Below are 57,563 nucleotides of genomic sequence, written 5' to 3' on the forward strand. Positions count from 1 at the left end.
AAGAAGAGACAGAAGAGAGAAGTGAAGAGGAGAGAAAGACCAAGAATGCAAAAAGCTCAAAGAAAGATGAGGACATCCTTGAAACACAGGTACAGGAGAAGAAGGAATGGGTGAAGCCAGATGTCCCCAAACTTCCGTACCCTCAGAGGTTCAAAAAAGAAAATGGGATAAGCAATATTCAAAGTTCCTGGACATATTCAAGACACTTAGCATCAATATTCCTTTCTTAGAAGCACTTGAACAGATGCCATTATATGCCAAATTTATGAAAGAAGTGCTAACAAAGAAAAGACCCTTGAAGGAAGGACAAATTGTTGAAATGACAATGGAGTGTAGTGTTATTCTCCAAAGAAGTCTACTAGATAAGAAGGATGATCCTGGAAGGTTTTATATACCTTGTACCATAGGAGACATAACTATTGAGAAATCATTCTGTGACCTTGGTGCAAGCATAAACTTGATTCCTCTATCTCTTATGAGGAAGCTTCAAATTTTTGAACTGAAACCCACTCGAATAGCTCTTCAAATGGCTGACAAGTCCATTCAGCAAGCACTCGGAGTTGTAGAGAATGTGCTGGTAAAAGTGGGAAATTCCTTCTCCCAACTGATTTTGTCATCCTGGATATGGAGGAGGACCCTAACACTCCCATCATTCTGGGGAGGCCTTTCTTGGCTACGGGTAGAGCATTGATAGATGTTGAAAAAGGGGAATTGTTGCTGAGAGTGCATGATGAGTACCTAGCATTCCATGTTTTTAAAACCCTGCATGAGCCCACTCAAGAAGAAGATTGTATGGAGGATAAAGCTAGAGATCAAAGCTTGAAAGAGGCATTCAATGAGTTAACTCCAAGACTTCCAAATCCATGCTTGAAAGAAGTAGAGATGGTGCAACAGACCAAAGAAATCAAGGAGGAACTAGATCTAAAACCCCCAGATGAGAACCTCAACACTCCAGATAAAGAACCACCAAGACATGAATTATCTCCTGAGAAAGAAGAAAAGAAGAAGAGGCTAAAAGGGTGGAAAAATAAGAAAATTCCCACTGAAGGCTTCTCACCAGGGGATAAAGTGATGTTAAACACCCAACCAATGAAGGTATCTCCACAATCATCTGAGTGCTATACTGTGAACCGGATCCTTTCACTTGAACACCTAGAGATCATCAAATAGGAGACCGAAAGGAAGTTCACAGTAAAAGAAGAAAAGCTGAGGCACTATGATTTTCAACCCCCATGATCAAAGGATAAGATGTCAAGCTAGTGACAATAAAGAAGCGCTTGTTGGGAGGCAACCCAACCTGAGGTAGTTTTATTTTCATGGCTATTTCAATAAAAAAAAGTCAATTAGTTTTGTCTACATTGCAAGAAGCTAAGTTTGTTGTTGCACACCAAAACAATGTAAGGGAGAATGAAGGATTCTAAGTTTGGTGTTCCACCAAAATCTCATCAGGAAACACATTCTCACTCTCTGCCTAATGCTAGCTTCAAACATTTAGATAAACTAGTTAACTATTTGCTGTTTCCTAGTTTTCAGTTTTATTACTTTTAGCAAAGAAAAAAAATTTCACATATGGTTAATTTGATGCATGAGAACCACTGGCAAGGGACTAAGTTTAGTGTTCACACACCAAAGTAAGTTTAAAAGCCTACAATAAAGTCTTGCACACTAACCAATTACCTAAGGGCTTGAGAAACAAGCAACTTCCATTAACTCTGCAGGAATTCAAGCACTCTCTTGGGAGAGCTACACACCATTGGCTGAGAGTAAGAAGAAAGAGCTACCGAGAGGTTGTATTGTCACTTAACTCCATTAGCATTGAATTACTCTAAATTGGAAGTTTGAATAGGCCCATCTTAACAGTAACTATTAGTTTAGTAATTATGCATCCTGCCTGTTTAACTTTGCAATAAGTAAGCTAGTCTAAGTATGTGCTTGTGTGTTTACTTTCACTTAACTAAATGCATTCTTTGTCCCCTGTATCTTTAATTCAATAAAAGAAATGTTTAGAACATGAAGTAAGATAGTTCCTTGTTAGCTGGAAGTACAATAATAGTAAGTGGTGGTATGTAGGTGTGATTGTGTGGTAGCTCACTTTTAGTGAATAAAAGGACTAGACTGTTCTCCTCTTAAGTAGAAAGTAGCTCACTGTCTATGAATCTCAAAAAAATAAAAGTCCCTGGTTGAAAAAAAAAGAAGGAATAAAGCTAAACACCAATAGCTTGAACCTTAGAATATATGCCTGTGGTGTCCTTATACTAGGATCTGCTTGGATTATTAAGTTCTTTGGAGTGCATCAACACTTGGTAACTTGGGTTAACTAACCCGGGATTATCAAATGAAAATCCACTATCAAGAGCAACCTAGCTACAAGACATTTAGTAACCCAAAGAGGTGCTGGGCATCAATGTTCTAAGAGAAATGTAAGCCAAGTGTTTATAGTGAATAATGTGTTGAGCACAAATAAAGTAAAAGAAAAAGAATTGCTGCACACATGACACTGAGCTGAATGTTACAGAAAAGGAAAATAAAGAGAAACAAACATCAAGGACAAATAAATAATAAGAGGTCATAGCAGTGTGTTAAGTGATGCTTGGAGGAGACTTTCTATGCCTAGATGTCAATAAGAAGTGAGTAGTTACATATCAGCATAAAACCCCATGAGCTACCAATAATACTCTGCTAGCATGAACATCCTTATCCATTTCATTATTTCTTCTTAATAAATTCAATACTTGCTTGGGGACAAGCAAGCTTTAAGTTTGGTGTTGTGATGACAGGTCATCTTAGCCTAGTTTCACTAGCCTTTTTCCTTTGTTTTCAATAGGTTTTATGCACTTTCTTGAGGCATAAGTAAGCCATTTGGGTAGAATTTCATGTTTTCCTTAGATTCAATCAACCATGAATAATTGATGCATTTTCATGAGTTTTTGTACCATAATTACTTGAATTTCAAGAAGAAGAAGAACTCTCATGATTATAGCATAGCTTTGATGCAATTGTTGATTGATGATAGGTGGAAAGAGGTTTGGAAGAAGGTTGAAGAAAAGGGGATAGCAAGGGGCAAGAAGAGGCACTCACGTTTGAGCTCAAGTTTGCCTTAAACTTGGACTCAAACGTGAGAAAGAGTGCAACCACACCCTGGAAGCAAGCCAACATTTGCGCCAACGTTTACCTCAAACTTGAGGTCAAACGTTGGCGCCACAAGAACAAGGATGAATACCCCTGGAGCTATGCAACGTTTGCGCCAACGTTTGCCTCCAACTTGAGGTCAAACGTTGGCCACATCTCAGCAAGGAAAATCACCCCTGGAGCTTGGCAACGTTTGTGCCAATGTTTGCCTCAAACTTGAGGTCAAACGTTGGCGCCATAAGAGAATGAATGAACACCCCTGTTTGATGATTCAATGAGCCACGTTTGCGCCAACGTTTGCCTCAAACGTTGGGCCAAACGTTGGCTAGAAGAGCTGAGTGGGAGGAGCCACGTTAGAGCTCACGTTTGACCTCAAACGTTGGCTCAAACGTGGATGGAAGCAAAAGTGGCCGAGCTACATAATTGGTTTCACGAAGACGTTTGAGTCAACGTTTGCCTCAAACGTTGACTCAAACGTGAATGGTTCATGGTCCGGTTCACAAGTGGATTTCTTCCCAACACCAAGAGCAATCTGCAATCCCACATCCCTGACCCATTTACAATTCAAGCCATTTACATTTCTTGCACTCTAAGATTCTGCAATTTATATTTCTTGCGTTCTAAGTTTCTGCCATTTAATTTCTTGTTCTTTAAGATTCAGCACTTTTATTTTCTTTTCTCTCTAATTTACTGCAATTCACCCTTCCCCTTTTACATTCCTTGCAAATTTGGCTACTGCCAATTACAAATCAAACAACCAACACTTGATTCGCTTGACTAAATCAATCACTAAACTAAAATTGCTCAATCCTTCAATCTCTGTGGGATCGACCTCACTCACGTGAGTTATTATTACTTGATGCAACCCAGTACACTTGCCGGTTAGTTTGTGTATTTGGAATTCGTTATCCAAAAATACACATCAAGTTTTTGGCGCCGTTGCCGGGGATTGAAATAGATTGACAATGATTAAGTGAAGAGGAGATCTAGATCAAGTACTTTTTCTTTTCTGTTTCTTTATTTTTTTTACTAACCCACTAACTGTTTGAATTTTTGCTTAAGTTAACTAACTTCACTCTAGCAATAGAGTGTTTAATTCTGGTTCCTGGTTCTGTGTTTATGTCAGGAGGAAGAAGCGATGAATCCACACCTTTTGATCCTTTTGATCCTAGGAGGTTGAGAAGAGAACCAAGAAATGGAGGAAAATCCAACAAATCCACAAGTGGGAGTGGCCAACGACAATGGTCAGCCCCAAAGGAGAGTATTGGCTTCATATACATTTGCTAATCCAAGGCATTGTGGGAGCAGCATCCTTACCCCAAATGTCGATGCAAATAATTTTGAATTGAAGCCCCAACTCATCACCTTAGTGTAGAACAACTGTTCTTATGGAGGAGGACCACTTGAAGATCCAAACCAACACTTGTAATTTAGTTTCTGCAAAGCACAAACTACTCAACCAATACTTGATTCGCTTGACTAAATCAACCACTAAACTATAATTGCTCAATCCTTCAATCCCTGTGGGATCGACCTCACTCATGTGAGTTATTATTACTTGATGCGACCCGGTACACTTGCCGGTGAGTTTTGAGTTGGATCGTTTTCCACACATCAAGTTTTTGGCGCCGTTGCCGGGGATTGATTAGATTTATGTCAGGAGGAAGAAGCGATGAATCCACACCTTTTGATCCTAAAACACTTTGGAGGTTGAGAAGAGAACCAAGAAATGGAGGAAAATCCAACAAATCCACAAGTGGGAGTGGCCAACGACAATGGTCAGCCCCAAAGGAGAGTATTGGCTTCATATACATTTGCTAATCCAAGGCATTGTGGGAGCAGCATCCTTACCCCAAATGTCGATGCAAATAATTTTGAATTGAAGCCCCAACTCATCACCTTGGTATAGAACAACTGTTCTTATGGAGGAGGACCACTTGAAGATCCAAACCAACACTTGTCTACTTTCTTGAGGATTTGTGACACTGTCAAAACCAATGGTGTGCACCCTGATAGTTACAAGCTACTGCTATTTCCATTTTCTCTCAGAGACAAAGCCACTCAATGGTTGGAATCCTTCCCAAGAGACAGCATCAACAATTGGGATAATTGATGACATGTCATCATGTCATGTTTTTCTATGCTTTTTCATACAAGAAATTGATAATTAGTGCTTAAATATTGCATTATTTTATGCTTAAATGGTATATTTCCTTGATCTTTTAATTTTATAAATTTGGTAGGAAATAAGAAGAAAAAGAAGCAAAGAAGCACAAAATAAGCTAAAAAGGAGAAAAAAAGAGCTTTGGGGCACAATTTGAAGTTGGAGCACACTTTGGAGCCTTAAGCCACGCTTTTAAAAGCGTGGCCCATGACCAAATCAAGGAAGCATCACAATCAGCGCTCACAAAGCTCAGTTCACTAATTGAACTTAGCTTTATCGTGAAAAACTTAGCTTGGAAGCAAGAATTTTCGCTAAGTTAAAACTTGGGTGTTTACAGCATGACCATGCCTCATTCAAAGGGCCATAACTTGAGCTACAGATGTCCGATTGATGTGTTTTCAGTTGCGTTGGAAAGCTAACATTCAGAAATTTCCAACGATATATCATAGTCTATATTTGGCACGAAATTGAGGCACTAGTGAAATGCATCTTTAAGGGCAAAAAATAAGCAAAAAAATCAGCCAATGCTTCTACCAAGGCTCGAAGGGGGAGACACAAGGAAAATACAAGGCGCAATACAGCAAAAGGGGAACAGCCAGATTCGAACTTGGAGCTTCTCATATCAAAAGCAAGGAGCACTCCACTCTTCCAAAGAAATCAACACCAAGATGCCTCCACCATGGTTCGAACTTGAAAGCATGGCACCCAAGGCAAGGCGCTACAATGGGAAGCTCAGTTTGCTTTCTCAACTGAGCGCTATCCCCCTCCCCCCCAATCTTCGCACAATTTGGGCGCACCAAGGACAAGAAAGAAAGCTCAGTTCATTTTTTCAACTGAGCTCTATTGAGGTGTGACATGAGCAAGGCTGGGACACGCACAAATTGGGCAAGCCAAAGACAAGTTTGGGCGCTCAATTTGGTTTTTCAACTGAGTCATCCCCTGGGAGGTGGGCCATGGGCCAAAATTCAACCAAAATTCTAATTAAATTCAATTCTTCACCAAATTGAATCAAGGCCAACCAAACCCATCTCTCTTCAAATCCAAAGCAAGCAAAGCCCACATCATCACTCAAAGGCACAAGAACAAGCTAGAATTAGGATTTTCATTTAATTTGTTTTTCATTTCAATTTCATTTTATTTTGTAAAAAGCCTATATAAAGGCATCACTCTCATTTTCAAAAGGAGAGCTCCATTAGAGAACATAGAAGGCTAGCTCCACTAGGGAGTAGTAGGATTAGAAAACTCTCTCTTTAATTTTTATTTCTGTTTTAAATCTTGGATTGAGAGTGGAAGGAATTCTGTTTTTATTCTCTATCTACAACTTCTCTTTACTTCTTCTGCAATCTTTCTTTTAAATTCTCTGCAACCTTTCTCTTGTTGGATCAAGGAAGGACTTGAGATCTAGACTTGTTTTCTAGTCTCCTCCACCCCTGAGATCTTCAACATCCTTTTAATTGCTGCAATTTAGCATCAATCATTTTCTATTTTTAATCTTTCAAGCATTTTTACTTTTTGTTGCATTGCTTCCAATTTACATTTCCTGCAATTGCTCTAAGTTCTTATTCACTACAATTTTGCTTCTCTGCTTACATTGTTCCCAATTTATTCTTCCTGCACTTTAAATTTCCTGTTACTTGTTCTCAAGATATCTTCAATTGCTTGCTTTACTGCTCTCTTTAATTTCCAGCACCCCAACCCCCTTTACATTTCAGTTATTTACATTTCTTGTCACTTAAGTTTCTGCAATTTATATTTCTTGCACTTTAAGATTTTGCTCATTTACTTTCTGCAACTTTAAATTCTTGTCAATTTACTTTCTGTTGGCTACATTTCAACCAATTTCACTTCAATGTTAGCTTGACTAAACTAATCACCCACTAAAGTTGCTTGATCCATCAATCCCTGTGGGATCGACCTCACTCTAAGTGAGTTTTACTACTTGATGCAACCTGGTATACTTGCCAGTGAGTTTTGGGTGTTTGGAAATCCGTTTTTCCAATTTTTTCCCATCAAGTTTTTGGCGCCGTTGCCGGGGATTAATTTAGATCAACAATGATTAAGTGGGTGAGAAGTCTAGATCAAGCATTTTCTTTATTTTTTTTTCTATTTTAGATTGAAACCAAGGTGTTTGAGTTTTTGCCTCACTAAGAAATTCTCATCTCTGATATGAGTAATTTCAATTTTCCTTGGTGTTGTGTGTTCCAAAATTTAAATGGAGTTCAACTCATCTTATGATTAAACAAATTTTATGGGATATTATCCACCATCACCAATCTCTAATGGTGGCTGGGAATATCACCAAGAAAATATAAATTATGAGCACTCCAATTCATGGAGATTTGCTTCAGAGACACAAGATGAGCAAGAGAATCATATGGAATATTTTCCTCCACCACAAAATGATGCAAGTCATTATTCTAATGGTAGCTGGAAGTATCACCAAGGAATGAAAGAGCATCCACCCTCACGTCCCAGTTTCTCATTTGAAAGATCTTCATCACTTGATTATGCCTCAATACAAAGTTTCCTCCAAAATCTATACAAGTCATCCCATCAATAATCGCACAACTCATTCCACACCCCTCAACACAACTTCACCACAATACATCCATGTCACCAAAATTATTCTCAACCTTCATCTCTTGAACCAACAGATGAGGATTACCTTCAAGCCATTGAAAAACACAGAAAACTAGTGGAAAGATACACAAAATCCCCATCCTGGAAAGAAATCGTCTTCAAGAAGATGAATGAACCCTTAGAACAAACAAGGGGGAACTTAGAACCATCAAACAGTAAAGATGAAGACCAATTGATGGATGTGAAGGATAAAGTGGAAGAGCAAGATGAGGAGGCTACTGCATCAAGTGAACTTTCAATAAAGAATGAGGTGGTTGAAAATGAAACTGCACTTGAGATGACAAGGGAACATGAAGACTCACAACTCTCACAAACGTCCCTGACCCAAAAACTCTCAACAATTGAATCTGTGATTGAAAAATATGAAGAGGAGATGAAGAAATGTTGGGAAGATCAACAAACCTCCGCCATGAAAGAGCTATTAAAACAAATGTTGAGTGTAAAAGAGGAAGTGGAAGAACAAGAAAGTGAGGAGGACAATCACGGACGTCCAAACTCAAGGGAAACAGAAAGGCACATGAAGGAAAAGCTCATTGAACCACCATTTCAAAAGGCTTTTGATGAAGAAATCACTCCAACAATCACACAGCAACCAAGTCTTGAATTCAAGGAAGTGAAGGCAACTAGCAAGAACACCAATTCTGTCCCTAATCCAGCAAGCAAGATCAATCAAGCCATTTGCAAAAGGAAGCTTGCTGAGGAAAGGCCAAGACAAAGGACACTAGCTGAATCTTTCCCTCCTTTGAGGTCATTCCTCTTAACAAACTGGAAAAAGAGGAAGAAAGTGAAGAACAACATGTTAAGCTAATGACACTAAAAGAGCACTTGTTGGGAGGTAACCCAACCATAGGTAACATTTCTTCTCTGCTTTGTTTTCTTTTTCTTTGCTTTGTTTAAATTCAATAAATTGGCATATGGTTACATTCTAAGTTTGGTGTTGCCTTGCATCAAATTGTTTTCAATCTTTTTGGATGATTGTATCAAATCAAAAAAATGAAAGTGACACACCAAGATTCTAAGTTTGGTGTGCCACTTATTTTTCTATGCACATCATTCAGCAACACCACTTGTTTTCATAATCATAATGTTCTTTGCATTGTTATCTTTCTTTTAGTTAGACAATTTTAGTTTTCTCTTTGTTTTTAGTCATTTCCTTGTTTTAAATGCTTTCTTTTATTTACTGTGTTTGTTAATACACTATCAAGAGAGCTTTATTCATGATAGATTCTTAACTTGGTGATTGTATTTAACATATAACAGTTTCTTTCGTTTAGTTTTATTTCAAATAAATTGACATGTGGTGGCATTCTAAGTTTGGTGTTGCTATGCAACAAAATTTGGTTCTAATCCTTACAAGATACTTGCATCAATTCCAAGTGAAAGTGTCACACTAAGTTTGGTGTGCCACTTATCTTTTATGCAATGTATTGTGCACACCTTCTTATCTATGCAATCAAAATGTCTCTGTCTCTTGTGCCTTGATTGTTATCTTTAATTTTGCTTGCTTAAAACACATGTGCTACTAATATTTCATTATGTAAGACATTCATGATCCATCTTAGCCCCATAGCCATTGTTCTAATTGTTGCTTGAGGATGAGCAAGCATTCTATGCTTAAATGGTATATTTCCTTGATCTTTTAATTTTATAAATTTGGTAGGAAATAAGAAGAAAAAGAAGCAAAGAAGCACAAAATAAGCTAAAAAGGAGAAAAAAAGAGCTTTGGGGCACACTTTGAAGTTGGAGCACACTTTGGAGCCTTAAGCCACGCTTTTAAAAGCGTGGCCCATGACCAAATCAAGCAAGCATCACAATCAGCGCTCACAAAGCTCAGTTCACTAATTGAACTTAGCTTTATTGTGAAAAACTTAGCTTGGAAGCAAGAATTTTCGCTAAGTTAAAACTTGGGTGTTTACAGCATGACCATGCCTCATTCAAAGGGCCATAACTTGAGCTACAGATGTCCGATTGATGTGTTTCCAGTTGCGTTGGAAAGCTGACATTTAGAGCTTTCCAACAGTATATCATAGTCTATATTTGGCACGAAATTGAGGCACGAGTGAAATGCATCTTTAAGGGCCAAAAATAAGCAAAAAAATCAGCCAATGCTTCCACAAGGCTCGAAGGGGGAGACACAAGGAAAATACAAGGCGCAATACAGCAAAAGGGGAACAGCTAGATTCGAACTTGGAGCTTCTCATATCAAAAGCAAGGAGCACTCCACTCTTCCAAAGAAATCAACACCAAGATGCCTCCACCATGGTTCGAACTTGAAAGCATGGCACCCAAGGCAAGGCGCTACAATGGGAAGCTCAGTTTGCTTTCAAAACTGAGCGCTATCCCTGATGACAAGTCATCTTAGCCTAGTTTCACTAGCCTTTTTCTTTTGTTTTCGATTGATTTATGCACTTTCTTGAGCCATAAGCAAGCCAATTGGGTAGATTTCCATATTTCCTTTGATTCAATCAACCATGTATGAATTAACGCAATTTCATGAGATTTTATGCTATAATTGTCATATATTATGAAAGAATAACAAACTCATGATTTGAAGCAAAGCTTTGATGTGTTTGGTTGATTGATGATAGGTGAAAAGAGTTTTGAAGAAGGTTGAAGAAAGAAGGAATGGCTAGGAGCAAGAGAGAACAAAAAGTTTGAGGCAAACTTTTGCTCAAGCTTTTTGTTCTCTCTTGCTCCTAGCCATTCCTTCTTTCTTCAACCTTCTTCAAAACTCTTTTCACCTATTATCAATCAACCAAACACATCAAAGCTTTGCTTCAAATCATGAGTTTGTTATTCTTTCATAATATATGATAATTATAGCATAAAATCTCATGAAATTGCATTAATTCATACATGGTTGATTGAATCAAAGGAAACATGGAAATCTACCCAATTGGCTTGCTTATGGCTCAAGAAAGTGCATAAATCAATCAAAAACAAAAGAAAAAGGCTAGTGAAACTAGGCTAAGATGACTTGTCATCACAACACCAAACTTAAAGCTTGCTTGTCCCCAAGCAAGAAAAGAATTATTGAGAAGAAAGAATGAAATGGAAGAGGATGTTCATGCTAGCAGAGTATTATTGGTAGTTCATGGGGTTTTCTGTGGATATGTAAACACTCACTTCTTATTGACTTTTAGGCCTAGAAAGCCCCCTTCAAGCATCAAGCAACACACTGCTATGACCTCTCATTATTCCTTTGTCCTTGACTATTATTTTTTTTTTCTAAAAGCTTTAGTTTAGTGTCATGTGTAACAAGTTCTTTTCTTTCTTTATACTTGACACATTATTCACTATAGACACTTGGCTCACACTCCTTCTTAAAACATTGATGCCCAGCACCTCTTTGGGTTACTAAATGCCTTGTAGTTAGGTTGCTCTTGATAGTGGACTTTCAGCTGATGATCCCGGGTTAGTTAACCCAAGTCACCAAGTGTTGATGCACTCCAAAGAACTTAATAATCCAAGCAGATCCCAGTACAAAGACACCACAGGCATATATTCTAAGGTTCAAGCTATTGGTGTCCAGCTTTGTTTCTCTTTTTTTTTCTTTTATTCTATTGCCCATTTTTGGCTTTTTCTTTTCTCTGTTTGTTTTTCTTTTTAACCAAGGACTTTTATTTGATTGAGATTCATAGACAGTAGGTCACTTTCTACTTAGAAGGAGACATCCTAGTTCTCTTATTCACTAAAAGTGAGCTATCATACAATCACACACACATACCACCAGTTACTTTTATTGTACTTCTATCTAACAGAGAACTATCTTACATCACATTCAAACATTTCTTTTATTGAATTGAAATTGTAGGGGACAAAGCATGCTTTTTGTTAAGTGAAAGTAAACACACAAGCACACATTTAGGCTAGCTTACTTATTTTAAATTGAAACAGAAATGATGCAAAGACTACTAAACTAACAGTTACTGTTAAGATGGGCATATTCACACTTCCAATTTAGAACAATTCAATGCTGATGGAGTTAAGTGACAATACAACCTCTTGGTGGCTTCTTCTTCTTTCTCTCAGCTAATGGTGTGTAGTCCTCCCAAGAGAGTGATTGAATTCCTACAGTGTTAATGGAAGTTACTTGTTTCTCAAGCCCTTAGATGACTGGTTAGTGTGCAAGAGTTTCTTGTAGGTGTTTGAACTTATTTTGGTGTGTGAACACCAAACTTAGCCCCTTGCCATGTTTCTTATGTATTAAAATAACCATATGTGAAAGCCTAAGTCTTTGCTAAAGGTAATAAAACTAGAAACAGACAATAATTAAATGATTTATCAGATTGCTTGGAGCTAGTAACCCTTCGTGCAGAAGGTGAGAATGTGCTTTTAAATGAGATTCTGGTGGAACACCAAACTTAGAATCCTTTATTCTCCCTTAAATTGTTTTGGTGTGAAACACCAAACTTAGCTCCTTGCAATACATACCAATCATTTAACCTTTTTATTGAAATAGCTATGAAAAGAAAATTACCTCAGGTTGGGTTGCCTCCCAACAAGCGCTTCTTTATTGTCATTAGCTTGACATCCTTCAATTCTTTTCAAGAAGGTTGTAGGCTCTGAACCTCTTTTTCCTTATCCCATTGTCCTCCTTCTAATCTTGTCCTTCATTTCTTGGCACCCTTCATCTGGTAGCATGAAAGGAACCTCTGGATATATCTTCTTCTCATTCATCCATTGAAGTTGTAATTGATGGAACCAAGATCTAAATCTCCATCGGTCATATTCGGGTGTACTCTCCTCCATCATGGGATCTTTCCCTTTTCTTCGTTTGGTTCTTGAGGAAGAGGCCATGATCACTTGGTTGTTTGATCTATTTGGGGTTAAAGGGGGTGTGAAGAAAGTTGGAGATTTTGACAAGAAAAGTGATTGAGGTTGAGCTTATATGATGAAGAATGATGATGGGGATGGAGTTTGAATGGTTGGAGTGTAGAGGTGTGCAACTATTCGGTTATGTGCATGGCTTGAAGGTGGTGTGTTACTTAAATGAATAATGGAAGGCTGGGATGCAATTGGATACTATGTGAATCAAAGGTGTGCATGTGAGGGTGAATGAAGACAAAACTTGCTTCTTCAATGGTCTATACCGTGATCATTCCAAGGAGTGGCAGATTCACTTTTTGAGACATGTGATGGGATTTTGTCCTCATGCTATGCTCTCCCTTTGTCTTGTCTCTTTCATTGAGTGTTCTTTGACCATCTAGTCATCACAACAAGATATCAAGGATCAACATTATCAAACCGTGGCAAGAATGCTTCCTTTATTCACAACTATATGAACTCTCATTCCTTATATCCATTGTAACCGTGACTTTTCTTGGAGGACACCAAAATTAATGTTTGGTCATATAGTTTAAAAATGTTTCTTCCTCCAACTAGTGTTCTTAAAATCCCAATGTCACTCTTGGTTAAATGTTTATAAGGATTGCTTTCATCATACTTCTCTTTTTTTTTTCTTTTTTTTTTGTATAATCATTGATGCATGATTTTAAATTTTCATGAGAAGAAAAACACCAAACTTAGTGTTTGGTCATATGCTTCATCAGGATAACTAAGCATATGGTCTGAAAATGTTTGTAACACTGGTTTGGTGTGCTTGAAGGCACACCAAACTTAGAAGTCTTAGCATATGTTTCAAAATAGTGCATGCATTCATTAAGTACGTTCATGAAAAAAAATATTCATGCTCAGTTGATCATAGCTTATTGAATTTAAACTGACAGAAAACTTAAATCATGGGTTGCCTCCCATGGAGCGCTCTTTTATTGTCACTAGCTTATTGGAGCTTTCTTTTATGGTGGTTGAGGATTGTAGTGCCTCAACTTGTCTCCCCTGACTGTAATCCTCCTCTTTGTTCTCTGGTGTTCAATTTCAGCATGCTCCAATGAGAGTATGTTGCTGACAGTGTAATAGTCATCAGTCTGTTGGCTTGCTCCCAGTTGTTGATATATCAATTGCACTTTGTCACCTTTGGAAAACCCTTCTGTTGGAATCTTCCTGTTCTTCCAACCCCTTTTTGTTTTGATTCTGTGTTTCTTGCTTCCTTTTATTAACCTTTCCCTTTTGGCCGTAGGCTCACTTTGGAGATCTCTCTTCTCAGTGGCTAATACTCCAATATCCTCTTGAATTTCTTCATCATTCTGCACAATCTTTTGCCTTGGGATGTTGCTGTGAATCACCTTGTTGCTTTCTTTCTTTAACTGTAATTCTTCCTTGTCGAGTTCCATATAGTCTTTCTTTTCATCACTGAACTGCGCTTCTGGTACTACTTTCAGAGTGACACTCTTATCATGCATTCTGAGAGTTAATTCCCCTTGCTCTACATCTATGATAGCTTTAGCAGTGGCTAAGAACGGTCTCCCAAGTATGATGGAGTCACTTTCATCTTCATCTGAATCTAGAACCACAAAGTCTGCGGGATATATGAATTTGTCCACCTTGACTAGAAGGTTTTCAATTACACCCCTGGGGTATACCATTGACTTATCTACCAGCTCTAGAGACATCTGTACCGGTTTAACTTCCTCTATATGCAGTTTTTTTACCAAAGATGAGGGAATTAAGTTAATACTTGCTCCTAGATCGCACATTGCCTTAGTGATAGTTAATTCCCCAACGGTGCAAGGCAGCAAATAGCTCCCAGGGTCTTCAAGCTTGGAAGGGAGCCCTTTTTGAATCAAAGCCCTGCATTCCTCAGTAAGCAGTATGGTCTCTTTTTCGTCCCAACTTCTTTTCTTGTTGATAAGCTCCTTCAAAAACTTGGCATACAGAGGCATTTGCTCAAGTGCTTCAGCAAAGGGAATATTGATTTCCAGCTTTTTGAAAGTCTCAAGGAACTTATGAAAGTGTTGGTCCTTAGTCTCTTTGCTGAACCTCTGGGGATATGGCAGTGAGGGTGTGATGCTCTTTCCTACTTGCTGCTGTCCTTGAATCACTTCCTTTGAATTGTGTGGTTGGTTGTTCTTCTCTTTGAGTTTCTCAGTGCTCTTGTTTGGCATCACAACTTGATCCTTGGCTTCATCTGCCTTTGTTTGCTTTTCATCTTCTATTGGTCTTTTGCTGCTCTCTACTTGCTTCTTTGTAGTGTCATTGTTGCTCATCAATGTTCTCCCACTCCTTAATTGTATTGCCTTGCATTCTTCCTTAGGATTTGGGATTGTGTCACTCGGCAGTGAGTTTGAAGGTCTCTCAACAGAAATCTGTTTGTAGATTTGCCCAATTTGCCTCTCTAGGCTCTTCATGGAGGCTTCATGATTCTTGGTTGTCATTTCTTGGTGTTTCCACATTTTGTCTATCAAGGTTTCCAAGTTGGTGAGTCTTTGAGATTCAGGTGATGCTTGTGGTGGGTTGTGAGATGTGGATGGTAGATGGTAGGCATTTTGGTTGGTGGGTTGGTTATTAGATTGGTAATGGTTGGGGTTGGGGTAGTTGTTTTGAGGTTTTCTGTAGGGGTTTTGGTTAGTTTGCTGCTAGTTGTGGTTTTGGTTATTTCTTGAAGTGTTTTGGTTTGAGTTTCTCTGCCATGGTTGTTGGTTTTGGGTGTGATTATCTCCCCATCTGAGGTTTGGGTGGTTCTTCCAGGATGGATTGTATGTATCCCCATTCACTTCATTTGGTCCTTGGTTGTGCATATACTGCACTTGCTCTTGTTGTTGTTCTTCTTGGTTCTCCTCATTCTGCCCCCAAGGAGTTGTTGGTTGGCTCGTGTTAACTGCTGCAACTTGGAGGCTATCAATCCTCTTGGCCATCTGCTCAAATTGTTGTTGAATTTGCTGCTGCATCATTTTGTTTTGAGCTAGGATTGAGTCCAGTCCTTCTAGTTCCATTACTCCTCTTCTTTGTGATGGTTGGCGGCTTCTTTGATGAGCAAAGAAATATTGGTTGTTGGCCACCATATCCACAAGATTCTGAGCCTCTTCAGCAGTTTTCATTAGTCCAAAGCCTCTTGAGATTTTAGTGTCAAGCCCTCATAGAAATTCTGTAATCTGTCCCACTCACTGAACATTCCTGGTGGACACTTCCTGATTAGCGCTTTGTATCGTTCCCATGCCTCATACAAGGGTTCAGCATCCATTTGTGTGAATGTTTGCACTTCAATCTTCAATCTAATAACCCTTTGAGGTGGGTAAAACTTGGCAAGGAACTTGGTTACTAGATCATCCCAATTGTTGATGGTGCCTCTTGGGAAGGATTCCAACCATTGAGTGGCCTTGTCTCTGAGAGAAAATAGAAATAACAGTAGCTTGTAACTGTCAGGGTGCACACCATTGGTTTTGACAGTGTCACAAATCCTCAAGAAGGTGGATAAGTGTTGGTTAGGGTCTTCAAGTGATCCTCCTCCATAGGAACAATTGTTTTGAACCAAGGTGATGAGTTGTGGCTTTAGTTCAAAGTTATTTGCATTAACATTTGGGGTAAGAATGCTACTCCCACAATGTCTAGGATCTGCACTTGTGTAGGAAGCCAAAACTCTTCTCTGTGGTGGATTATTGTTGTTATTGGCTGCTCCTTCAGGATTAGATGGATCTCCTTCCATCTCGTGATATTCTTCCTCAGATTCTTCCTCTCCAACAATATTTTTCCCTCTTTCAGCTCTTCTTAACCTTCTAAGAGTTCTTCGGTCAGTTTCAGATAAAATAGGAATGGTTCTCCCTGTACCTGACATACAAACAAAACAAAAGAAACACCACCAGTAACACTTCGATCTGTTGCCAGAATGAAGTTTAGTTAGCTTAAGCAAAAATTCAAACAGTTAGTGTGTTAGTCAAAAGTTAGAGAAACAAAAAATAAAAATGCTAGATCTAGATCTCCACTTCACTTAATCATTGTCAATCTATTTCAATCCCCGGCAACGGCACCAAAAACTTGATGTATATTTTCGGAAAATGAATTCCAAACACACAAATCTAACCGGCAAGTGCACCGGGTTGCATCAAGTAATAAAAACTCACGAGAGTGAGGTCGATCCCACAGGGATTGAAGGATTGAGCAATTTTAGTTTAGTGGTTGATTTAGTCAAGCGAATCAAGATTTGGTTGAGTGATTTGTGATTAACAGAATTTAAATTGCATGGAAAGTAAAGGGAATGGGTAAATTGCATGAAATTAAAGAGAACAGAAAATAAAGTGCTGAATCTTAAAGAACAAGAAATTAAATGGCAGAAACTTAGAACGCAAGAAATGTAAATTGCAGAATCTTAAAGTGCAAGAAATGTAAATGGCTTGAATTGTAAAGGGAATTGGGAAGTGGATTCGCAGAATTTAAACAAGGAAAAGTAAAATTGCAACAAGCACGGAAGTAAAAGATGGATTTAATTGCAGTAGATCTCAAACAGAAAATTTTTTACTCAAGCTTTTATGTTTTTCAACCCGGTTCACAATGGATCTTTCTCCAACTCCAAGAGCAATCAACCAAGGCCTTTATCAACCCAATTCCATCAAGAACAAAGGCCCAATTCAAGGCTTGAAGACCATTTGAAAAAAGTGTATAAATAGCTTAGGATTTAAGTTTTCAGGGAGTTTTTTTCCTTTTAGAGCTTTCCGTTTTAGTTTTGCTAAGGGCTTTTGGTTTTGGAATCATTTTGAGTTTCTGAGTTTCGGAGAGGATAATTGAATTCTCTTCTTCTTAGTGTTCTTGTTTTCAATTTCAATTACATTTGTCTTGGATCTTGGGTTGAAGAATTGAGGAAATTCTGTCTCAATCTCACCTTGAGATCTCTCTGTCTCACTTTACTGCACTTTTGGAAATTGGAATTTGGTTTTGCTTCTTCTACTACTTGATCTTTAAATTCTCTTGCAATTGATTTCTAAATTGGATCTAGGAAGGCATTGAGATCTAGACTTGGTTATCTAGTCTCTTGGGTCCTGAAGGAGGCTAGCTCCACTAGGGAGTAGTAGGATTAGAAAACTCTCTCTTTAATTTTCATTTCTGTTTTAAATCTTGGATTGAGAGTGGAAGGAATTCTGTTTTCATTCTCTATCTGCAACTTCTCTTTACTTCTTCTGCAATCTTTCTTTTAAATTCTCTGCAACCTTTCTCTTGTTGGATCAAGGAAGGACTTGAGATCTAGACTTGTTTTCTAGTCTCCTCCACCCCTGAGATCTTCAACATCCTTTTAATTGCTGCAATTTAGCATCAGTCATTTTCTGTTTTTAATCTTTCAAGCATTTTTACTTTCTGTTGCATTGCTTCCAATTTACATTTCCTGCAATTGCTCTAAGTTCTTATTTACTACAATTTTGCTTCTCTGCTTACATTGTTCCCAATTTATTCTTCCTGCACTATAAATTTCCTGTTACTTGTTCTCAAGATATCTTCAATTGCTTGCTTTACTGCTCTCTTTAATTTTCAGCACCCCAACCCCCTTTACATTTCTGTTATTTACATTTCTTGTCATTTAAGTTTCTGTAATTTACATTTCTTGCACTTTAAGATTTTGCTCATTTACTTTCTGCAACTTTAAATTCTTGTCAATTTACTTTCTGTTGGCTACATTTCAACCAATTTCACTTCAATGTTAGCTTGACTAAACTAATCACCCACTAAAGTTGCTTGATCCATCAATCCCTGTGGGATCGACCTCACTCTAAGTGAGTTTTGCTACTTGATGCGACCCGGTATACCTACCGGTGAGTTTTGAGTGTTTGGAAATCTGTTTTTCCAAATTTTTCCCATCAATGATCTAGTAACCAAGTTCCTTGCCAAGTTTTACCCACCTCAAAGAGTTATTAGATTGAAGACTGAAGTACAAACATTCACACAAATGGATGTTGAGCCCTTGTATGAGGCATGGGAATGATACAAGGCTCTAATCAGGAAGTGCCCTCCTGAGATGTTTAATGAATGGGATAAACTCCAAAATTTCTATGAAGTGCCCTCCTGAGATGTTTAATCAGGAAGTGCCCTCCTGAGATGTTTAAGATTCAGTCATTTACATTTCTTGCAATCTAAGTTTCTGCAATTTAATTTACTTGTCTTTAAGATTCAGCACTTTTACTTTCTGTTCTCTTTAGTTTACTGCAACTCTTCTCTCTTTCTTTACAATTCATGCAATTTAGTTTCTACCAAATACAAATCACTCAACCAATACTTGATTCGCTTGACTAAATCAACCACTAAACTAAAATTGCTCAATCCTTCAATCCCTGTGGGATCGACCTCACTCATGTGAGTTATTATTACTTGCTGCGACCCGGTCCACTTGCCGGTGAGTTTTATGTTGGATCATTTTCCACACATCAAGTTTTTGGCGCCGTTGCTGGGGATTGAATTAGATTGACAATGATTAAGTGAAGTGGAGATCTAGATCAAGCATTTTTTTTTCTTTTCTGTTTCCTTATTTTTCGACTAACCCACTAACTGTTTAAATTTTTGCTTAAGCTAACTAAAACCCCACTTTAGCAATAGAGTGGAGTTCTTCTGGTTTTTCTGGCTCTGTGTGAATCCTATGCCGTTGCTTGATTGAATATACGAGAGAAACAATTCTCTCCTATTGGTCTTTCAAGTCTATTAACTGTTTGGCATATTGTGTCAACTAACCCTCTGACCATATTTCAGTATGAGTATATTCAATCTTCATTTAGACTGTTTGTGACTGTGCAGATCATGAAGGAAATGTCAACGAATCCTAGCTATTGTGGGAGTAGTGTCCTCACCCCAGATAACAATGCAACACAGGAATCGAAGCATCCGCTCATTACCATGAACGATGTTGCTCAATGGCTTGAAGCCTTCCCACAAGGAAACATAATCGGATGGGAGGATCTAATGAGTGAATTCCTAGCCAAGCTGAAACAACCCCAGGGAATTGGTACGCTAAAGGTAGAAGTGCAATCATTCACACAAGAGAAGGGAGTAGTGTAAATTGAAGGTGTCAGTGCAGTCATGGCCTAAAGCAAGCAGATACATCAACAGCTTCAGCAACAACTAGAACTGATGGACAGAAAAATCGATGAGCTGCAAACTGCTGTGGCAAATGTACATAACCTACCTCAAAATCCCCATGGTTGGAATCAATCTGAAAAAGGTTTTGGAGCAATTAACTGTGGGCAACAAAATCATGAGCAATCACACTCTCTAAGTAGTACCTCAAGCATGTTCCAACACAAGTTCCAAGGTGATGTGTACAACCCACCCTGGAGGACTCATTACAACTGGAGGAGGAGTGAGCACTGATGACAAGTCATCTTAGCCTAGTTTCACTAGCCTTTTTCTTTGTTTTTATTAGGTTTTATGCATTTTCTTGCATTCTAAGAAAGTAATTTGGATTAAAAATGCATGACTTCTTTGAATCAATCAACCACCATGTTATTAATGTTAAATCATGAGGTTTAAGCTAAATTTAATTGAATTTTAATGATTTATAAACCTTGTGAATTTAGTGATACTTTGATTGGTTGTTTTGATTGCTTGTAGGTGAAGAAAGAAGAAAATAAGAAAAGCGTGGCCTAAGGAATGTGCCCAAAGGAAGCAACAAGCGTGCCAAGAGAAGAAAAGCATGGCAAAAATCAAGGAAGAATGAAAGCTAAGTTGGAAAAGTAAACTGAGCTTCACAAGGAATGAAAGGGGAAGGCAAGGTACAAGGCTAAGTTCAAACAGTTAACTGAGCACTAAAGAAAGCAAGGAAATGGCATAAAGCTCAGTTAACTAAGTGAGCTTTATCGGGGGCTCCCAAAAATTAATTCAAAGCAAAAATCCCATAAATAAAGCCACCAAGACTTGAACTTTGCACCTGAGGGATGAGAAGAAGGCGCTACTCCATGGAGGCAAAGGCGCTCAATTGCTTTACTTAATGGAGCGCTACATTATATTGCTAGGCATAAGGAAAATCATGAAAAATAAGCCAAAATGCTTCCTCTAGGATTCGAACTTGTCACCACACGCTACTCCTTGCAAGGAAAAATCAAGAGAAATAGCTAAAATGCTTCACCCAGGATTCGAACTTGGGAATTCCTTGAAACATAAGGAAGGAGTGCCACCAAGCTTGCAAGGGAAATCAAGAGGAAATAGCTTAAATGCTTGAGCCAAGTTTCGAACTTGGGAATTCTTGGAAACACAAGGGAGGAACACCCACTCAACCAAGAAAATTAGATCCAAGACTTCCTCCACCAAGTTTTGAACCTGGGACCTTGAAGTCTCAAACAAGGCGCTACATGGAAAGCTCAGTTGGATTTTTCAACTGAGCATCAACCCTCCCCAAGCCTCCACAATTTGACACGGTCATGACACCAAGGCCCAGCAATTTTGGCGCACCAAGCTTGCCATGCGCACAACAAGAACACGGCCTAGAGCTAAGTTGGATTTTCCAACTGAGCTCTAGTGCAATTGACACACAACCAAGGAAGCCTTACGCACCACAAACAACATGGGCAGCATGCTTGAAAGCTAAGTTGGATTTTCCAACTGAGCTTTCCCCTAGGAGATACAACTTGGGCTGAAAATTGGATTAAAAATCCAATTTAATTCATTTCTTCACCAAATCAAAAGCCCATCCAAATTCCAAAATCCAAGAATAGAAAGTGTATAAATAGGAGTTAGTTTGATGTAATTAGGACCTTTTTTTGAACTTTTGAACTTTTGGGATTTTTATTTTTACTTCTAGACTCTTATTTTGAATTTTCCTTGGGAGCTTTTACTTTGTAATTTTTGAGAACTTGGAAGGAGAATTGATCTCTCTTCTTCTTGGTTCTTGCTTGAGCACTCTTTTATTTTCTTGCTTTGGATCTTGGGTGGAGAATTGAAGAACTTCTGTTTCACAATTTACCCCTCTCCCTTTACATTTCAAGCAATTTAGTTTCTGTCAATTACAAACCACTCAACCAATACTTGATTCGCTTGACTAAATCAACCACTAAACTAAAATTGCTCAATCCTTCAATCCCTGTGGGATCGACCTCACTCATGTGAGTTATTATTACTTGATGCGACCCGGTCCACTTGCCGGTGAGTTTTGTGTTGGATCGTTTTCCACACATCAAGCACCAAAATCAAGGACCAATGGACTTCAACCACAACAACCCCAATTTCCCAAACCAGCAAAAACACCACCATACCAACATCAACCACTACACACTACCACCACAACACTCACCCTTCCAACCTTAGACACCTCACAACCAATCAATCTCACAAGACTCTCAGAGGATCACCAACTTGGAGATCTTAATAGAGAGAATGATGAAGCACCAAGATGAGATAACACAGAACCAGGAAACCTCAATCAGAAGAATTGAGAGGCAAATGGCACAACTAGCTAAGCACCTTGTAGAAATGGGTGAGGAAAGGGCAAATACTTCCCCCAAAGCCACTGAAGACAACCTGAAAGACAATGAGAAAGTTACCAGGTGTGAGAAAGGGAAAGCAACCATAGAGGCAAGTGAGAAGAGGACTACGGGAAAAGAAGCAATCATCAAAGAAAAGCACCACAGAGAAGTTCTTCAAGAAGAAATAGAGAAAAGAAAGCCCACAGTAAAAGGAGAAAATCAAAGGAAACAGAAGCCTCAACTTCCATTATCAGAGGATGGAGGATGTCAAGCTAGTGACAATAAAGAAGTGCTTGTTGGGAGGCAACCCAACCTGAGAAAGTTATCTTTTCATAGCTATTTTAATAAAAAGGTCAATTAGTTTTATCTATACTGCAAGAGGCTAAGTTTGGTGTTGCACACCAAAATAATATAAGGGAGAATGACGTATTCTAAGTTTGGTGTTCCACCAAAATTTTATCATAAAACATATTCTCACCTTCGGCACAATGCTAGCTTCAAACATTTAGATAAACTAATTAACTATTCTGTTGTTTCCTAATCTTTAGTTTTATTATCTTTGGTAAAGAAAAAGAAGTACTACATATGGTCAGTCTGATGCATGAGAACCATTGGCAAGGTACTAAGTTTGGTGTTCCCACACCAAAGTATGTTCAAAAGCCCACAAATAACTCATGCATGCTAACCATTTTTCAAGTGCTTGGGAACAAGCAACTTTCAATATCATTGCAGAGTATCATACAAGCTTTTGGAAGAATTAAGCATCGCCAACCAAAAAGAGGAAAAAAGGAATGTAAAGACCAGCAATGATGATGATGAGGAGTAAAGCAAGCAAACTTCAAAAGGTTGTATTGTTGAGTGATTATTTTGCATCACTGCTATGATTGAAAGTGATAATATACCCCTATCTGTCTTCCTGTCTAGCATAGTTTCTCTGTAATTCAATAATTAAGATGCTTGATCATTCACAACCCTATAATCTCCAAACTTTTTTGCACTCAATATCTCAAAAATGCACCATATGAAAGTTCTTTGAAAAGAAGGATTGAGGAATTAAACAATTTTGAGGCAAGCAAAAGATTAGGAGAAGTGGTGGTTCTAGTTGTACGATTATGCATTGAGGTTGCATGCTTATGAAAACTTACATGGGAGCTCATAGGCAGGACATAGAGTTTAAAGAAGTATTGTGGAGATTCTCAAACATTTATTGATCCCAGAAGTAGCAAACAAGAGAAAATAAAGAAAATACAAAAACAAAAGAACATGGCCCAAGGCTCTGAGCATCAATTATTAGGCAGAAAAGAAGAAAGAAACAAGAACTCAAAGAGTTGTTATCCTAGTAAATACTTGTGGTTGAATGTGTCAAAGAGAGAGGCTTGAGCAAGTAAATCCTTAGGGGTGCTTTAACACCTAATACCTTAAAACCAACTGGTTTAGGAGTATTGATTGAAAGCTTATCTAAAGAGCCGCTTTGAGACATGACACTTAGAGTCAAGGCCAAAACACAAAAACCATAAGCTGCTTCAAGGTGATTACCTATAGAGAGATTTCCATGATATCATTTGGATGAAAGTCCTAAGACCTAAGACTTCCAAGATGTAGGGACTAGTAAGCACTGAAGCCCTTGCATGAGCATATAATTTAGAGTTCACCCCACTGTCACTTAATCACTTCACTCACAGGATGTTACATGTTATTCTTCAAATCCATTCCTATTAAAAGAACCTTTGAGCATAATTCTTTTCTTGCTTGGGGACAAGAAAGTTTTAAGTTTAGTGTTGTGATGACAAGTCATCTTAGCCTAGTTTTACTAGTCTTTTTCTTTGTTTTTATTAGGTTTTATGCACTTTCTTGTATTATAAGTTAGCAGTTTGGAGTGGAATTGCATGGTTTCTTTGAATCAATCAACCACCCTTTAATTGATACAAAATCATGAAGTTTAAACTAAAATTAATTGGTTTTAAATGAATTTTAAGCTTTGTGAATTTTGTGATACTTTGATTGGTTGTTTTGATTACTTGTAGGTGAAGAAAAGAAAAAAATAAGAAAAGCGTAGCCTAAGGAGCATGATCTAAGCAAAGAAAGAAAGCGTGGCACAAGGAAGAGAAGCGTGGCTCAAAGAAGGAGAAGCATGGATGCATTCAAGAAACAAGGGTATAAAGCTCTTGCCAAGAGCTTTAAAGCTCTTGTGGAGAGCTTTCCTTCAAAGAATCAGAAGCCAAGCTCTTGCCAAGAGCTTTGAAGCTCTTGCCAAGAGCTTTGAAGCTCTTGCCAAGAGCTTTATCAAGAACACATGGAAGAAGGAAACAAGAGCCAAGCTCTTGCCAAGAGCTTTGAAGCTCTTGCCAAAGAGCTTTTTCGGGCATGCCTTGAAGAAAATCAAGAAAGAAAAGCTCACTAATGCACTCACCAAGACTTGAACCCATGACCAAGGGGAGGGGGCCAACGCTACTTCACAAGGAAAAACAAGCCAAAAGTGGCTTGTTTTCACTCACCAAGGTTCGAACTAAGTCCTTCAAGGAAGCAAGGCCTTGTGCGCCACTCATTTGCCAAGGAAAATGGCCAGCAACTTCCTTTACCAAGGATTGAACCGGGCACCTCAAGGAAGCAAGACTTTGGGGGCTCCTCTTGTGCCAAGGAAATTAGCTCCACAAGTGCTCCACCCAAGACTTGAACCAAGGACCTCAAGGACAAGTAAAGCTCTTGCCAAGAGCTTTCAAGCTCTTGCAAAGAGCTTTGTTCTCTTGTCACAAGGAACCGTGCGCAACACTTTGGAAGGAAAGGGAACCAAAGCTCTTGGCCAAAGCTCTTGCCAAGAGCCGAACCTTCCCCTGGGAGGTGCACCATGGGCTTGAAGAACTTCTGTTTCAATCTCACCTTGAGATCTCTTGTTTACCTTTACTGCATAATTCAATTTCTGTTTACAGCTTCATCTTCTTCTCTTTCTGCAATTTACTTTTCTTTATTTCTTTTGCAATTGTTCTTGTTGGATCAAGGAAGGATTTGAGATCTAGACTTGTTTTCTAGTCTCTTCCACTCCTGAGATCTTCAACATCCTTTTAATTGCTGCAAATTAAGCATCACTTTCTGTTTTAATTTCTCAAGCATTTTTACTTTTCTGTTTAGATCTACTTTACTTTAATTCACCTTCTACTCTTCTGTTTTGTTGCAATTCACTTCTCCTTATTTAAATTCTGCAATCCCAGCTCCCAATCCCTTTTATAATTCAAGCAATTTACATTTCTTGTACTTTAAGATTCAATCATTTACATTTCTTGCAATCTAAATTTCTGCAATTTAATTTACTTGTCTTTAAGATTCAGCACTTTTACTTTCTGTTCTCTTTAGTTTACTGCAACTCTTCTCTCTTTCTTTACAATTCATGCAATTTAGTTTCTACCAAATACAAATCACTCAACCAATACTTGATTCGCTTGACTAAATCAACCACTAAACTAAAATTGCTCAATCCTTCAATCCCTGTGGGATCGACCTCACTCATGTGAGTTATTATTACTTGATGCGACCCGGTCCACTTACCGGTGAGTTTTGTGTTGGATCGTTTTCCACACATCAAGTTTTTGGCGCCGTTGCCGGGGATTGAATTAGATTGACAATGATTAAGTGAAGTGGAGGTCTAGATCAAGCATTTTTTTTCTTTTCTGTTTCCTTATTTTTCAACTAACCCACTAACTGTTTGAAATTTTGCTTAAGCTAACTAAAACCCCACTTTAGCAATAGAGTGGAGTTCTTCTGGTTTTTCTGGCTCTGTGTGAATCCTATGCCGTTGCTTGATTGAATATACGAGAGAAACAATTTTCTCCTTTTGGTCTTTCAAGTCTATTAACTATTTGACATATTGTGTCAACTAACCCTCTGACCATATTTCGGTATGAGTATATTCAATCTTCATTTAGACTGTTTGTGACTGTGCAGATCATGAAGGAAACGTCAACGAATCCTAGCTATTGTGGGAGTAGTGTCCTCACCCCAGATAACAATGCAACACAGGAATTGAAGCATCCGCTCATTACCATGAACGATGTTGCTCAATGGCTTGAAGCCTTCCCACAAGGAAACATAATCGGATGGGAGGATCTAATGAGTGAATTCCTAGCCAAGCTGAAACAACCCCAGGAAATTGATACGCTAAAGGTAGAAGTGCAATCATTCACACAAGAGAAGGGAGTAGTGGAAATTGAAGGTGTCAGTGCAGTCATGGCCCAAAGCAAGCAGATACATCAACAGCTTCAGCAACAACTAGAACTGATGGATGATGACAAGTCATCTTAACCTAGTTTCACTAGTCTTTTTCTTTGTTTTTATTAGGTTTTATGCACTTTCTTGCATTCTAAGTAAGTAATTTGGAATGAAAATGCATGACTTCTTTAAATCAAACAACCACCATGTAATTGATGCTAAATCATGAGTCAAACACCTACCATCAACCTTCAACACCCCATAACCAGCCACAAACATCACAAGACACTCAAAGGATCTCCAACTTGGAGATATTGATGGAAAAGATGATGAAGCACCAAGAGATAATGATGGAGAAACACATGAGAAATCAAGAGATGGCAAGACAAGATCAGGAAGCAGCACAGAAGGATCAAGCCATAACAAGTAAAAACCAAGAAGCTTCAATTAAAAACCAAGAAGCTTCAATCAGAAATCTTGAGAGGCATATGGAACAAATGGCTAAACGAATTACAGAGATGGGTGAGAAGGAATCAAATGCATCCCCTAGTGCCACTCAAGACCACCCAAGGGACAAAGGAAAAGCTACAAAGTGGGAGGAGTGCAAGGCAATCATAATGGGAAGTGAGAAGACTGGAGGGAAAGAAGTCATCAATCAGGAAGAACACAACAGAGAAGTTCCACAAGAAGAGACAGAAGAGAGAAGAGAAAATGATAGAAAGACCAAGAATGCAAAAAGCTCAAAGAGAGACAAGAACATCCTTGAAACACAGCTACAGGAGAAGAAGGAAGGGGTAAAGCCAGATGTCCCCAAACTTCCGTACCCTTAGAGGTTCAAAAAAGAAAATGAGGATAAGCAATATTCAAAGTTCCTGGACATATTCAAGACACTTAGCATCAATATTCCTTTCTTAGAAGCACTTGAACAGATGCCATTATATGCCAAATTTATGAAAGAAGTGCTAACAAAGAAAAGACCCTTGAAGGAAGGACAAATTGTTGAAATGACAATGGAGTGTAGTGCTATTCTCCAAAGAGGTCTACCAGAGAAGAAGGATGATCCTGGAAGGTTTTATATACCTTGTACCATAGGAGACATAACTATTGATAAATCATTTTGTGACCTTGGTGCAAGCATAAACTTGATGCCTCTATCTCTTATGAGGAAGCTTCAAATTTTTTAACTGAAACCCACTCGAATAGCTCTTCAAATGGCTGACAAGTCCATTCAGCAAGCACTTGGAGTTGTAGAGAATGTGCTGGTAAAAGTGGGAAAATTCCTTCTCCCAACTGATTTTGTCATCCTGGATATAGAGGAGGACCCTAACACTCCCATCATTCTAGGGAGGCCTTTCCTGGCTACGGGCAGAGCATTGATAGATGTTGAAAATGAGGAATTGTTGCTGAGAGTGCATGATGAGCACCTAGCATTCTATGTTTTTAAAACCCTGCATGAGCCCACTCAAGAAGAAGATTGTATGAAGGATAAAGCCAGGGATCAAAGCTTGAAAGAGGCATTCAATGATTTAACTCCAAGACTTCCAAATCCATGCTTGAAAGAAGTAGAGATGGTGCAACAGACCAAAGAAATCAAGGAGGAACTAGATCCAAAACCCCCAGATGAGAACCCCAACACTCCAGATAAAGAACCACCAAGGCATGAATCATCTCCTAAGAAAGAAGAGAAGAAGAAAGGGGCCAAAAGGGTGGAGAAACAAGAAAATTCCCGCTGAAGGCTTCTCACTAGGGGATAAAGTGATGTTGAACACCCAACCAACGAAGGTGTGTCCACAATTATCTGAGTATTACACTGTGAACCGGATCCTTTCACTTGAACACCTAGAGATCATCAAAGAGGAGACCGGAAGGAAGTTCACAGTAAGAGGAGAAACGCTAAGGCACTATGATTTTCAGCCTCCATGATCAAAGAACAACATGTCAAGCTAGTGACATTAAAAGAGCGCTTGTTGGGAGGCAACCCAACCTGAGGTAGTTTTCTTTTAATAACTATTTTAATAAAAAGGTTAATTAGTTTATCTATATTGCAAGGAGCTAAGTTTGGTGTTGCACACTAAAACAATCTAAGGGAGAATGAAGGATTCTAAGTTTGGTGTTCCACCAAAATCTCATCATAAAATATATTCTCACCTTCTGCATAATGTAACGGCCTAGCCCCGAAGAAACGGTGCTTTTTCGGGATCAAACGGAATTTTTACAGAATTTTTAGGAATTTCTATGCATATAAGCACCTCCACTGCACAGGTGCTGCGTCATCAAGCTGCTGAGTCAGCAGCTTGATTGCACAGGACACCTCTCCTAATCTAAGTAGGCACGTCGCGAAGAGTTGCGTTTTTGAGCCACTTTGGGCTCGAATTTCAAAATTCTGATTTCCGTGGTTAGTCTCTATGTGACGAGCCGGTCACAAATTTCGAGAGAAAAATTATATTAATATAATATTCATATATTATTATTTTATTCAGAATATTATATTATTATCTTCTCTACTGTGATTAATGTTGATCTATGTTTAGTAATATAATAACTGAGCTTGAAATCTACCGGTAACGGATAATACCGGCATTCTTAGATGAACTTAGCACTGCTAATGCTTCATCATATATCCTTTATTCTTATGATTATCCAGTTACTAGTGTCATTTACACTAAGTAACTTAATGTTTATCCATTAGTAGTGTAATTACTTAAGTTCTAATACATCTAGCTTTAGTAATTATCCTTTTCTGAGATATTTTGACAAGTAACTTTTGGATAATCATCATCCAAAAGCCACGGCCTCCCTAGGACAGCTTGACTATCATTTTTGTTCTTGGAAAAGCTTAGAATACCATGAAAGAAAACCATGAAGCTTCCATGAACACCTGAGCTACTTTCTCCGTTCTTTCTCAAACCGAAACCCTATCAAAAATCTAATCTTACCAAAGTGTTCACCTCTTCCTCCTCTTCATTTCTATGTCACTTTTCATGGAGTAAATCAAGGTATGAAGGCTGCTCCTCCTCCTTGAAGATTCGGCCATGGTGGTTCCTTAAGTTAATGATGTCTTCTTCATGTTCTTTCTTAGGATCTCTTATTCAATCACCAAAAGCTCCAAGAAAACGTGATTTCTAGTTACCTTAAGGTGAGGAAAACCTTCTTTTCATCATCATGAAGCTTCAGCCTTCATGTTTCATAAGATTCTAAAGTTGTTTTTGATGTTAAAATAGGCATAAAAGTGCTTCTGGAAGCTTGTTTTTGGTGCAATCTCGGACAGCAGCAAAGGAGGTAAGGTTTGGTAAATTAATCAATGATTGGCTGTGTTCTTGAAGTGTTAAACCAGATCTTGTTGCTTGAGATTTGATTTTGGGTGTATGTGTGAGGGTTTGATCATGGAAACTTGTTGTTTAATGCTTGAAAATCATGTTTATGATGGTTTTGAAGTGGCTGTCGGTGCTGCTGGAAAATGTGACATTCCAGCCATGAAAATCATGATTTTTTATTCTTATTTGATGTGTATTTGATGGCTGAAAAGTTTCTCTTTGGTCTGATAAAAATTGGGTTCAAATCGATTTCTGAAAAGATTGAAAAACTAGCTGAAAATCAAGCAGAAATCTGATGAACTTTTGGAAAAAAAAATGTTTTTGGTTTTTGGAAGAACATGAAAACGTGTATTCAAGGAGTTTTGGGGTCAAAATGTAATTATTAAAAAGTTTGGGGTTGAAAATTAATTAATCAAAAGTTGAGGGGCTAAAGTGCAAATATTAAAAGTTATAGGGGTCAAAGTGCAATTTCCAAGAAGTCCGGGGGTCAAAATGCAATTTTTGAAAGTTAAATAAAATATTATTATTTTAATAATAAAATATTGATAAAAAGACAGTTTTTCCTGAATTCTCTAATTTCCTTTACTAAACAACTAAGAAGAGGTATAAGAGAAGATATAGAGGTATATGAGGTAAAAAAACAAGATTTTGAAACTTGTGTTTAAGTTAAAAAGAAAAGGAGTTAAAAGTGACATAGTTGTGTACCTGACCTTACAGAGTAAACAGAGAATTGTAAAATGAGCTTTCTGTGATGTTCTAATGCTTGATTTATGATGATTGCTAAGTGATGGAGAGTATGGTTATATGTGAATTATGAGCCTTCGGGCAATGTTTGTGAATGTTGTGCGGGGACGCCCGTATTGTGATGTTGCTTCCCAGACAGGCTGCGGTAGAGTAGTACCAGCCCTGCAAGCTGAATGCTTGGTAGAGGCCTGACTCGCATACCTACGGTATATTGAGATTTGAGCAAATACCAGCCCTGCAAGTCGAGAGTACTTGGTAGAGGGTATGCGGTACTTAATCTGGGATTAAGTTCTGGGAAGGCCTTATCTGACCTGGAGGGTCGGATTGCGTCAGGTGCGGATCGAAACCGACAAATGAGCTCATTACCTGCAGTAGGGACAGACATGCATCATACTTGTTTGTGCATTATTTATTGCTAATCTTCTTATGTTCTTACCTCATCCTGAGGAGCAGATGCCACCTCCACCTGACCATCCTCCTCCACCTGAACCTCCTCTACCTGATGAGCCTATACCTGCCCAGCTTATCCATGAGGCACCTCCTGCACCTTTTGTCCTTGATGAGTGGGGTATTCCTGTGTTGCCACCCGAGCTTGATCCTTTACCTGAGCCGATCGAGCCTCTTGTCTTTGATGAGCAGCAGGGACATGAGTATGATCAGATCATGGAGGCGCCACCTCCTTCTCCAGACTGTATTTTGTTTGGTAGCTATCCTTTTATGGTTCCTGTGGCCAGCAGTGGTTCCTCTGCTATCACTCCGGCAGAAGAAGAGGACGAGGAAGAAGAAGATCCAGAGGAAGATCCTAACTTCATAGTTATCTCCTCTGACAGCGATGACGATGAACCAGGCGAGGCGCCAGCAGGCGAGCATCACCATTCGCCCGGTGATTTTTTGTGAGGTACTCTGGACCAGGACTGAGGAGACTTTTTGAGACGCCTAGTCTAACTTCAGTACATTAGAGTGTCTCCCTCACTTTTGTTAGCATGATTAGAGGGAATAGGCATATCATAGAGTTAGGCTAGCCTGGGTGCCAGCTTAGGGGCTTTTGGTCAGGCCAGGCCCTGGGGCGTCTTATGTACATATATGTATATACTATATGAGTCACTAACTTAGGGGTGTTGTACTATATCTCTATGCTTATATAACTGAGCCACTTCTGTAACATGATGTATATTATAGTGTGTTATTCCATATTCTGTTATCTTTTGTCTTATGTATGTGAACGTTTAATTATCCCTTGATATATGGAAGGTATGCGACTTTAAATTATTCTTGTTAAAAAAATTTACTTGTAAAATTCGCGGGGTTTTAACAACGTACAGGCTTATATTTATTAATTAATAATACAAAAAGGAAAAACAAGTTGGTAACATTCGATTTCTAGTATGATCTAGACATGCTAGAAGTTGGGTCGTTACAATTTGATATCAGAGCAGTTCTTCCTGTTAGAGCCTGGAGAATGGACTGAATCATGCTTTATTGCATGCTCTGTGGTGTGTCTCATGCTTATAGGGTATCTATGTGATATGTGTTGCATGAATGTCTTTGTGCTTTCATTCTGATAAAGTTCACGCCCAACTTGAGGTATTAAGACTGATCACCTTGGTATTGATTGTTTGGTATGAACAGAATCAGGATGCCTCCACGGAGACGTAGCGATCGGGAAGGGTCTACTGTTAACAATCCGCCACAAAACGATGATAATCTGCTTGCTGCGATTCATGCTATTACTGAGGCTGTGCGTGAAACGGCGACTGCTACTACCCGAGCAGTTAAGCGTCTGGGGGAACGTAATGGAGAGCGTAACAATGACCGTAATGGTGAGAATGGTGGGAACAGTGATGGAGATAACATGAATCATGATAGGCCTATGACATTAGCTACTTTCTTGAAAGTTAATCCACCAAAGTTCAAGGGTACGACTGTAGCAACTGAAGCTGATAATTGGTTTCGAGGCATAGAAAGGTCCTTGAGGGCACAGCATATCCCGGAAGAACAGTATGTAGAATTTGCTACTTATATGTTGGAAGGGGATGCTCAGCATTGGTGGCAGGGCATTCAACGTTTACTGCAGCAAGATGAGGGTAATATTTTGTGGGATGTTTTCAAAGAAGAGTTCTATAAGAAGTACTTTCCTAGAGCTACTCATGAGGCAAAGGAGATGGAGTTGATGCAGTTAAAACAGGGAAGTATGTCTGTTGCTGAGTATACAAGGAAGTTTGAAGATTTATGTCATTTTTCCAAGGTTTGTCAAGGGAATCCAGCAGATTTCGAAGAGTGGAAATGTTTGAAATTTGAAGGGGGACTCCGTGAAGATTTTTTGAACTCAGTGGTTCCATTGGAAATACGGAATTTTGCAGAGTTGGTTAATAAGAGTCAGCTAGTAGAGGACTGTGCTAAGAAGATAGCTGCAGCTCGGATGAATCGCCCAAGATCTTCTTTTCAGAATTATAATCAGTATACAGCTCCTCAGGGAAGGAATTTTAAGCAGGGAGCAATGCCTTCACGAAGGTACAATTAGAATAGAAATGTTCATGCACGTCCTACAGGAGGGAATGGAGGAAGAATGAGACAAGATATGGGTAAGCGACCTCAGCAGGCGCAGATGCGACCAGTATGTAGGCAGTGCGGAAAGGAGCATGGAGGTAGACCTTGTCAGCTTACAAGCGTTATCTGTTTTTCTTGTGGTCAGCCTGGACATATGGCTAAGGACTGTCCGAAGAAGCCAGTACAAGGAACAGATAGGCCGCGACAGCAAGGACGTGTGTTTGCTATGACTGCTGATGACGCAATGAAATCAGACTCCCTAATTCAAGGTCAGTGTTATGTCAAATCTCGACTCTTAATTGTACTGTATGACTCTGGTGCATCACATTCATTTATTTCTGAGACTGTTGCGCATGAGTTGGGATTAGATTTCACCATGTTAAATTATAATCTAAAAGTTTCCACCTCAGAGAGAGATAGAGTTTAGTATTGATCTGGTTCCTGGAGCCGGACCAATTTCTATAGCACCGTATCGGATGTCACCATTGGAACTAGCAGAGTTAAAGAAGCAGTTGAATGAATTGCTGGGGAAGAAGTTTATTCGTCCGAGTGTATCACCATGGGGAGCTCCAGTGTTACTAGTAAAGAAGAAGGATGGTGGAATGAGGTTATGTGTGGATTATCGGCAATTGAACAAGATCACAATCAAGAACAGGTATCCACTCCCAAGGATAGATGATCTGATGGACCAGCTGAGAGGTGCGACAATATTCTCGAAGATTGATTTGTGGTCAGGTTACCATCAAATCCGGGTGAAGGAATCAGATATACCTAAGACTGCCTTTCGAACTAGGTACGGTCACTATGAGTATACGGTTATGTCCTTTGGACTGACTAATGCTCCTGCTGTATTCATGGATTATATGAATCGCATTTTTTGTCCGTATCTAGATCAATTTGTGGTAGTCTTTATAGATGATATCCTCATCTATTCCAAGATAGAAGAAGAACATGGAGAGCATTTGAGGATTGTGTTGCAAATATTAAGAGCACGGAAGCTATATGCGAAGTTGTCGAGATGTGAGTTTTGGGCGACAGAAGTGGCATTCTTGGGACATGTGATCACACGAGATGGAATAACTGTAGATCCTTTAAAGATCGAGGCCGTAGTACAATGGAAGCAACCCAAGACAGTTACAGAAGTTCGTAGTTTCTTGGGGTTAGCAAGATACTATCGGCAGTTTATCAAGGGTTTTTCACAGATAGCTTTACCTTTGACTCGCCTTACTAGGAAGGAAGTTCCATTTGAGTGGACAGAGAAGTGTGAAGAAAGCTTTGAAACTTTAAAGGAAAAGTTGACGACGGCGCCAGTTTTGGTGTTACCAGACCCACAGGAACCTTTTGAGGTGTATTGTGATGCTTCTTCTAAGGGACTTGGATGTGTATTGATGCAGCATAGGAATGTGGTAGCTTATTGATGATATGTCATCATGTCATATTTTTCTATACTTTTTCTTTGTTTTTTTTTAGGTTTTATGCACTTTCTTGAGCCATAAGTAAGCCAATTGGGTAGAATTTCATGTTTCCTTTGATTCAATCAACCATGGATAAATTAATGCATTTTCATGAGATTTTGTGCTATAATTGTTATATATTATGAAAGAATAACAATATCATGATTTTGAGCATAGCTTTGATGTGCTTGGTTGATTGATGATAGGTGAAAAGAGCTTTGAAGAAGGTTGAAGAAAGAAGAAATGGCAAGGAGCAAGAGAGAACAAAAAGCTTGAGCAAAAGCTTGCCTCAAACTTTAGCTCAAACTTTTGGAAGAGTTGAATTCACCCTGGATGGAGCAAAAGCTTGCGCCAACGTTTGACCTCAAGCTTTTAGACAAACGTTGGCACCACAACAAACACACCCTGGAGAAGAGCAAAAGCTTGCGCCAATGTTTGACCTCAAGCTTTTAGGCAAACGTTGGCGCCACAACAGCCTGAAGGGGTATACTTCCAACAAGAATAACTTGAGCTACAGAGCTCCAAATGAGGTGATTCAAAAAGCAATAGAAAGTAAGAATCGAGAGCTTTCCAAGCATATATGGGACTGCATGGTGGACACTAAAATTGAGGGAGAAAACTGCCCCGCAATGTGCATAAACAAACATGGTGGCAACCTGCAGTGAGGCCAACTGACCTCTGCACCTTCGACGGAGTATAACTCGAGCTGTAGAGCTCCAAATGATGCGCTTTCAACGGCATTGAAAAGTAGACACTCAGGGCTTTCCAACAATATATAATAGTATGGGGTGGAAAATGCGTTTGAGCCTCCAGAACTGGCGTTTTCGACCACGTTTGAGGCAAACTTTACCTCAAACGTTGCACACCAAAGCCAGCGACCCTGTCCTCTTCAAAGGAGCATAACTTGAGTTGTAGATGTTCAATTAAGGTGATTCTAATTGGGTTAGAAAGCTGACATTCAGAGCTTTCTAATCATATATAATAGTCTATAGTGGGCATAAAATTGGCAACGTTGACAAGAGGACAAAGTAGCACCCCAAGGCTTGATATGCAACAAGAGGGATCCACGTTTGGCTCAAAGTTTGACCTCAAACTTTGGCTCAAACGTGGATGGCAGCAAAATGGCCATCTGCATGATGAGTTTGGTGAATAAGTTTGAGTCAAAGTTTGCCTCAAACTTTGACTCAAGCTTTAATGGTTCATGGTCCGGTTCACAAGTGGGTTTCTTTCCAACACCAAGAGTGATGCGCATAAACGTGTTATGCTACGATTTAGGAAATTGCACGATCGGCAAAATTCCTTCCGGCAAGTGCACCGGTTATCGTCGTCAAGTAAAAACTCACAATAGAGTGAGGTCGAATCCCACAAGGATTGGTTGAGTGAGCAATTCGGATTAGAAGTGTGTTCTAGTTGAGCGGAATCAAGATTTGAGATGAGAATTGCGGAATGTAAAATTGGCGGGAAAAGTAAATGACAAGAAAATTAAATGGCTGAATCTTAAATTGCATGAATTAAAGAGCAGAATGTAAATTGCTGAAATTAAAAGGGAATGGGGATGATTGCAAGAATTGAATTATCATCACTCAAAGGCACAAGAGATAGATGAAATTGGAATTTTATTTAATTGTAATTTGTCGTTAATTTCAATTTCATTTTCATTTTGTAAAAACCTATATAAAGGCATTAGTTTCATTTCACTAAGGGGAGGCTCTAATAGAGAGCATTGGAGGCTGGCTCCACAAGGGAGCATTAAGAATAGAGAACTCTCTCTCTTTAGTTTTTCTCTTTGTTTTGAATCTTGGGTTGAGAATTGAAGGAATTCTGTTTCATTCTCACTTTGAGATTTCTCTTGTTCTTCTTCTACAAAATTTCAGTGAATTAAGGATCTGAATCAACACTCTGTTTACTGCTTTCATCTTCATTTCTTTTGCAAATTGTTCTTTATTGGATCAAAGAAGGACTTGAGATCTAGACTTGTTTTCTAGTCTCATTGAGCCCCTGAGATCTTCACTTGTCTTTCTAGATTTCACAATTGATTTGAGTTTTCTTGCTGATTTACTTTTCTGCTACAATTTCCTTCTCTGCAATTTTTACTTTCTACTGCATTGCTTCTAATTTACATTTCCTGCACATTTACATTCTACACTTTAACTTTGAGCTTGCTGCAAATCTGAATTTACTTTTCTTGCCTTGGATCCATTGCTTTCTTTAAATTTCAGCACCCAGCCCCCCTTTACTTTTCATGCAAGTTACATTTCTTGTCATTTAAGTTTCTGCAATTTATATTGCTTGCTCTTTAAGTTTCTGTCCAATTTACTTTCTGCAATTTTAAATTCATTGTCATTTACTTCCTGTTGGTTACAATTTCACACAATTCACTTCAATGTTAGCTTGACTAAACTAATCACCCACTAAAGTTGCTTGATCCATCAATCCCTGTGGGATCGACCTCACTCACATGAGTTTTACTACTTGATGCGACCCGGTATACTTGCCGGTTAGATTTAGGTATGTTTGGAAATTCATTTTTTCACAAATTTTCCCATCACTTATGCTTCGAGACAACTAAGACCTCACGAAAGGAACTATCCGACACATGATTTGGAATTAGCAGCAGTGGTCTTTGCACTTAAGATTTGGAGGCACTATTTGTACGGAGCCCAATTTGAAGTCTTCTCTGATCATAAGAGTTTGAAGTATATCTTTGATCAGAAAGACCTTAATATGAGGCAGAGGCGATGGATGGAATTCTTAAAAGATTATGATTTTAAGTTGAGCTATCATCCTGGGAAGGCAAATGTAGTCGCAGATGCTTTGAGTCGGAAGAGTTTGGGCATATCCTGGATGATGATCAAGGAAGAAGAAATGATCTCAGGCTTTGAAAACTTAAAATTAGTAATGAGAGAGACATCAAGAGGAGTTGTTATGGCGCGACTACAATTAACATCTGACTTTAAGATAGCTATTCAGCAAGCTCAAGCCCAGAATTCAGGAATGCTGACATTGTTAACACGGATGAAGGCAGATCATCCGGAAGAGGTACGACAAGATAAAGAGGGAATATGGAGATATAGGAACAGAATTTGTGTACCTGCTCAGGAGGACTTGAGAAAGAACATTTTGACCCAAGCTCATGAAAGCAGATTTTCTATCCATCCCGGAATGACTAAAATGTACCAAGATCTGAAAAAGATGTTCTGGTGGCCGGGAATGAAGAAATATATAGCAACGTATATTTCAAAGTGTCTCACTTTCCAGAAGATTAAGGTGGAACATCAAAAACCACCTGGAACCTTGCAACCATTGGAGATACCGCAATGGAAATGGGAAGAGATTACGATGGATTTTGTTACTGGGTTACCAAGAACCTCTGCCGGGCATGATACAATTTAGGTAATTGTAAATCGATTGACAAAATCAGCGCATTTTCTACCAATTCAAATTGGTCACAGCTTGGAGAAACTCGCCCGGTTATACATTCAGGAGATAATACGATTGCATGGAATATGATGACAAGTCATCTTAGCCTATTTTCACTAGTCTTTTTCTTTGTTTTCAATTGATTTTATGCACTTTCTTAAGCCATAAGCAAGCCAATTAGGTAGATTTCCTTGTTTCCTTTGATTCAATCAACCATGTATGAATTCATGCACTTTCATGAGATTTTATGCTATAATTGTCATATATTATGAAAGAAACACAATCTCATGATTTGGGGCATAGCTTTGATTGTTTTGATTGATTGATGATAGGTGGAAAGAGTTTTGAAGAAGGTTGAAGGAAGAAGGAATGGCTAGGAGCAAGAGAGAACAAAAAGTTTGAGCCAAAGTTTGCCTCAAAATTTAGCTCAAACTTTTAAAAGAGTTGAAAACATACCAGAGGAAAAAAGCTTGAGCAAAAGTTTGCCTCAAACTTTAGCTCAAACTTTTGGGAGAAAAGCTTGAGCCAACGTTTGCCTCAAGCTTTTTGGCAAACGTTGGCGCCACACTTGCACACCCTGGAGGAGAAAAGCTTGCGCCAACGTTTGCCTCAAGCTTTTTGGCAAACGTTGGCGCCACACACATTTACAAGGGGGCCAACGTTTGAGCAAAAGTTTGACCTCAAACTTTGGCTCAAACGTTGGTAGCAGTAAAGTGAAGCCATCTGGTATAAAAAGTTTGAGTAAAAGTTTGCCTCAAACTTTTACTCAAACTTTTATGATTCTCAACCCGGTTCACAATGGATCTTTCTCCAACTTCAAGAGAAATCAACTAAGGCCTTTATCAACCCAATTCCATCAAGAGCAAAGGCCTAATTCAAGGCTTGAAGACCATTTGAAGAAAGTGTATAAATAGCTTAGGATTTAAGTTTTAGGAGGGCTTTTTCGGAGAGAATTTTGAGAACACTTACAGAGAGCTCACCTTGACATTTTTTGAATTGTTGCTTTAGAATTCTAGAGAATTAGGAAGGAGAATTGATCTCTCTTCTTCCTTGTTCTTGCTCAGCACTCTTTACTTTTCTTGTTTTGGATCTTGGGTGGAGAATTGAAGAAATTCTGTTTCAATCTCACCTTGGGATCTTGTTTAATTTTCAGCATTGAGTTTCCATTTCTGTGAATTGCTTCTTCTTCTACTTTTTCTGCAATTTACATCTCTTCATTTCCTCTGCAATTGTTCTTGCTGAATCTAGGAAGGCAGTGAGATCTAGACTTGGCTATCTAGTCTCTTGAGTCCTGAGATCTACAGCTTTCAATTTTAATTTCCTTGTTTCGTTGTCACACCAAGTTTATTCTCATTTTCATTTAAGATCCGGTTTAATTGAATCCATTTTTTACATTCCTGTTTGTTGAATTTTTCTTTTCCTTGTTTAATTTCTACAAATCCAATTCCCAATTCCCTTTACAATTCAAGCCATTTACATTTCTTGCACTTTAAGATTCTGCAATTTACATTTCTTGCGTTCTAAGTTTCTGCCATTTAATTTCTTGTTCTTTAAGATTCAGCACATTTACTATCTCTGCTCTTTAATTTTCTGCAATCTACCCTTCTCCCTTTTAATTTCATGCAATTTAGCTTCTGTCGAATACAAACCACTCAAATCAACTCTTGATCTGCTTGACTAAATCAACCACTAAACTAAAATTGCTCAATCCTTCAATCCCTGTGGGATCGACCTCACTCCCGTGAGTTTTATTACTTGATACGACCCGATGCACTTGCCGGTTAGTTTTGTGTGTTTGGAATTCGTTTTCTGTTTTTCGAAAATACACATCAAGTTTTTGGCACCGTTGCCGGGGATTGATTAGATTGACAATGATTAAGTAAGGTGGTGATTTAGATTAAGCACTTTTTCTTTATTTTTGTTAATTTCTAACTTGCACACTAACTGTTTGAGACTTTGTCTCTACTAACTCTCACTGCACTCAAGCTACAGAGTGCTCTGTGTAATTTTGCTGTTTTGGTTGTATGACATGAACCAGGAGAGAGTTCTCCACCTCTGGAATTTTTGAAGAAGGACACAAATTAAAAAATGGAGGAGACCGGAAGGAAGTCCATAGTGAGAGGAGAAAATCAAAGGCAACAGGATTTTCAACCTCCATGATCCGAGGATGAAAGATGTCAAGCTAGTGACAATAAAAGAGCGCTTGTTGGGAGGCAACCCAACCGGAGGTAACTATCGTTTCATATCTATTTTAATAAATAGGTTAATTAGTTTTATCTATATTGCAAGAAGCTAAGTTTGGTGTTGCACACCAAAACAATATAAGGGAGAATGAAGGATTCTAAGTTTGGTGTTCCACCAAAATCTCATTTAAAACATATTCTCACCTTCTGCATAATGCTAGCTTCAAGCAGCTAGATAAACTAGTTAACTATTTTGCTATTCTTTAGTTTTCAGTTTTGTCACTTTTGAAAAAGAAAAAGAGTTCCACACATGGTTAATCTGATGCATGAGAACTATTGGCAAGGTACTAAGTTTGGTGTTCCCACACCAAAGTAAGTTCAAAGGCCCACAAATAAATCATGCATGCTAACCATTGTTTCTAAGTGCTTGGGGAACAAGCAACTTTCAATATCACTGCAGAGTACCATACAAACTTTTGGGAAGATTTAGCATCATCAATCAAAGTGATGAAAGAGGAATGTGAAGACCAACAATGATGATGAGGAAGAGGATAGCAAGTAGACTCCAAAAGGTTGTATTATTCATTATCAGATATTGCTGTGATTGAAAGTTATATTATACCCCTATCTGTCCTTCTGTCTAATATAGTTTTTCTGCAATTCAATAATCAAGATGCTTGATCATTTACAACACTATACTCTCCAAAACTTGTTTGCACTCAATATTTCAAAAATGCATCACATGAAAGTTCTTAGAAAAGAAGGATTGAGGAATTAAACAATTTTGAGGCAAGCAAAAGATTAGGAGAAGTGGTGGTTCTAGTTGTGTGATTATGTATTGAGGTTGCATGCTTATGAAAACTTGCATGGGAGCTCATAGGCGGGACATAGAGTTCAAAGAAGTGTTGTGGAGATTCTCAAACATTTATTGATCCAAGAAGCAGCAAACAAAACAAAAGAAAGTAAAGAAAATACAAAAAAAAAAAAAACAAAAAAAGAACATGGCCCAAGGCTCTGAGCATCAATTACTAGGCAGGAAAGAAGAAAGAAACAAGAACTCAAAGAGTTGTTATCCTAGTAAATGCTTGTGGTCGAATTGTGTAAAGGAGAGAGGCTTGAGTAAGTAAATCCTTAGGGGTGCTTTAACACCTAATACCTTAAAACCAACTGGTTTAGGAGTATTGATTGAAAGCTTATCTAAAGAGCCGCTTTGAGACATGACACTTAGAGTCAAGGCCAAAGCACAGAAACTATAAGCTGCTTCAAGGTGATTACCTATAGAGAGATCTCCATGATATCATTTGGATGAAAGTCCTAGGACCTAAGACCCCCAATATGTGAGGACTAGTAAGCACTGAAGCCCTTGCATGAGCATATGATTTGGAGTTCACCCCACTGTCACTTAGTCACTTCACTCACAGGACCTTACAAGTTATTCTTCAAATCCATTATGATTGAAAGAACCTTTGAGCATAATTCTTTTCTTGCTTGGGGACAAGCAAGCTTTAAGTTTGGTGTTGTGATGACAAGTCATCTTAGCCTATTTTCACTAGTCTTTTTCTTTGTTTTCAATTGATTTTATGCACTTTCTTAAGCCATAAGCAAGCCAATTGGGTAGATTTCCATGTTTCCTTTGATTCAATCAACCATGTATGAATTCATGCACTTTCATGAGATTTTATGCTATAATTGTCATATATTATGAAAGAAACACAATCTCATGATTTGGGGCATAGCTTTGATTGTTTTGATTGATTGATGATAGGTGGAAAGAATTTTGAAGAAAGTTGAAGGAAGAAGGAATGGCTAGGAGCAAGAGAGAACAAAAAGTTTGAGCCAAAGTTTGCCTCAAACTTTAGCTCAAACTTTTAAAAGAGTTGAAAACATACCAGAGGAAAAAAGCTTGAGCCAACGTTTGCCTCAAACTTTTTGGCAAACGTTGGCGCCACACTTGCACACCCTGGAGGAGAAAAGCTTGTGCCAACGTTTACCTCAAGCTTTTTGGCAAACGTTGGCGCCACACACATTTACAAGGGGGCCAACGTTTGAGCAAAAGTTTGACCTCAAACTTTGGCTCAAACGTTGGTAGCAGCAAAGTGAAGCCATCTGGTATAAAAAGTTTGAGTAAAAGTTTGCCTCAAACTTTTACTCAAACTTTTATGATTCTCAACCCGGTTCACAATGGATCTTTCTCCAACTCCAAGAGAAATCAACTAAGGCCTTTATCAACCCAATTCCATCAAGAGCAAAGGCCTAATTCAAGGCTTGAGGACCATTTGAAGAAAGTGTATAAATAGCTTAGGATTTAAGTTTTAGGAGGGCTTTTTCGGAGAGAATTTTGAGAACACTTACAGAGAGCTCACCTTGACATTTTTTGAATTGTTGCTTTAGAATTCTAGAGAATTGGGAAGGAGAATTGATCTCTCTTCTTCCTTGTTCATGCTCAGCACTCTTTACTTTTCTTGTTTTGGATCTTGGGTGGAGAATTGAAGAAATTCTGTTTCAATCTCACCTTGGGATCTTGTTTAATTTTCAGCATTGAGTTTCCATTTTTGTGAATTGCTTCTTCTTCTACTTTTTCTGCAATTTACATCTCTTCATTTCCTCTGCAATTGTTCTTGCTGGATCTAGGAAGGCAGTGAGATCTAGACTTGGCTATCTAGTTTCTTGAGTCCTGAGATCTACAGCTTTCAATTTTAATTTCCTTGTTTCGTTGTCACACCAAGTTTATTCTCATTTTCATTTAAGATCCGGTTTAATTGAATCCATCTTCTACAATCCTGTTTGTTGCAATTTATTGTTCCTTGTTTAATTTCTGCAAATTCACTTCCCAATTCCCTTTACAATTCAAGCCATTTATATTTCTTGCACTTTAAGATTCTGCAATTTACATTTCTTGCATTCTAAGTTTCTGCCATTTAATTTCTTGTTCTTTAAGATTCAGCACATTTACTATCTCTGCTCTTTAATTTTCTACAATCTACCCTTCTCCCTTTTAATTTCATGCAATTTAGCTTCTGTCGAATACAAACCACTCAAATCAACTCTTGATCTGCTTGACTAAATCAACCACTAAATTAAAATTGCTCAATCCTTCAATCCCTGTGGGATCGACCTCACTCCCGTGAGTTTTATTACTTGATACGACCCGGTGCACTTGCCAGTTAGTTTTGTGTGTTTGGAATTCGTTTTCCGTTTTCCAAAAATACACTATCAGAATACCTTCATCAATTGTGTCAGACAGAGATCCAATGTTTACTTCTAGATTTTGGGGAGCTCTACAAAAAGCTTTTGGGACGAAGTTGCACTTAAGTACAGCATATCACCCACAGACTGATGGATAGACAGAACGAACAATTCGTACCTTGGAAGATATGTTGAGATCTTGCGTAATGGACCAACAGGGTAACTGGGACAAATACTTGCCATTGATTGAGTTTGCTTACAACAACAGTTATCAACAGAGTATCGGAATGGTACCATATGAAGCCCTCTACGGAAGAAAGTGTCAATCACCATTATGCTGGTATGACAAGGAGGAAGGCAGGATTTTGGGGCCAGACTTGGTACAAGAAACTACCAAACGGATTAAGCACATTCGAGAGAAGATTCAAACTGCCCAAAGTCGACAAAAGAGCTATGCAGATATTAGGCGTAGGCCTTTAGAATTTAACGAAGGTGACCATATCTTCTTAAGAGTGACACCTACAACTGGAATAGGTAGAGCTCTTAGGACTAAGAAATTGAATCCACGATATTTAGGTCCTTTTCAAATTCATAAAAGAGTCGGTCCAGTAGCATACCAAGTAGCTCTCCCTCCTTATTTGTCAAACCTTCATGATGTTTTTCATGTTTCACAACTTAAAAAGTATAATCCCGACGAAAGCCACGTTTTACAACCAGAGACAGTACAGCTGCGAGCCGACTTGACATATCAAACCCTACCAGTTAGGATTGTGGAACGAAGTGACAAACAGCTTAGAGACAAGACAGTATCATTGGTTAAGGTAGCATGGGGACAAACTGGAACTGAAGAGTACACATGGGAGCTAGAAGACAAGATGAGAACAGACTACCCGTTTCTCTTTTCAAGTAATTGAAATTTTGAGGACAAAATTTTCTTTTAGGAGGGTAGAATGTAACGGCCTAGCCCCAAAGAAACGGCACTTTTTCGGGAACAAACGGAATTTTTATAGAATTTTTAGGAATTTCTATGCATATAAGCACCTCCACTGCATAGGTGCTGTGTCATCAAGCTGCTGAGTCAACAGCTTGATTGCATAGGACACCTCTCCTAATCTAAGTAGGCACGTCGCGAAGAGTTGCATTTTTGAGCCACTTCGGGCCCGAATTTCAAAATTCTGATTTCTGTGGTTAGTCTCTATGTGACGAGCCGGTCACGAATTTCGAGAAAAAATTATATTAATATAATATTCATATATTATTAATGATTTCTAGTTACCTTAAGGTGAGGAAAACCTTCTTTTCATCATCATGAAGCTTCAGCCTTCATGTTTCATAAGATTCTAAAGTTGTTTTTGATGTTAAAATAGGCGTAAAAGTGCTTCTGGAAGCTTGTTTTTGGTGCAATCTCGGACAGCAGCAAAGGAGGTAAGGTTTGGTAAATTAATCAATGATTGGCTGTGTTCTTGAAGTGTTAAACCAGATCTTGTTGCTTGAGATTTGATTTTGGGTGTATGTGTGAGGGTTTGATCATGGAAACTTGTTGTTTAATGCTTGAAAATCATGTTTATGATGGTTTTGAAGTGGCTGTTGGTGCTGCTGGAAAACGTGACATTCCAGCCATGAAAATCATGATTTTTGATGCTTATTTGATGTGTATTTGATGGCTGAAAAGTTTCTCTTTGGTCTGATAAAAATCGGGTTCAAATCGGTTTCCAAAAAGATTGAAAAACTAGTTGAAAATCAAGCAGAAATCTGATGAACTTTTGGAAAAAAAAATGTTTTTGGTTTTTGGTTTTTATATTGCCTTGCAAGGAAAATAGGCCAAAAGGCTTTGGCAAGGATTCGAACCTGGGAGCTCCATGGAGAACAAGGGAAGAGTGTTTTTCCTTGTGCAAAGAAAATAAGCCAAAAGGGCTCACCCAAGGCTCGAACCTGGAGCTTCCTTGTAGAAGCACTCCTTACTCTCCACTCTTCCAAGGAAATTATCTCCATTTGCCTCCACCAAGAGTTGAACCTGGGACCTTGAAGACAAGAGCAAGGCGCTGCATGGGGAGCTCAGTTGGTTTTCCCAACTGAGCACTACTCTCCCCCATCTCCCCTCACTTTGGCGCACAACTTTGACACACCAAGGAGCCTTGTGCACCCCATGACACAGCCAGGACATGGAGAACTCAGTTCAAAATTCCAACTGAGCTCTAGTGTCACGCACATGACCAAGGGGCTGGGCGCACCAAATGACACAGACGGCAACACTTGGGGGCTCAGTTTGGTTTTCCAACTGAGCTTGCCCCTGGGAGGTGTAATACTGGGCTGAAAATTGAATTAAAAATCCAACTTAATTCATTTCTTCACCAAATCAAAAGCCCATCCAAATTCCAAAATCTAAGAATAGAAAGTGTATAAATAGGAGCTAGTTTGATGTAATTAGGGACCTTTAGACTTGACTTTAAATTTTACCTTTTACTTTCATTTTCATTTGGAGCTTTTACTTTTGAATTTAGATCTTAGAAAATTGGGAAGAGGAATTGATCTCTCTTCCTCCTTGTTCTTGCTTGATCACTCTTTACTTTTCTTGCTTTTGATCTTGGGTGAAGAATTGAAGAAATTCTGTTTCAATCTCACCTTAAGATCTCTTGTTTACTTTCTCTGCAAAATTGAATTTGAATTTCTGTTTACTGCATCTTCTCTTATTCTTCTTTTACACTTTCTGCAGTTTACTTTTCTTCATTTCTTTTGCAATTGTTCTTGTTAGATCAAGGAAGGATTTGAGATCTAGACTTGTTATCTAGTCTCTTCCACTCCTGAGATCTTCAACCACTTTTAAATTGCTACAACTTAAGCATTGCTCACTTTCTGTCTTTAAATTTTCAAAGCATTTTTATTTTTCTGTTGAGATCTAGTTCAATTCAATTACTCCTCTACTCTTCTGTTTATTGCAATTTATCTTCGCTTGTTTAAATTCTATAATCCCAATGATAGGTATTTTTTGTGGAAACAAATTCCAACACCCAAACTCACCGGCAAGTGTACCGGGTCGCATCAAGTAATAATAACTCACATGAGTGAGGTCGATCCCACAGGGATTGAAGGATTGAGCAATTTTAGTTTAGTGGTTGATTTAGTCAAGTGAATCAAGTTTGGTTGAGTGATTTGTGCTTTGTAGAAACTAAATTGCTTGAAATATAAAGGGAGAGGGGGTAAAGTGCAGTAAATTAAAGAGCAGGAAAGTAAAGAAGCAGATTCTTAAAGTGCAAGTAATATAAATTGCAGAAACTTAGATTGCAAGAAATGTAAATGGCTGAAGCTTAAAGTGCAAGAAATGTAAATTGCTTGAATCATAAAAGGAATTGGGAATTGGGATTGCAGAATTTAAATAAGAACAAGTAAATTGCATTAAACATAAAAGAGAAAATTTACTTGTAGTGAAGTAGATCTTGAACAGAAGAGTAAAATGCTTTGAAGAATTTAAAAACAGGAAAGCAGTGCTTAATTTGCAGCAATGTAAAAGAGGTTGAAGATCTCAGGAGTGGAAGAGACTAGATAACAAGTCTAGATCTCAAATCCTTCCTTGATCTAACAAGAACAATTGCAAAGGAAATAAAGAAAAGAGAATTGCAGAAATTGTAGAAGAAGAAGCAGTAAATGGAAATTGGAATTCAATTATGCAGAAAATTTAAAACAAGATCTCAAGGTGAGATTAAAACAGAAGTTCTTCAATTCTCCACCCAAGATCCAAAGCAAGAAAATAAAAGAGTGCTCAAACAAGAAACAAGAAAAAGAGAAATCAATTCTTCCTCCAAGTTCACTGAAATCTAAACTCAAAAACAAAAGCTCAAAATGAAAATGAAAGTTCAAAGAAAAATTCAAAATAAAATTCCGCTCTCTAATTCCATCAAACTAACTCCTATTTATACACTTTCTATTCTTGGATATTGGAATTTGGATGGGCTTTTGATTTGGTGAAGATTTGAATTAAATTGGACTTTTGGTTGAATTTTCAGCCCATGGGTAATATGTTTCTAGGGGAGTGCTCAGCTCACAAAATGAGCTGAGCTTTGACACTTAGTGTGGGGAAGCATTGGTAGCGTGCTGCTGTCTTGGGGTGCATCAGGGGAGAGCTCAGCTCACTTTGTGAGCTGAGCATTGGTGCCTTGGTGCTAAATGTTGTGCGCTGTGTGCTGCCCAGGGACCGTGTCATGCGCGCTCCTTGTGCTCCTGGCCGTGTCAAATTTGTTGTGTGATGCCCATGGACCTTGTCAATTTGTTGCGTGCCCCATGCATCAAGAAGTAGCACTCAGCTCTCCAAGTGAGCTGAGCCTTGGGACATCCAAGGGAGGGTCCTTGGTTCGAAACCCATGGGAAGCATGCGCTACCCTTTTTCTTGGTTGCCTTGCTTCCTTGCTTCCTCAAGGTGTGGGGTTCGAACCCTGGGGAGTGCATTTGGCCAATTTTGGCTTATTTTTCCATGTGAGTAGCGCCTCCCATCTTCCCTTTGGTCATGGGTTCAAGTCTTGGAGTATGCATTTGCAAAACATTTTCCTTGAATTTTTCCTCTAGCGCTCTCGATAATGCTCACTTTGTGAGCTGAGCTTGGTTCTACAGAGCTTATTTCTTATTGAAGACTTGGTGTCAAATGTTGCAGTGACCTTTGGCCTTATTTTACTCAACATTTCTTCACCACAGACACATGGCTCAACTTTTTTCCTCCTAGGATCATTGATGCCCAGTATCTCTTTGAATTACTAAATGTTTTGTAGCTAGGTTGCTCTTTATTGTGGACTTTCAGTTAGCAATCCCAAATCAGTTGATCTAAGTTGCCAAGTTTTTAAAATACTCCTTAGAACTTACTTGTCCAAGCAGATCCCAGTACACAAACACCACAGGCATATGTCCTAGGGTCCAAGCTATTGGTGTCTAGCCTTATTGTTTGTTTCTTTGCCACTTTCTTTGGCTTTTTCTTCTTTCTCTTTTCTTTGTTTTGATTTATTTTCAAGGGACTTTCAATAATTGAGAGATCACAGTAGCAAACTAGCTTAGGCTTTAAGTAACAAGTCATTTTGTAGCATTTATTTTATGAGCTAATAACTAAATCAAACACATACCTCCACTAACTTTCATTCTAACTTTTGCAACATTGGACAATTACTTTTCTAATTAATATATCTCTCTTTTATTCAAGCAAGAAAGGGGACACAAGACAAAGTACTCAAGCTAATGAGAGATGACAATTATTATGCAGATACTTTTTCAAGCATGTATTTCTACTTGCAACTAAATGATCATTCCAGCCAGTCATAAAGGGATCTCTGAATTAATTCACTACATAACAACAGGGATCAAGTATAGATACAACCTGTTGGTCTGCAGCTTTTCGTTCTTCCTTTTGTTTGCTCCTTCCAAGTCATAATGCAAGTGTCCTTTAATTCGTTGGCTATTTTCCTGCATAATTCTCAAAAGTGGCTTGCTTCTCAAGCCCTTAAGGTATATGGTTAATATGCAAAGCTCATTTGTGGGCTTTTGAACTTACTTTGGTGTGTGAACACCAAACTTAGTTCCTTGCCAATGTCTCTCATGCAACAATTTAATTATATCTAGCAACTCAAGACTTCCATAAGGAAATACCTTTGTCACTAAATATAGACCAGTCCATTTAGATTTAAGTTTGCTAGGGAAGATCTTAAGCCTTGAGTTATACAAGAGCACTTGCTGTCCTGGCTTGAACTCCTTCTTGGTGATCTTCTTATCATGCCATCTTTTAGCTCTTTCCTTGTATATCTTGGCACTCTCATAGGCTTCTAGCCTGAATTCATCCAACTCATTTAGTTGTAACAACCTTTTCTCTCCTGCAGCTTGGGAATCAAGGTTGAGGAGTTTAGTGGCCCAAAAAGCTCTGTGTTCAAGCTCCACAGGGAGGTGGCATGATTTGCCATTCAATAGCTGAAAGGGTGACTTGCCAATGGGAGTTTTGAAAGCTGTCATGTATGCCCATAATGCATCTTCTAGCTTCCTAGCCCAATCTTTTCTTGTACTTCCCACTGTTTTCTCTAAGATCTTCTTTAACTCCCTATTTGCTAATCAGCTTGGCCATTAGTCTGAGGGTGGTATGGCGTGGCTACTTTATGGATTACTCCATATTTGTGGAGGAGTTTCTCCATCTGTTTGTTGCAAAAGTGACCACCACCGTCACTAACAAGACCCTTGGGCACTCCATATCTTGTGAAAATGTGATTCTTAAGGAATTGGAGGACAATCTGTGCATCACAGGTGGTTGTGGCTATGGCTTCCACCCACTTTGAGACATACTCTACTGCCACCAATATATATCTAAAAGAGTAGGAAGGGGGAAAGGGTCCCATGAAATCAATACCCCATAGGTCAAACAGCTCCACTTCCAAGATAAAATTTTGACGCATCTCATTCCTTCTTGTCAATCCTCCAGCTCTTTGACATTCATTGCATTGGTGAACGAACTCTCTAGCATCCTTGAAGATAGTTGGCCAATAAAACCCACTCTGTAGTACCTTTGCAGCTGTTCTCTCTGGTCCAAAGTGTCCACCATATGCTGAGCCATGGCAATGCCATAGTATGTCCTTCATTTCACTTTCAGGGACACACCTCCTAATCATTCCATCAGAGCATCTCTTGAATAGAAAAGGTTCATCCCATAAGAACTTCCTTGCTTCATTGAGTAATTTCTTCATTTGTTGCTTGGAGAATTCTTGAGGTATCTTCCTTCCTACCTTATAGTTTGCTATGTCCGCAAACCAAGGTGTTTGTTGAACTTGGAAGAGGTGTTCATCAGGGAAGTTCTCATTTACTTGCTGTGGTTTATCTTGCTTAGCTTCTTGTGGCACTCTTGATAGATGATCTGCTACTTGATTTTCACTCCCCTTTCTATCCCTCACTTCAATATCAAATTCTTGTAGCAGCAACACCCACCTAATAAGCCTTGGCTTCGAATCCTGTTTAGACATTAAATACTTGAGAGCAGAATGGTTAGTGTATACTATAACTTTTGAACCGATCAAGTATTGTCTAAACTTATCAAATGCATATACAATTGCTAAAAGTTCTTTTTCAGTGGTGGTATAATTTTTCTGTGTTTCATTCAACACCTTGCTAGCATAATATATGACATGATGTAATTTGTGCTTCTTTTGCCCCAGTACAGCGCCAATAGCAAGGTTGCTTGCATCACACATAAGTTCAAAAGGTAAATTCCAATCAGGGGGTGTGATGATTGGTGCTGTAATGAGCTTTCTCTTGAGAGTTTCAAAGGCATGTTTACAGTTGTCATCAAAAATAAAAGGGATATCATTTATTAGTAAATTGCTCAATGATTTTGCTATTTTTGAAAAGTCTTGGATGAACTTTCTGTAGAAGCCAGCATGCCCAAGAAAACTCCTTACTGCTTTCACATTAACAGGTATAAGGAGTTTTTCAATAACTTCTATTTTAGCTTTATCAACTTCTATACCTCTACATGATACTTTATGCCCAAGAACTATTCCTTCCGGAACCATGAAATGGCACTTTTCCCAATTCAACACCAAATTAGTTTCTTGGCATCTTTTCAAAACAAGAGTTAGGTTATGCAAGCAAGTGTTAAATGAATTGCCAAAAACAGAAAAATCATCCATGAATACTTCTAAGAACTTTTCCTCCATATCAGCAAAGATGGAAAGCATACACCTTTGAAAAGTGGCTGGGGCGTTGCACAGCCCAAAGGGCATCCTCCTATAGGCAAAAACTCCAAATGGGCATGTGAAGGAGGTCTTCTCTTGATCCTTGGGGTCCACTACTATTTGATTGTATCCAGAGTACCCATCCAGGAAGTAGTAGTAAGCATGGTCTGCTAGTCTTTCCAACATTTGATCAATGAAGGGCAGAGGAAAATGATCTTTTCTTGTTGCATCATTCAATCTCCTGTAGTCTATGCACATTCTCCACCCAGTCACTGTCCTAGTGGGGATCAACTCATTCTTCTCATTGGTGATGACTGTCATTCCTCCCTTCTTTGGCACAACTTGAACCGGACTCACCCAAGAGCTATCTGAGATTGGGAAAATTATCCCAACATTCCATAGCTTCATCACTTCTTTTTGAACCACCTCTTTCATGGTTGGGTTGAGTCTTCTTTGCGGTTGAACCACAGGTTTTGATTCTTCCTCCAATAAAATTTTATGCATACAAATAGCAGGGCTGATGCCTTTGATGTCCTCAATTGTCCACCCCAAGGCTGTTTTATGAGCTTTTAATACTTCAATCAACCTTTCTTCCTCATCCATGTTCAGGGAGGAATTTATGATCACTGGTAATGCCTCTGCTTCCCCAAGAAACACGTATTTGAGGTGAGGAGGGAGAGGCTTCAACTCCTGTTTTGGTTTATCCTCTTTCTTGTCTTCAATAGAAATTTCTACCACTTCCTCTCCTTGTTCTTCCTGATGCTCTAAATAGTTTTCTTCAAATATCTCTTCTACCAGCCCTTCTATCATATCCACATTCATGTAATTCTCTTGCTCAGAGGGGTGTTGCATTGATTTGAAGACATTGATTACCATTTGTTCATTATGCACCCTGAAGGTCATTTCTCCCTTCTCCACATCAATAGTGGTTCTTGCTGTGGCTAGAAATGGTCTCCCCAAGATGATTGAGTTGTTTCCTTCCCTTTCTGTGTCTAAGATTACGAAGTCTGCAGGGAAGATAAACTTTCCAACCTTCACTAGTAAATTTTCCACAGTTCCATTGGGTGTCTTGATTGATCTGTCGGCCATTACTAGTGACATCCTGATGGGTTTGATTTCTTCTATAGCAAGCTTTCTCATCAATGATAGAGGCATCAAGTTGATGCTGGCACCTAGATCACATAAAGCGTTTTCCAATGTTATCTTGCCTATGGTGCATGAGACTACAAAACTCCCTGGGTCTTTGAGCTTTGGTGGGATACCCATCTGGATCACAGCGCTACATTCTTCAGTGAACATGATAGTTTCCTTTTCTTGCCAACTTCTCTTCTTGTTGATTAGCTCCTTCATGAACTTGGCATATAGGGGCATTTGCTCCAGTGCCTCAGCTAAGGGAATATTTATCTCCAACTTCTTGAAAGTCTCAAGGAACTTATGAAAATATTGATCCTTTGCTTCCTTGTTGAATCTTTGGGGATATGGTAGTGGAGGTACCAAGTTCTTCTCTGCTTGCTGCTTTTGTTCCTTGGTTGGCTCTTCAATTACTTCCTTCCCCTTTCTTGAAATTTTTGTTTATTCCTCCTTTTCTTGAGCTTGCTTTGAAGTTTGCTTGCTTGCTGTTGCACCATCACCATTGGCTTCCTCTTTTCCATCTTGCTTCTTTTCATTTTCCTTTGACTTCTTGGTTGCTTCTTCATCCTTCACCAAGACCTTTCCACTTCTTAGCTGAATTGCTTTGCATTCCTCTTTTGGATTAAGAATGGTGTCACTTGAAAGTGAACTTAATGGTTTTTCCATGGAAAGTTGCTTGGAGATTTGTCCAATTTGCCTTTCCATACTTTTCATGGAGGCTTCCTGGTTTCTTAATGTCATCTCCTGGTGCTTCATCATCTTTTCCATTAAGAGCTCCAAGTTGTTAATTCTCTGAGAGTCTTGTGAGATTGGTTAATGGTGGGGTGTTGAGGGTGATGACAAGTCATCTAAGCCCATTTTAGCTAGTCTTTTTCTTTAGTTTTCATTAGAATTATGCACTTTCTTGAGCTACAAGCAAGCTAATTGAGTAGATTTTCATGTTTCCCTTGATTGAACCAACCATATGTGAATAAAGAAATTCTGTTTCAATCTCAATCTTGGAAATCTCTGTTTCTTTACTTTACTGTTAATTGAATTTCATTTCCGGTTCATTGTTCTTCATCGCTCTTCTTTGCAATTTACAATTTCCTTGCTATTGTTCTTATTGGATCTAGGTTGAGGGTAAGTGTTTTGATTTGAGGCTTGGTTATTGGATGGATGATGGTTAGTGTTGGGGTGAGTATTTTGTGGTTTTCTGTATGTGTTTTGGGTATTATTCTGCTGGTTGTTTTGGTTTGTGTTCTTCCAACTGTTTTGGTTTGAGTTTTGGTTTGAGTTCCTTTGCCATGGTTGTTGAGGTTGATTGTGGTTGTCTCCCCATCTGAGGTTGGGGTGGTTCTTCCATGAAGGGTTGTAAGTGTCACCATAAACCTCATTTGTCCCAGAATTTTGATTGTGCATGTACTGGACTTGCTCCTGCTGTTGCTCCTCTTGAGTTTCTTCATTTGTTCCCCATGTGGTTGATGGTTGGTTGGTGCTTACTGATGCAACTTGGAGGCTATCAATCCTCTTGGCCATTTGCTCAAATTGTTGTTGAATCTGCTGCTGCATCAATTTGTTTTGAGCTAGGATTGAGTCCACTCCTTCCAACTCCATCACTCCCTTCCTCTGTGATGGTTGGCGTTGCCTTTGGTGGGCAAAGAAATACTGGTTGTTAGCTACCATATCAATGAGATTTTGGGCTTCTTCTGCCGTCTTCATGAATTGCAAAGAACCTCCAGCTGAATGATCCAAGGCCTCTTGAGATTTCAGTGTTAAGCCTTCATAGAAATTCTGCAATCTATCCCACTCATTGAACATTCCAGGAGGACACTTCCGGATCAGAGCCTTGTACCTTTCCCATGCTTCATATAATGGTTCAGCCTCCATTTGTGTGAATGTTTGTACTTCAGTCTTCAGTCTAATAACTCTTTGAGGTGGGTAGAATTTGGCAAGGAATTTGCTCACTAGATCATCCCAATTGTCGATGCTGTCTCTTGGGAAAGATTCCAACCATTGGGTGGCTTTATCTCTGAGAGAGAATGGAAATAGCAGTAGCTTGTAGCTATCAGGATGCACTCCATTAGTTTTGACAGTGTCACAAATTCTCAAGAAAGTGGACAAGTGTTGATTTGGATCTTCAAGTGGTCCTCCTCCATAAGAACAATTATTTTGAACCAATGTGATGAGTTGTGGCTTTAGTTTAAAGTTATTTGCATTAACATTTGGGGTAAGAATGCTACTCCCACAATGTCTAGGATTTGCAAATGTGTAGGAAGCCAAAACTCTTCTCTGTGGTGGATTGTTGTTGTTGTTAGTTACTCCTCCTTGTGGATTAGTTGGAATTGTTGAGTGTTCTTCCATATCTTGGAACTCTTCTTCTTCCGAATCCTCTTCTCCAACAATGTTTTTCCCTCTTTTATCTCTTCTTAATCTCCTGAGGGTTCTTTCATCTTATTCACAAAAAGTTGGTATAGCTCTCCTTGTCCCTGACATGCAAACAAGACATAGAAATCAAACAAAACCAGAAGGACAATAACACTTCAATCCATGATGAAATTGTAGTTAGCTTAAGCAAAAATTCAAACAGTTAGTGGGTTAATCAAAAGTTAAAGAACAGAAAATAAAAATGCTAGATCTAGATCTCCACTTCACTTAATCATTGTCAATCTAATCAATCCCCGGCAACGGCGCCAAAAACTTGATGGGTATTTTTTGTGGAAACAAATTCCAACACCCAAACTCACCGGCAAGTGTACTGGGTTGCATCAAGTAATAATAACTCACATGAGTGAGGTCGATCCCACAGGGATTGAAGGATTGAGCAATTTTAGTTTAGTGGTTGATTTAGTCAAGCGAATCAAGTTTGGTTGAGTGATTTGTGCTTTGCAGAAACTAAATTGCTTGAAATATAAAGGGAGAGGGGTAAAGTGCAATAAATTAAAGAGCAGGAAAGTAAAGAAGCAGATTCTTAAAGTGCAAGTAATATAAATTGCAGAAACTTAGATTGCAAGAAATGTAAATGGCTGAAGCTTAAAGTGCAAGAAATGTAAATTGCTTGAATTATAAAAGGAATTGGGAATTGGGATTGCAGAATTTAAACAAGAACAAGTAAATTGCATTAAACATAAAAGAGAAAATTTACTTGCAGTGAAGTAGATCTTGAACAGAAGAGTAAAATGCTTTGAAGAATTTAAAAACAGGAAAGCAGTGCTTAATTTGCAGCAATGTAAAAGAGGTTGAAGATCTCAGGAGTGGAAGAGACTAGATAACAAGTCTAGATCTCAAATCCTTCCTTGATCTAACAAGAACAATTGCAAAGGAAATAAAGAAAAGAGAATTGCAGAAATTGTAGAAGAAGAAGCAGTAAATGGAAATTGGAATTCAATTATACAGAAAATTTAAAACAAGATCTCAAGGTGAGATTGAAACAGAAGTTCTTCAATTCTCCACCCAAGATCCAAAGCAAGAAAATAAAAGAGTGCTCAAACAAGAAACAAGAAGAAGAGAGATCAATTCTTCCTCCAAGTTCTCTGAAATCTAAACTCAAAAACAAAAGCTCAAAATGAAAATGAAAGTTCAAAGAAAAATTCAAAATAAAATTCCGCTCTCTAATTCCATCAAACTAACTCCTATTTATACACTTTCTATTCTTGGATATTGGAATTTGGATGGGCTTTTGATTTGGTGAAGATTTGAATTAAATTGGACTCTTGGTTGAATTTTCAGCCCATGGGTAATATGCTTCCAGGGGAGTGCTCAGCTCACAAAGTGAGCTGAGCTTTGACACTTAGTGTGGGGAAGCATTGGTAGCGTGCTGCTGTCTTGAGTGCATCAGGTGAGAGCTCAGCTCACTTTGTGAGCTGAGCATTATTGCCTTGGTGCCAAATGTTGTGCGCTGTGTGCTGCCCAGGGACCGTGTCATGCGCGCTCCTTGTGCTCCTGGCCGTGTCAAATTTGTTATGTGATGCCCATGGACCTTGTCAATTTGTTGCGTGCCCCATGCATCAAGAAGTAGCGCTCAGCTCTCCAAGTGAGCTGAGCCTTGGGACATCCAAGGGAGGGTCCTTGGTTCGAAACCCATGGGAAGCATGCGCTACCCTTTTTCTTGGTTGCCTTGCTTCCTTGCTTCCTCAAGGTGTGGGGTTCGATCCTTGGGGAGTGCATTTGGCCAATTTTGGCTTATTTTTCCATGTGAGTAGCGCCTCCCCTCTTCCCTTTGGTCATGGGTTCAAGTCTTGAGCATGCATTTGCAAAACATTTTCCTTGAATTTTTCCTCTAGCGCTCTCGATAATGCTCACTTTGTGAGCTGAGCTTGGTTCCTCATTTCCTTATTTCTTGGCCTTGTGTTGTGCTCAGCTCACAAAGTGAGCTGAGCTTTGTGCCTTGGTCTCCTGGGAGTAAGTGTAGCACTCACTTAGTGAGCTTTGGAGGGAGCTTCATGGTTTTGTTGCACCACACTTCCTCTTTTCTTGGCCACACTTTTTCTTCTTTGAGCCACACTTCTTAGGCCACGCTTTCTTCTTTTCTTCTTTTCTTCACCTACAATTAATCAAAACAACCAATCAAAGTATCACCAAATTCACAAGGTCTATTAATCATAAAAAATCAATTAAATTTAGCTTAAACCTCATGATTTAGCATCAATTTCATGGTGGTTGTTTGATTCAAAGAAGTCATGCATTTTCATTCCAAATTGCTTTCTTAGGATGCAAGAAAGTGTATAAAACTAAATAAAAATAAAGAAAAAGGCTAGTAAAACTAGGCTACGATGACTTGTCATCACCCAATTCCCAATTCCTTTTACAATTCAAGCAATTTACATTTCTTGCACTTTAAGATTCAGCCATTTACCTTTCTTGCAATCTAAGTTTCTGCAATTTACATTACTTGTTCTTTAAGATTCAGCTTATTTACTTTCTTTGCTCTTTAATTTACTGCAATTTCCCCTTCCCCCTTTACAATTCATGTCATTTAGTTTCTGTCAAATACAAACCACTCAACCAATACTTGATTCGCTTGACTAAATCAACCACTAAACTAAAATTGCTCAATCCTTCAATCCCTGTGGGATCGACCTCACTTATGTGAGTTATTATTACTTGATGCGACCCGGTACACTTGCCGGTGAGTTTGTGTTGGATCGTTTTCCACACATCAATGGACAGAAAAATCGATGAGCTGCGAACTGCTGTGGCAAATGCACAAAACCTACCTCAAAATCCCCATGGTTGGAATCAATCTGAAAAAGGTTTTGGAGCAATTAACTGTGGGCAACAAAATCATGAGCAATCACACTCTCCAAGTAGTACCTCAAGCATGTTCCAACACAAGTTCCAAAGTGATGTGTACAACCCACCCTGGAGGACTCATTACAACTGGAGGAGGAGTGAGCACCAAAATTAAAGATTTTTAAAATCATTACAACTCATTATTTGTTTTATTTTTAAACTAAAAAAATAAATTTTTTTTCTGATTGTAAAAAATAAAAGATTCCAACAATATCCAAAAAATAAAAA

The 57,563-nt window shown here is 38.7% G+C and overlaps 1 long non-coding RNA gene across 1 annotated transcript; it reads left to right on the plus strand.

Moving 5' to 3' along the window:
- Window positions 1-29,354: 29,354 nt before the first annotated feature.
- LOC110268591 lies at window positions 29,355-44,924 on the plus strand. The gene is made up of 3 exons (XR_002356829.1): window positions 29,355-29,396; window positions 29,480-29,536; window positions 44,616-44,924. It is a non-coding gene; the product is annotated as an uncharacterized LOC110268591 (long non-coding RNA).
- The last annotated feature ends 12,639 nt before the right edge of the window (window positions 44,925-57,563 follow it).

This window comes from Arachis ipaensis, unplaced genomic scaffold, assembly GCF_000816755.2.
Source record: "Arachis ipaensis cultivar K30076 unplaced genomic scaffold, Araip1.1 Aipa357, whole genome shotgun sequence".
NCBI lineage: Eukaryota > Viridiplantae > Streptophyta > Magnoliopsida > Fabales > Fabaceae > Arachis > Arachis ipaensis.